At 35.2% G+C, this 72089-nt stretch overlaps 3 protein-coding genes and 1 long non-coding RNA gene across 13 annotated transcripts; 2 read left to right on the top strand and 2 right to left on the bottom strand.

Moving 5' to 3' along the window:
- Positions 1-18511: 18511 nt before the first annotated feature.
- On the bottom strand, positions 18512-19884 carry LOC128922176 (uncharacterized). The gene is made up of 3 exons (XM_054231862.1): positions 19539-19884; positions 19135-19466; positions 18512-19025 (listed from the first exon to the last, which is right to left on the bottom strand). The coding sequence occupies exons 2-3, from the start codon at positions 19456-19458 to the stop codon at positions 18729-18731; spliced, it is 621 nt and encodes a 206-aa protein (XP_054087837.1). The 5' UTR covers positions 19459-19466; positions 19539-19884; the 3' UTR covers positions 18512-18728.
- Positions 19885-23321: 3437 nt separating this feature from the next.
- On the bottom strand, positions 23322-25364 carry LOC128921887 (uncharacterized). Its single transcript, XR_008471206.1, has 3 exons — positions 24891-25364; positions 24667-24823; positions 23322-24607 (listed from the first exon to the last, which is right to left on the bottom strand). It is a non-coding gene; the product is annotated as an uncharacterized LOC128921887 (long non-coding RNA).
- Positions 25365-27035: 1671 nt separating this feature from the next.
- On the top strand, positions 27036-42236 carry LOC105215383 (serine/threonine-protein kinase pakD). 7 transcript variants are annotated; one of them, XR_851891.3, is made up of 8 exons: positions 27036-27196; positions 27260-27611; positions 27679-27897; positions 27953-28221; positions 28319-28806; positions 28863-29308; positions 29375-29556; positions 39424-39646. XR_851891.3 is itself a non-coding variant. In XM_011189269.3 (4 exons), the coding sequence occupies exons 2-4, from the start codon at positions 39471-39473 to the stop codon at positions 42022-42024; spliced, it is 2421 nt and encodes an 806-aa protein (XP_011187571.2). In that variant the 5' UTR covers positions 29416-29556; positions 39424-39470; the 3' UTR covers positions 42025-42236. The 7 variants fall into 7 exon arrangements, 6 of the variants coding, with proteins under 6 accessions (XP_011187571.2, XP_028898194.2, XP_011187570.2 ...); XM_011189269.3 differs by lacking the exons at positions 27036-27196; positions 27260-27611; positions 27679-27897; ... (1 more) ...; positions 28319-28806; positions 28863-29308 and adding exons at positions 40630-40711; positions 40777-42236 and having other exon boundaries at positions 29416-29556; positions 39424-40561; XM_029042361.2 differs by lacking the exons at positions 27036-27196; positions 27260-27611; positions 27679-27897; ... (2 more) ...; positions 28863-29308; positions 29375-29556 and adding exons at positions 32649-32777; positions 40630-40711; positions 40777-42236 and having other exon boundaries at positions 39424-40561.
- Positions 42237-49595: 7359 nt separating this feature from the next.
- LOC105215384 (proline dehydrogenase 1, mitochondrial) lies at positions 49596-70337 on the top strand. 4 transcript variants are annotated; one of them, XM_011189271.3, is made up of 13 exons: positions 49596-49742; positions 54229-54959; positions 62154-62275; positions 62922-63008; positions 63071-63252; positions 67170-67208; positions 67468-67532; positions 67601-67779; positions 67841-68015; positions 68078-68239; positions 68294-68485; positions 68561-68738; positions 69154-70337. In XM_011189271.3, the coding sequence occupies exons 2-13, from the start codon at positions 54393-54395 to the stop codon at positions 69357-69359; spliced, it is 2154 nt and encodes a 717-aa protein (XP_011187573.2). In that variant the 5' UTR covers positions 49596-49742; positions 54229-54392; the 3' UTR covers positions 69360-70337. The 4 variants fall into 4 exon arrangements, with proteins under 4 accessions (XP_011187573.2, XP_011187572.2, XP_011187575.2 ...); XM_011189270.3 differs by lacking the exon at positions 62154-62275 and adding an exon at positions 61846-61967; XM_011189273.3 differs by lacking the exon at positions 67170-67208.
- Positions 70338-72089: the final 1752 nt, after the last annotated feature.

Genomic DNA, 72089 nt, shown 5'->3' with positions numbered 1-72089 from the left:
TATATCTCGCAAACCAACAAAGCTATATTACACCATAAACACTAAATTTTACATACGAAATAGCAGAAGGAAGCCGCACTCAGATTAACAAAAAATGGAAAATAGGCGTGACGTCACCCAAAACCATATCTCAAAAAATACTCAACCGATTTCAATGGAATTCTGTATATAATATTTTCTTAACACCCTGATGACACGAATATGGGCAAAATCGGTTCACAACCATGTTTGAAATAGGTTCAGGAATTACCTCAGCCATATTATATATATGATGATTTTCGTTATGGGCCAAATTGTGTTATACTATTATAGAATTACATCATTAAATTGCAAAATGTAAAATGTCCGGTTGAATCCGAACTTAGCCTTTTCTTACTTGTTCTTATTTATTTGTTATAGGTATCCCCAATTTCATTAAATTTCAAACAGATAGCAACTCTCTCAGAAAATATTCAAGTGGCAACTGTTCTGAATTATATGTTTAACTGAAAGTTTCCTCCAAGCTCCTTTAGCAGCCAGATCCTTCTCTGGAGTGGTTTTGCCATTCGGATAACATGACCAAAGAAGCACCTTAGGCTAAAATTGTTGTTGGTGTTAATCCTGGTTCCAAGATAGACGAAATGCGTTAGACGCTGACCGTTTGTTTGATGACATATTTCGTATGAGAACCTCTTTTGGTATCGAATGGCTCGGAGAAGTCCTTTCCGATCCTGATGAAACTTTCGACATTGCTTAACGTCAGTTTACACAAAAATTTAAAAAACACAAATTCAGACATAACGGCATATACGCAGTTTCTTATCGAGCAGTCGATAGCAGCTTTAAAATCAACAAAGGTGTGTCGATCATCTTTTCGCGGGTCTTTTCCAAGATTTGGCGGATGGTCAGTTGTAGATATTTCAGGTCTAAGTAAACATATAAAGTCCAATCTCGATACAACCATATATGCGATATCGTGTAAGATTATCCAACAGTAACTGGCACAGATCTTCATATTCCAGCAATGGAACATCTGCTCCAATATGGTGTTATACTTTCACTGCCTTTGTTTGTTCCTTTCACTGTTTTTGGAGTTTTTGGGATTAGGTATGTATAGGAGGTATATTTCATAATAAAACAAGTAAGGAAGGGTTAAGTTCGGGTGCAACCGAACATTTTATACTCTCGCAATTTATTTATTTAACTTAATTAATATCATATAATACACAATTTGACCCACATATTCGTCATATATATTGTATAAAGTCCATTGAAAGTTGGAAACCATAATATTAGGTTAGAAGCACCGAGGTCCTCGTGTTCGATATATGGGGCCTTAAAAAGCTATGGTCCGATTTCGGCGATTTTTATAATGGGGCTGCCACACTATTAACATGGTATTTGTGCAAAGTTCTGCACCGATATCTTCATTAGTACTTACTTTATATATTGTAAAGTATTCGATTCAGATCGTCTTCAAAGTTCTGGTATATAGGAAGTAGGCTTGGCTGTGAAGCGATTTGGCCTATTTTCACAATATATCAGTGGGATGTAAGGAAACTATTACAAACCAAGTTTCATTGAAATCTGTCCAGTGGTTCCTGAGATATGGTTTTTGACCCATAAGTGGGCGACGCCACGCCCATTTTCCATTTTGTAAAAAAATCTGAGTGCAGCTTCTATCTGCCGTTCCTTATGTGAAATTTAGTGTTTCTGACATTTTTCATTAGTGAGTTAACCCACTTTTCGTAATTTTCAACCTAACTTTTGTATGGGAGGTGGGCGTGGTTATGATCCGATTTCTTTCATTTTTGTACTGTATTAGGAAGTGGCTAAAAAAACGACTGCTGAAAGTTTGGTTTATATAGCTCTATTGGTTTGCGAGATATGTACAAAAAACTTAGTAGGGGGCGGGGCCAGGCCCACTTCCCCACAAAAATTACATCCAAATATGCCCCTTCATAGTGCGATCCTTCATACCAAATTTTATTTCCATAGCTTTATTTATGTCTTAGTTATGGCACTTTATGTGTTTTCGGTTTTCGCCATTTTGTGGGCGTGGCAGTGGTCCGATTTTGCTCATTTTCGAAAGCAATCTTCCTATGCTGCCAAGAAATAAGTGTGCCAAGTTTCATTAAGATATCTTAATTTTTACTCAAGTTACAGCTTGCACAGACGGACGGACGGACAGACAGACATTCGGATGTGAACTCCACTCTTCACCCTGATCACTTTGGTATATACAACCCTATATCTAACTCTTTTAGTTTTAGGTGTTACAAACAACCGTTATGTGAACAAAACTATAATACTGTTGCTAGAGATTTGTTGCGAGAGTATAAAAATCACTGGAAGTCCCTTTTAATTCAAAGCCTGGCAACACGTCAAACTGTGAAGTTTAATTTTTTCTCGGTTCTTGAATTTGTGCTTAAATTTATTAATATAATTAAAGAAAGTTTACTTTTAATAAGTGTAATCTAAAGCTAAGTATTTGTGCTAATTTGCTTTTGTGTTATATTTAAATTTTAATTGTATTTTAACTATTTTCTTAAATTCTGGTGCCGAGTCTTTTAAATCATTTGTTGTTGTTATCAATTATCAATTTTATTTCCTACTTTGCAATTGTTTGTGCGATTGCATATTGTTTTTGTTTTAATTTGCTCTTTTTCTTTTGATTCGTCTTTTTTTCTTTCATTTTTGCTCACAGCTGTTTGCGTGTTATTTTTAAGTGGCTCAGTGCTTCTCAAACTGCTCACTATTATATTGGTTGTGATCTCGGCTAATTCAGTATAACTATTATTGTTTTTTCTATTTACTATTATATCATATTTTAATTTTTATTATTATTTACTATTCTGTTTTTTCCTTCAATTTAAATTTTTTTTTTTTCATAATGACTTGCAATTTTCCGAATTGTACTATTAAAGGCGATTCTGATCGTTTTGTTTCTTGTTGGCTTTGTGACGGGCTTGCCCATCTTAAATGTGCTGGATTGACAGGTAGAATCTTAGATTCTATTCTCGATGGAAAGGGTCTGCGCTGGTCGTGCTTAAAGTGTAGACCGACAGATATTGAATTATTTAAAGTTTTTAAACAGGCGCGCAATAATTTTAAAGAAATCGGTCGAGAACTTCAAAACCTTACAGAAAAATTTAAGCATTATGAAGTGTTGTTTCAATCATTTAAATGCCTAAATGATCAAGATGATAATGCTAAGCCTTCATCAAAACGTAAACGTCCGTCTAATGAGGAACCTGCCACTTTGTCCGTGAAAAGTATGTCACCGGTGAAATTAGACCTTATTAATCTCTCATCTCCTTGCCCTCAAGGAGAGAAGCCTTCCTCTTCAAAAGTGCTTAATCCTCCGAAAACAATTAACGATAACCTTAAGCGGAAAACTATTCAGGATCCGCCTCCTATTAACTCTGAGTTTGTGGCAAAAAATTTGGTAGTAATACCTCAACGAAAATCTATTTTCGTTTCGAGATTCGCTTCGGATACCACAATCGAAGATATAAAGTTTTACATCTCGTCGAAATTAAAAATTAACGATATTGATATTGATGTGAGAAAATTTAACTTTAAATACGAAAGAAACATATCTTCTTTCAAGATTGGCGTTTCAGCTGTTAATTTTCAATTGCTACTTGATGAATCATTTTGGCCACCTCGTGCTTTCGTGCGCGAATTCGAGCAAAAGCAACAAAAACAAACTGTAATTGCTCATATTCCAAAAAATGCCGCGGATTCAAAAAACTAATTATAAAAAATTCATTACAAATTCACTATCAAAATGTAAGGGGTTTAAATACAAAATTAAAAGAATTGTATTTGAACAGCACTAATTGTAATTTTAAAGTCATCGCTTTTACTGAAACTTGGCTTAAACCTCATATCTTTGATAACGAAATATTAAATAGTGAATTTCAAATCTTTAGATGCGATCGACTGAACAGAGTCGGGGGGGGGGTGTACTATTTGCTGTGCATTCTTTAATTCCATCTGAAGAAGTAGAAGTTCCTCATGCGGACTTTATTGAATTTAAGTGCATACGAATTTGTATTAATAAATGTTCTATTTATCTAACTTTATCTTATATTCCGCCTCAATCGGACTTATCTGTATATACGCAGCATGTTTCTTTAATAAATAATGTTTTTTCAATTGCTAAGAATACTGATTACATAATTGTTCTAGGCGATTTCAATTTACCGTGTGTATCTTGGAAATCTGTTGACGATTGCATTACCCCTTTTTGCACTCGTTTAAGCTTTAATGAGTTTTTGGAAGAAATGTCTGGGATGGGTCTTAACCAAATTAACTTAATTCCGAACAAGTTTGGTAAATTCTTAGATTTGGTCTATGTTGATAATACTTCAACAGTTTCTGTGGTCCGATCTGATCCTTTAGTTTTGCCAGAGGACTCTTATCACCCTGCCTTGGAAATTAATATCGAAATCATAGACGAATTACTTGTATGCAACAAACAGGACCTTTGTTCTCGGTTCAACTTTGCGAAAGCTAACTTCAAAAAGATTAATTGTGAACTTTCTAAATTGACTTGGCCTGATTATAGTGGTAATATTGAATTAAATGTATCACATTTTAATGAAACAATTTTTAATATTTTTGAAAGATTTGTTCCGAAATGTTTTATTATCAAAAGAAAAAGTTCAAATTTGTGGTTTTCGAATGAGCTATGTAAATTAAAAAATAAAAAAGCTCGTGCTTTTAAACTTTATAAAAGAACTGGAGCTCTTGTTGACTATTTAAAATATTCTAAATTGCGTCGTCAGTTTGAGGAACTTAACAAAAAATGTTATAAAAACTACATAATCAAAGTAAAAAATAATATTATTCGTAATCCGAAATTGTTTTATGGTTTCGTTAACTCCAAACGCAGGATTTCAAATTTTCCGTCCGCGATGAAATATAAATCAACAATGTCATGTGACAATTATATTATTTCTAATATGTTTGCAGAATTCTTCAAATCCAATTATTGTTCAAACTACCCTATGAATGTGCCATATCATCAAGTGTTATGTCCGAGTACTGTAATTAATACACCAATTATTTCTGAAACAGATGTCTTAAATTATTTAGTTACGTTAAAAGATTCGTTTAAATATGGCCCTGATATGATTCCCTCAAGCTTTCTTAAAAATTGCGCAAAATATATCTATCTGCCCTTAACTAAGCTTTTTAACCTATCTCTTAAACAAGGTATTTTTCCGTCAATGTGGAAAAACTCTTTTATATTACCTTTGCATAAAAGTGGAGTTAGATCATCTGTTGAGAACTATAGGGGGATAGCTAAAATGTCAGCTATACCCAAACTTTTTGAAGCTATTGTCACTGACCAAATAACTTTCTTAATCTCTCCTTTAATTTCATTCTCTCAGCATGGATTTTGTAAAGGGAAATCTACAGTAACTAACTTGCTTGAATTTGTAAACCATGTGTCAATGGGTTTTAGGGATAATAAGAATACTGATGTTATATATACAGACTTTAGTAAAGCATTCGATAGAGTAAACCACTCAATTCTTTTGCAAAAACTGAATCTTCTTGGTTTTCAACCAAGACTTCTTGAATGGGTATCCTCATATCTTACTAACAGAAAACAACAAGTTTTATTTAATAATACATTATCCGATTCAATTAGTGTCACTTCAGGGGTTCCACAGGGTAGTCATCTCGGCCCGATTCTGTTCTTGTTGTTCATCAATGATATACCTTCAGTAATTAAGTTTTCAGAAATTTTATTATATGCGGATCATGTAAAACTTTTTAAATCATATACTTCTCATAACGAAAGGACTGAGTTGCAATCGGATTTAAATAATTTAGTTACTTGGTGTCACAAAAATGATATGCCACTGAATCTTAAAAAATGTAAAACGATGTGCTTTTCCCGTAGAACTGTTGATCTTTCCCCCTATGTAATAAATAACTTCAGTTTAGAGCAAGTTTTTAGCTTTGTTGATTTAGGAGTTAATATGGACCCTAAACTAAATTTTAATTCTCATGTAAATTCAATTGTCTTAAAAGCTAAAGGTGCTCTTAGCTTTGTTAAACGTTGGTCTAAAGAATTTAGTGATCCGTATATTACTAAAATTCTTTTTACAACATTGGTAAGGCCTATATTGGAGTATGGTTCTGTGGTATGGAATCCTAGCTATCAATCCCATTCTGATAAGCTTGAGTCCGTTCAAAAACAATTTTTACTTTTTGCTTTAGGCCACTTACATTGGGATTCAAGATTGAATCTTCCCCCGTATACTAGTCGTTTAAAACTTATAAATCTTCCCACACTCACTAGTCGCAGAGAAATGCTAGGTATAATTTTTCTAGTAAAACTTCTGAATGGTTTAGTTTGTAGTTCATTCCTTTTGTCTGATATTAAGTTTAATGTCCCATTGCGTTCATCCAGGCAGTTTAGACCATTATTTCTAAAATCTTCTAGAACAAATTTTGAGTTAAATGAACCATTCTGCCGAATATGTCATGATTTTAATTCGCATTCCAGCACATTTGATCCATCTGACTCAATATTTAGCATCAAAAAAACTATTTTGTCTTCTCTTAATAAATAATATTCAGAAATTTTTAACTTTTTGTTTTTATAAATTTTTAAATCTCAGCTGTTGAAATGTTTCTTTCTGTAGCTGAGCAGTTTGAGAACCGGACGCTTAAAAATCTCTTGCCTTTCTAGACTCGGCAAATTCCGCTCGTATGCGGACTGCGCCCCACGCGTCGGTTGGGCGGGAGGAGGGTAATCGTTTGGGTTAATAATAAACAGCCTCCGTAAGCAGCGGCGATGCGGCAGGCACACTAATGCAAATGCAAACTATGTAAGCTCCTTTTGCGCAGCTTCACTAAACGCGAAATGTCTTGAAGTAATCACTTTCACTTAAATTAATACTTTCAGCACATATATTTATCTATAAAACTATAAATATTTATATTTATCTATAAATATAAAATTAAAGTATTTGCGCACGCAACACGTGTTTCTGTTAGAATGATCGATGGAAAAATGTAAGCGTTAACTTCCCTGTCATCGTATGGAGAAACAGTAAAATTAAATTCGAAATGGTTGTGACAAATACTTTTACATTTAAAAAACTGTAATCAAAAGAAAATTAAATACGAAACCTTTAAAACAACTATTTTTATATTAGATTTTAATAAGATGATTTTTAAAAGCACAGCCGCTTTTGATTCAAAAGTGCCGCATTTAAAAAAAGTATTTGAATCAAGAGCAAAGTATTTCCGTCAAGAGTTTTGCTGTTGAAACAAATACTTTTGTTTTACTGTACTTTAACTGCAAAAAGTATTTGATTTAACTGCAGGGTTTTTTTCAGTGTAAGCATTTTAGATTGGAATCTCTAAATTATATCGATGTTGGTTGCACAGGTCGTACCCCACAGTTGAATGCCGTACATCCAAATTGGCTTTATGACCGCGTTATATATCAGAACTTTATTGTCTAGGCTAAGTTTTGAATTTTTGTTTAAAAACCAATTTAAATTTGCTGCTCTTCAAGTCTTTCCCTGGTTTGTCTATCATGATGATCTGCGACTTTTTCCAAGAAATTATATAGTACCCGAAATTGAAAATAGCGTTAAAGAGCACGGAGAGCACTGTTAAAGCAATATTTGGTAACTCAATTAGCATTTTTGGAGTAATTTTATCGTGTCCTGCCGACTTTTTTGGTTTCAGCTCTTTTATGATTTTAATAATTTCAGAAAAAGACGTTTGAATATACCCGGCGACTCGTTAGCGGTATTGGAGATGATTTGCAACCTAAAGTTGTTCTTTGGGCAATTAGATTGAAATACCTTTTCTAGGTGATTTACAAAACAATTTGCCTTATCCTAAATCGATTATTGGTGTAATAACCATAATCAGCTGAACTTTCATTAGGAATTTTTGTTTCAATTTCAAAAGTGCCAAAAAAACTAAATAAAACAAGTAAGGGAAGGCTAAGTTCGGGGTAACCGAACATTTTATACTCTCGCAATTTATTTATTTAACTTTATTTATATTATATAATACACAATTTGACACACATATTCGTCATATATATTATATAAAGTCCATTGCAAGTTGGAAACCATAATATTAGGTTAGAAGCACTGAGGTCCTCGTGTTCGATATATGGGGCCTTAAAAACCTATGGTCCGATTTCGGCGATTTTTAGAATGGGGCTGCCACACTATTAACATAGTATTTGTGCAAAGTTCTGAACCGATATCTTCACTAGTGCTTACTTTATATATTGTAATGTAAACGATTCAGATCGTCTTCAAAGTTCTGGTATATAGGAAGTAGGCGTGGTTGCGAAGCGATTTGGCCTATTTTCACAACATATCATTGGGATGTAAGGAAACTATTACAAACCAAGTTTCATTGAAATCTGTCCAGTGGTTCCTGAGATATGGTTTTTGAACCATAAGTGGGCGACGCCACGCCCATTTTCCATTTTGTAAAAAAATCTGAGTGTAGCTTTCATCTGCCATTTCTTATGTGAAATTTAGTGTTTCTGACGTTTTTCGTTAGTGAGTTAACCCACTTTTAATAATTTTCAGCCCAACTTTTGTATGGGAGGTGGGCGTGGTTATGATCCGATTTCTTTCATTTTTGGACTGTATTAGGAAGTGGCTAAATAAAACGACTAGAGAAAGTTTGGTTTATATAGCTCTACATTTGCGAGATATGTACAAAAAACTTAGTAGGGGCGCCCACTTCCCCAAAAACATATACATCCAAATATGCCCCTTCATAGTGCGATCCTTCATACCAAATTTTATTTCCATAGCTTTATTTATGGCTTAGTTATGGCAGAAATAAGTGTGCCAAGTTTCATCAAGATATCTTAATTTTTACTCAAGTTACGGGTTGCACAGACGGACGGACCGACGGACAGACAGACATTCGGATTTGAACTCCACTCTTCACCCTGATCACTTTGGTATATATAACCCTATATCTAACTCGTTTAGTTTTGGGTGTTACAAACAACCGTTATGTGAACAAAACTATACTACTCTCTTAGCAACTTTGTTGCGAGAGTATAATAAACAATCCCGTCTATCGTTTTCTAATTACAGTTACTTCAAATTCTTTCTATATTTATCTGTTATACATAAGTATTAGGATTGTGTCACTGTGAGTCGTTTTACCCCGGCTGTGATAATGGAGTTCCTAAATATTATGTACCTGACACCTATGTATACGCACTCATATATGAGGACATGATTTGCGCATAATGTGGTCTCCAAAGGGCACAGGACACTATGCAATGCAGTTGAAGCGGTTTAGCCGCACATAAAATAAATTGTAATTTTTGGCTTGAAATATGGCAGTGCAAGAATATTCAAAAATTCATTGTTCTCCCTGCATTGCTTTTACTGCTCTTTATTACTGGAATTTTATATTTCAATGCATGCATAAGCCCAATGCATTGGTGGAGAGTCATATTAAAATGTTGAATTGTTAATTACCTATTGAAATCAACTCAGTATTTTATCTAGAGATTTTAGCATCTGAAATCAAATTAACACTTAATTTTATAAATGTAATTGTACTCTGAATACTGAAACAAATATTTCGACAAAGATTTATGGTAAATTTGTAGCGAAAGATAGCGATCCCCTGTTCTTTGTAACTCCAAATATATCCTTAGGAAGAAAAACAACTGATCAATTAGATGAAGATCTATATTTATTATTTTTACCGTAAATTTATTTGCACTTTTTACTTATATATATATGTACCATTTATACTTAAACAAGGGTAAATCTTACATCTGATAAACGTCGAACTACATTTTAATGCATATGCCAAAACGTATTTAAATTAATTTCGAATTTCCCGAATGTCCAGAGGCTTTCATTTGCACATTTCTACTCAAATAAGTTTGTATACTTTTGTGCGCGCATGCTGCAAACAAATATCAAAGCACATAAGAAACTTATTCCACATTAGTAAATCAGCTTCTAAAGTTAGCATTTCAAAAGTAATAAGAGCATTTACACCGAAGCCAGCAGCAGCAGCAAAGGAATTATTGAATTAGAAAGTTTGAAATTGTTGGTTGCGTTTGTGTAGAACAGCCTTAAATTTGTGCGGTGAATTTGTAAGCAGATTATGAGATTTGTCAAGTCAACAATTACAAACAATTAAAAGTTCTAACTTCCAAACCGATACAATTCAGGTGGGCGATCATTTTGTATTATTCGTTCCGAGAATGCACTCGTGCTTGCAAAGCGCTCCCTGACTTCGGAGCTAGGAAAACAATGTGTTCCAATTCGTTTGAATAATTAATAAATTAATTAATGAAATTAGTAAGTTTGTCATCGCGGTGTCCATCACCAATCGTTGCATTATTACCGAAGATATACATACATACCAATGTAGAGTCTAAGGTTGGTAGTTATTTTGAGTAACTAAGAAAAGATATACCGAAGGTTAGGTTAGGTTCAGATGCTAACCCTCGCAACAGGTTACGCGATGGATCCCATTTGGACAGCTGAAGGTGTGTTGCCAAAAGACTCTTAAGTATAGATCACCTTACGTATCGCCGAAGCGCTTTTAGCCTATCACAAGTTTTATGAGGCGAATAATGTTTATTCTAGGCAGTGCAGAATGGTAGTCCGGCAGAATTCCTAGCCTCATCGCATGTAATGCGACAAGGTGAACCGTTTTCAGTGCACGTAGTACCGCCGACATCTTGCGTTCTTCATTGGGTCAAAACGATCTCGGGATCTCGCAACCGAACAGTTTTACCGATAATTTTGCAAATAATTGTGAAATGACAAAGTAAACAAAAATGGTCGTCAGCGAGGGAAAATGGGTGTAACACAACAACAAATACAACACATTTGACAGTTGATAATCTCCTTTGGCTATGTAAATGGCTAGATTATTGGACGAGCTTAGAACCAGATTATTTTTATATGTAAACGTACTTTAATATAATATGTTTGAAAATATTTTTTAGCTGTAAGCCATCGCCATTGATAACTGTAAAACATGTTGAAAAATAATTCATTATTTTTATATTTTCTATGATATACGAGTATTCACACAGTATGAGTAAACTCTAAAACATAACTCACCCAGTATAGGGTCCGATAGATTTTCACCTCCGTCCGTTTTTTTTTCGATAAAATTTTTCCTTCTCCATAAGCTTGAAACTTAATATGAAATATTGGTGATTTTTTCACCTCATTCTTACATAGTTCCTGCTGAAGATAATGGAAATTTATTGCGATAAAGCACGTATGCACTTTTGAACCTGAGGCATAGTCACATTTAGGTAATGTTCCATTGATGTATCTTCAATTTTGGTGTTTTCCTTTTTTGTTTTCATAAGTATTTTTACATCTAAATATAATAACATATAAAATAACATATATGTAAAGTATGTATTTTCTGTCCATTTGATCATTTCTTCACTTTAATTTTTATATTATTAGTTTAAAAGTTTACTATTCATTGTGAGTGGCTATTCTCCTCTCTCAATATTTTTAAATAAAAATTCGTTTGTTCTTCTAATTTGTGTTCTCATAACAAAGACTAGTAACTGCTTTCTTCTGTTCCCTGAGCTCAAGAAATTTTTCCCAGACAGACGGTATATCAGATGTTTGTTGAACAATTGATTCCACGCCGCTATTCGCTTTAAGTTCCTAAGCAAATTATTTTATATTACTATAGATATATTATTATATATATGTATGTATATATATATTTGGCGTAGGAACCGCTTTAAGCGATTATAGCCGAATCCACCAGAGCGCTCCACTCATTCCTCATTTTTGCTTTTTGGTGCCAACTGGAAACACCAAGTGAAGCCAAGTCACTTTCCACTTGATTTTTCCATCGGAATGGAAGTCGTCCTCTTCCACGACTTCCTCCAGAGGGTACGGCATCGAACACTTTCAGAACTGGAGTGTTTTCTTCCATTCGTGCAACATGACCTAGCCATCGTAGAGGCTGTCATTTTATTGGCTGAACTATGTCAATGTCCTCGTATAAATCGTACAGCTCATCGCTCCATCGCCTGCGGTATTCGCCGTTGCCATTGTTAAGAGGACCATAAATCTTGCGCAAAACCTTTCTCTCAAAAACCCCAAGAGTCTCATCGGATGTTGTCATCGTCCACGCTTCAGCGCCATACATCAGGACGGGAATAATAAGCGACTTGTATGTTTTGATTTTGGTTCGTCGAGAGAGGACTTTACTTTTCAATTGCCTACTCAGTCGACAATAGCACCTGTTAGCAAGAGTGATTCTGCGTTGGATTTCGAGGCTGAAATTGTTGGTGTTGTTAACCCTGATTCCCAAGTAGACGAAACTATCTACAACTTCAATGTTATGACTGTCAACAGTGACGTGAGAGCCAAGACGCGAGTGCGCCGACTGTTTGCTTGATGATAGGAGATATTTCGTCTTCTCCTCATTCACCACCAGACCCATACGCTTCGCTTCCTTAACCAGTCTGGAAAAAGCAGAACAAACGGCGGGGTTGTTGCTTTCGATGATATCAATATCATCGGCGTACGCCAACAGCTGTACACTCTTATAGAAAATTGTACATTCTCTCTGCAGCTCGTATTACTTTTCCATGCAATATATTAAAGAATTCGTATGATAGTGAGTCACCCTGTCTCAAACCTCGTTTGGTATCGAACGGCTGGGATAGGTCCTTCCCGATCCTGACGGAGCTTTTGGTATTGCTCAACGCAGTTTACATAGCCGTATTAGTTTTGCAGGGATACCAAATTCAGACATCGCGGCATATAGGCAGTTCCTTTTCGTGCTGTCGAAGGCAGCTTTAAAAGGTGGTAAGTATCGATTCTGCTCTCCCGGGTCTTTTCTAAGGTTTGGCGCATGGCGAATATCTGGTCATGGTAGATTTTCCAGACTTTAGTCTTTCACACTATACGCTCGACAGTACCTTATATGCAATATTGAGGAGACTTATACCACGGTAATTGGCGCAAATTGTGGGGTCTCCCTTTGTATTATTATTACATCTACGTAAAATATGTAATTACTCCTTTTTCAATGGAACTAGGTTTATAAAGACGTGGTCGTAAATGGTCTCTGCAAATAAGAAAAGGATCTTGACGACGTCAAAGCCGTTAGCTACCTACTGTCTCCTTACCGGCATCGGAAAGTACTGACCACCATAGCTATTATATACTTATCCGACACAATTTCCTTCTTAAAATCAATCCTTGCTCTTCCGCGAATTCCACATGCTCTTTAGATCGGACACAGTAAGGACGATAGTCCTTCATACTAAAGCATGGCTGGAATCTGTAATAAAATACCTTCTGTATTTGCACTAATTTTTTTTAATAATCTATACATATATACTATATATATATATCTATACTACTATTAAAAAGAGGAAAGATTTGTATGTATGTTTGTAATGAATAAACTCAAAACCTACTGTACCGATTTCAAAAATTCTTTCACCATTGGAAAGCTACATTCACCCCAAGTAACATAGGCTATATCTCAACTTCTGCAAATAGTTTCCAGGTGAGGTTATCAAAGAAACTCCGTGATGGAGAATCTTTATCTGAAACTGAAAATCGTCTTGCAAGTTATTCTCTTCGCTTCGCAATCGCGTGCCGATTCGTAGCTGCTTGCTGAACAAAATTTAAAAACCTCCCAAGTACGCGCTTGAGATTCGAGTACGAAGTGTACAGCGGCTTGAAATACAAAATATTAGAAATATACAATCTCGCACCAGGGCATCGAACTTTGAGCGTTCTCAACACCTTCACAATCAGAGAGAAAGACATCGGACACCAAAGTCTAGAGGTCGTAATCAAGTTTTAGCTCATTGCAAATAAAATATAATTTCATGTTCGAATTTTCCACATTTTACTTTTTTTAAATGAACACACGCAAGAAACAGGAAAGAAACAGAAAGGAAAAATTTTGAAATGTTTGTTTAAACCCGTGCGAAGCCGGGTCGGTCTGCTAGTATATATATAAAAGTCAAGTGAAGTGAAAAAAGTAAGTGAATATAAGAAAGCAACTGACATTTCATATAAATTGCTAATTGAAAAATGTATTATTCAAAATATCAGAGCAGGTGTTCATTTCATAAAATGTTCTCATTAAAATTATTACTTAAAAAAAAATGGAAAAACATAACGCAACTGATAGCAAAACATAATGTTGTCTAAATGTGAATATTTGACGAACTGCAATTTTAAATTTAACCGGTTTATATGTTTTCGTACTGTGCCAATATTGTGAAATTTCATGCCGCGACCAAAATGATCAAATCTTTCAAGAACAAGTCGTAATGCAACAGCATTTGCATTGAAGTAGCGAATTCTAAAAAATGTTTTAAACATAGTAATACCAACTTAGATTGTGATTCACCATAGAATTGGAACAACTTAATCGACGTCAAGAGATAATGCAGCAATGAAAATATCAAAATTTTAAGATCTGCAACAACTACTGCATCATGCATTGATTAGTCTGTTCAATGAGTGAGGGAGCAATTTTGAGAGCTATGGATAAAGATGTAGGGACTTAAATTACATAATTCAGAATGATACCATTGGCCCACTGCATTCATTCAAAACTATTGACTAAGTAATAAACGAAAATGAAGCAACCAAATAAGCATCCAACTGAACTGAATCCACGCGTTTGGTGGCAAGTACGGTCAAGAAAATCCCAATTCGAGGATCCCAATGATACCAACCGATATGTCACGATGAAACGATTTCAATTTCTGATTCGTTCTGCATTCACCATGACCATTGAAAAGTCACAAGGCCAATCCTTGAAATAATATGGATTGAATCTATCCTAATGTGTTTTCTGTGTGAAAAAAATAATGAAAACAACAAATATGAAAAATCACTTATACGCTCTTAAATTAATTAACTTTGAATTACCATCTGAATTTAATAGCAAAAGGGAAAATAAAAGAAAGATATTTAGTTTCAAAAGAAGCTGTAAAAAAATTAAGTGTTTCAGCGAGAGCTATACCCTTTTTGAAATTACTACTTTTTTGCTTAGAACACCTTCGACACGCAAAGTTGGTCAGTTGGCAATGGTTTTTCGGCGAGAATCGTCGTTGGCTTCCACCATTTCCACAGCTAAATCGACAAAGCTACGGCGCTTCAAATCATCTGTCGGCTTCAGTTCTTGTGATAACATAATTTGATTGATGCGAAACGTTGTCATGTTATTATAGGAGAGCGAGACCCAACTGTGCAGACAGCGTTGAACCGACTGATTTGAATTGACCTCAACACTGGCCTAAACGACTGCGATTTATTCTTCTTTACGACGGGCTTTTCTTTGGCTGGAAGGTGGCACACTGTCATGGAGATTGTAATCATTTTCGAATTTTGACATCATGCATTTTACAGCGTCTTCGGAAGTAAAATTATGACAAATGTGTTTGGCGCGAAAGTCAAAGAACGAAGATTATTTCGAAAGAAAAGTTTTATTATTAACTCTTGTTTCTCAAAGAGTCGAAAATGGTCGATTAAAACTTGATCTTACCGCTCCTTCCATTATGTCATCAAATTAAGTGCGAACTGATTGAGCTATAGCGACGTTTGAACTATTTCGAAGGGCATCAGAATTTCGTTTAATGAACCGCTATTTGGTTGATGCTCTGACGGAGTTAAAGAGTGAGATTCTCGATGGCTAAATTTAAAAATGTTTCAAACGTTTGCTTTACTCCCTAAGCTTTGCAAGCTTTTGTTACAAGACACGAAAACTGTTTTTTTAGTTGAAATAATAATAATTTAATATTGATTTAAATCTACAGTTCTACTTCGAAAAACGGTATTTCTTCGTTGTTTTAAACATATGCAGTGCTCTCACATTTTTGCCCAGGATATTTAAATAAAATGTTGCTAGTATTCTCCATTTATAAGTGCTCTGACTTACTGTATCGAAAGCATTTAAAAATATAAATCAGCAGTGATAACTTGTCATTATTTGCAGCTGCACTCCTGGTGTTAGACGGCTTTCTGTTCTTAATTAAATTTATTGCCTAAATTACTCATTAGCGTTAAAAAGAAAGGACCAACTGAATTGTATTAATCGAATTAAGACATTCACCTACAAAACAATAGACAAAAAAAATATTTTTCGTGGTAATTCTCTTTGAAACGGTCTACTTCCGCTTGACTGCACCTTCGCATCCGTTTTTACGATTCTGTTGTGACTGCTTCAGCACGGCAGACAATGCAATGGCGAATGTGCGCGCTATCAGCAGCAATTAAATACTCCAGACTCTCGACGAGCTCATTTAAAAAATGTTGCAACATTTGTACGCAACTCACACTGGCTCTGCTGCATACCTGGCTCACTCTCTAAGCCAGAATATAAGAACGCGTGCACTTATTAATGCATCATACATATGTACATCTGTATTTATACAGTTGTATAGTAGACATGTCCTTGTAGAAACATTTTCAGTCTCTTTCAGAAAAGTTCTAAATTTATATTCTTGGATTATTTTCAGCATTGGTCCAGCCTATTGAAACGAGCTTAGCAGTACATTTGCTTGTTGTCGCAATTTCTATTCCCTTTCCCATATAAATAAATCTTGAGACATTCGGACCATAAATACTTTCCTTGGGAACAATTCGACTTAGTCACCGATCGCTGACAAATTTTGATTGGTACAGACAACGAAATATTTCTGTGGCTATGCATATAGGGACTTGAATTATAGTTGGTTGCAATAATAGAGTGTATAGATGTATCTTCTCATCGACTCAATTAGTCCAAGCACGCTGACAAATTCCAGAACAGTGCTTGGATTCACAGAGTGGATGTGCTTACTGCTTGGGAATGTGAATACCAATCTGTGCATTACAGAAACATGTGCACAGGAGGGCCTCGGATTGAGTATCCTCCGAAACCATTTATTCAAGGCATCTCTTTAATTTCACATTTGAGCATTATATTTATTAAATCAACAATTTGTATAATCAATATCAATTATACATATAAGTATTAAATATGGAGGGTGATTGGGTGGTCCCTAATAATTTACGATAATTTCGGTAGGCAACATCTAGGTCCGTACATATATGTATTTTGAATTTGATTACTAGTATACAAATGTCCATGCAATCCTGGAGACATACATACGTACATACATATACAATTAAAATGTGCGTTTCTGTCTTTTCCAAGAGCAGTCCGCGCTTGGCTGGGTATTAAACAGCAGATAAATCGCAATTATTCGCATGTGAAAAATAGATTAAATATAAGTGCCTTATATTTGGAAGCTTAATTTGGAAAGGATTGGGGAGGTATGCCAATATTTTACTAAATTATGAACATGCACATATTTCTCATAATTAACCTGAAATTATACACTTTAATTTTCCTAATTCACGTCGGAATTTCAGAGTTAACTTAAAAAAATTAAGAGTTTATAAAAATATACGAGTATATGATTCAATGTATGAGTGTAAAACATCCACAAAACTATTTTTACTTCATCGCGATTTTTACTTGTTTAAAGCAGGCCCGGTAACAATGTGTTAGCTAAATTAAAATGGAAGAGCAGTTATCGTATTTCTGGAAATGATGTGATATGTTTTGTCGTTGATTCCCGTAGAGGAAAACGCATCTATAAAATTGCGTTAAATAGGAAATCGTTATTACACCACTTGATGCTGTTGGATATGTTCGAATAATTCAGCTGAGATTTTTCTACCTGATTTATCATATATTATTATATAATATAGGGGTTTACTAAGGATTATTATGTGATTTTATATATTACAGATATTTAACATTCATGAATTTTTCAAAATGATTGCGTGCCTATTGTGCCCTCCCGATGTCTACATCAACTCCATCACTCCCAGCACTCTTATAAATTCCAGAATGGTAAAGAATTAGCCAATGGGTTTGGGTGAACTCGGAGTTTGGATAAATATTTGTGTCTGCTGTTCTCTACTTCTTTCTTTACCATGAGAATACCAAGATCTTTATGGATATTTTCATTACATATGTACCATGGTGAACCCGTTATTGTTCTACACTGAAAAAAAAAAACCAGTAAAACCAAAGTATTCTGCATTTGCCACAAATACTTTTTGCATTAGAAACGTGACCAAATACTTTGAGTATTTGTTTTAAAAGTGCGAGCACTGTTGAAATAAATGCGTCATGTATTTAAATTAACAGTGGAACACTTTTGATCGAAAAACGGGGCACTGTTTTAGCAAATACTTATACATTTATGTTAACAGTAGAAGAATTTGAGATTAACAGTAATTGCTCTTGATTCAAATGTAATCGTATTTGTTTTATTGTTGTGTTTAACACACCTTACCCCCATTTCAATACACCCGCCCTCCCACCTCTCTCCGCCCACTTCCCTATGTAGAGTCAAAATTTCAATATCAATTTACTTTTTTCATAAAAAATATATTTTATTTGAGAATATACAGAGTAAAGTTTACAAAAGTGACAACTACTATGCATGTATGTACACATATACATACATATATTTAGCAAGTTCTTTAATTCTATCTTCTGAAGTTTCTTTCCACGACACGCATATATCTTCAGGAATATTGTGCTGTAACCAATGTTTTATTTCATTAAGTTTAGCGTGGCTCTCATCATTTACAACGGCAACTTTGAAAATTTTTGATGGAGCTTCATTTTTCAACTGAGCTTTTCGATTATGCAAGCTGTTAAAGTATCTATCATATAATTTCCCAGTTGCGTTTTTTTTTTTGTTTGTCCTGGGTACGTAATAGAATTAATAAGTAATTATCCACAATAATGCGAACTATTGCAGATTGGTCACTTTCTTGGAGGCAACCACAGTTTTCGTACTTCTTTATTATGTCCTTACCTGCTACTGTTTGTTTTAAAACCTCTTCGACGTTGGGTTCGTTGTTTGGGGATGTTGAAGGTGTGCTTGCAGAGCTCAGCCAGCTTCGAATGGATGAAAGGTTTGTTATAGTTCTATCACGACTACAGCACGTGAGCATATCGAACTAGAAAGACATTAATATAAATAATTTATAAGCGTGTTATAAATGTGTGCGAAACCCTCAATGTGAAAATTTAAACGGAAGTTACGAATTTTTAAAATGATTTGCTTACATTATTTTCTAAACGCCATTTTTGCAAGTTGTACCGAAACTTAATTTTGTCCACAATTAGTTCTCTGGCATTAAAAATTTCGTCAATATCATGGGAATGGATCATCTGCAAAATTTCTACACTCTTTAAACCACATCTATTGAACTGTATCAACGCATTTGACGACAAATCCCACGAACACAATAAATTAATTAACTGTTCATCACTATCCAAAATTACTACGGACTCATTGTCGACATTTTTCGTTGTAGGGGACTCATCTCCCAACGGACATTGCTCGGCAAATAACGACAGCTCAGTTGATGGTATCAACTCCTCACTCATAGTGTAAACTAAAATGCACAAAAAATGTTTTTAAACACATATTTTTGTTGAAATAAATGTGTATATAAACCATAACATACCTGCAGAGTAGACTTTTCGCAAATGTCGTCTTTTATATAAAAACAAGTAAGGAAGGGCTAAGTTCGGGTGTAACCGAACATTTTATACTCTCGCAATTTATATATTTAACTTTATTTATATTATATAATTCACAATTTGACCCACATATTCGTCATACATATTGTATAAAGTCCATTGAAAGTTGGAAACCATAATATTAGATTATAAGCACCGAGGTCCTCGTGTTCGATATATGGGGTCTTAAAAACCTATGGTCCGATTTCGGCGATTTTTATAATGGGGCTGCCACACTATTAACATAGTATTTGTGCAAAGTTCTGCATCGATATCTTCACTAATACTTACTTTATATATTGTAAAGTAGACGATTCAGATCGACTTCAGAGTTCTGGTATATGGGAAGTAGGCGTGGTTGTGAAGCGATTTGGCCTATTTTCACAACATATCATTGGGATGTAAGGAAACTATTACAAACCAAGTTTCATTGAAATCTGTCCAGTGGTTCCTGAGATATGGTTTTTGACCCATAAGTGGACGACGCCACGCCCATTTTCCATTTTGTAAAAAAATTTGAGTGCAGCTTCCATTTGCCATTTCTTATGTGAAATTTAGTGTTTCTGACGTTTTCCGTTAGTGAGTTAACCCACTTTTCGTAATTTTCAACCTAACTTTTGTATGGGAGGTGGGCGTGGTTATGATCCGATTTCTTTCATTTTTGTACTGTATTAGGAAGTGGCTAAAAAAACGACTGCTGAAAGTTTGGTTTATATAGCTCTATTGGTTTGCGAGATATGTACAAAAAACTTAGTAGGGGGCGGGGCCACGCCCACTTCCCCACAAAAATTACATCCAAATATGCCCCTTCATAGTGCGATCCTTCATACCAAATTTTATTTCCATAGCTTTATTTATGTCTTAGTTATGGCACTTTATGTGTTTTCGGTTTTCGCCATTTTGTGGGCGTGGCAGTGGTCCGATTTTGCTCATTTTCGAAAGCAATCTTCCTATGCTGCCAAGAAATAAGTGTGCCAAGTTTCATTAAGATATCTTAATTTTTACTCAAGTTACAGCTTGCACAGACGGACGGACGGACAGACAGACATTCGGACTTGAACTCCACTCTTCACCCTGATCACTTTGGTATATACAACCCTATATCTAACTCTTTTAGTTTTAGGTATTACAAACAACCGTTATGTGAACAAAACTATAATACTGTTGCTAGAGATTTGTTGCGAGAGTATAAAAATCACTGGAAGTCCCTTTTAAAGAGCCTCCGTAAGCAGCGGCGATGCGGCAGGCACACTAATGCAAATGCAAACTATGTAAGCTCCTTTTGCGCAGCTTCACTAAACGCGAAATGTCTTGAAGTAATCACTTTCACTTAAATTAATACTTTCAGCACATATATTTATCTATAAATATAAAATTAAAGTATTTGCGCACGCAACACGTGTTTCTGTTAGAATGATCGATGGAAAAATGTAAGCGTTAACTTCCCTGTCATCGTATGGAGAAACAGTAAAATTAAATTCGAAGTGGTTGTGACAAATACTTTTACATTTAAAAAACTGTAATCAAAAGAAAATTAAATACGAAACCTTTAAAACAACTATTTTTATATTAGATTTTAATAAGATGATTTTTAAAAGCACAGCCGCTTTTGATTCAAAAGTGCCGCATTTAAAAAAAGTATTTGAATCAAGAGCAAAGTATTTCCGTCAAGAGTTTTGCTGTTGAAACAAATACTTTTGTTTTACTGTACTTTAACTGCAAAAAGTATTTGATTTAACTGCAGGGTTTTTTTCAGTGTAAGCATTTTAGATTGGAATCTCTAAATTATATCGATGTTGGTTGCACAGGTCGTACCCCACAGTTGAATGCCGTACATCCAAATTGGCTTTATGACCGCGTTATATATCAGAACTTTATTGTCTAGGCTAAGTTTTGAATTTTTGTTTAAAAACCAATTTAAATTTGCTGCTCTTCAAGTCTTTCCCTGGTTTGTCTATCATGATGATCTGCGACTTTTTCCAAGAAATTATATAGTACCCGAAATTGAAAATAGCGTTAAAGAGCACGGAGAGCACTGTTAAAGCAATATTTGGTAACTCAATTAGCATTTTTGGAGTAATTTTATCGTGTCCTGCCGACTTTTTTGGTTTCAGCTCTTTTATGATTTTAATAATTTCAGAAAAAGACGTTTGAATATACCCGGCGACTCGTTAGCGGTATTGGAGATGATTTGCAACCTAAAGTTGTTCTTTGGGCAATTAGATTGAAATACCTTTTCTAGGTGATTTACAAAACAATTTGCCTTATCCTAAATCGATTATTGGTGTAATAACCATAATCAGCTGAACTTTCATTAGGAATTTTTGTTTCAATTTCAAAAGTGCCAAAAAAACTAAATAAAACAAGTAAGGGAAGGCTAAGTTCGGGGTAACCGAACATTTTATACTCTCGCAATTTATTTATTTAACTTTATTTATATTATATAATACACAATTTGACACACATATTCGTCATATATATTATATAAAGTCCATTGCAAGTTGGAAACCATAATATTAGGTTAGAAGCACTGAGGTCCTCGTGTTCGATATATGTGGCCTTAAAAACCTATGGTCCGATTTCGGCGATTTTTAGAATGGGGCTGCCACACTATTAACATAGTATTTGTGCAAAGTTCTGAACCGATATCTTCACTAGTGCTTACTTTATATATTGTAATGTAAACGATTCAGATCGTCTTCAAAGTTCTGGTATATAGGAAGTAGGCGTGGTTGCGAAGCGATGTGGCCTATTTTCACAACATATCATTGGGATGTAAGGAAACTATTACAAACCAAGTTTCATTGAAATCGGTCGAGTAGTTCCTGAGATATGGTTTTTGACCCATAAGTGGGCGACGCCACGCCCATTTTCCATTTTGTAAAAAAATCTGAGTGTAGCTTTCATCTGCCATTTCTTATGTGAAATTTAGTGTTTCTGACGTTTTTCGTTAGTGAGTTAACCCACTTTTAATAATTTTCAACCTAACTTTTGTATGGGAGGTGGGCGTGGTTATGATCCGATTTCTTTCATTTTTGGACTGTATTAGGAAGTGGCTAAATAAAACGACTAGAGAAAGTTTGGTTTATATAGCTCTATATTTGCGAGATATGTACAAAAAACTTAGTAGGGGCGGGGCCACGCCCACTTCCCCAAAAACATATACATCCAAATATGCCCCTTCATAGTGCGATCCTTCATACCAAATTTTATTTCCATAGCTTTATTTATGGCTTAGTTATGGCAGAAATAAGTGTGCCAAGTTTCATCAAGATATCTTAATTTTTACTCAAGTTACAGTTTGCACAGACGGACGGACTAACGGACAGACATACATTCGGATTTGAACTCCTTCACTTTGGTATATATAACCCTATATCTAACTCGTTTAGTTTTGGGTGTTACAAACAACTGTTATGTGAACAAAACTATAATACTCTCTGGCAACTTTGTTGCGAGAGTATAATAAGCAGTGACGAAGAAATTGATACATTATTTCTTAATATTATAACATTATATGCTAAAAAAGCAATTCAAACGAACAAGGCGATCCTAATAATGTTAATAGGTTCCAAAACGGATACATTCAAAAAACGTTCCTGAAAATAAAAGATATGGATGAACAAGAATTGTTTGCCCATTCAAGAATGAATAGGAAGTTGTATGACCCTTTTTTGAAGTTAATAGAACCTTCACTGGGTAAATTCATGGAACAAATCCATGCCAAAGAGCGTTTGTCCCTCACACTTCTTTAAGTTTTTGTGAATATTACTCCATTTGTTATATTTATTAAGGTGGTTGTTAGGTTCTTAGCATATGGAATTCCTTTCAAAAAATTACCATGGAGCTACAAAATCGGAAAGACCACTGTGAGGAACATGGTGCTGGAGACATGTGAAGCTATTTGGGAAATGCTTTCACCAATTTATCTGAGTGAACCCACGCAACAACAGTATATAGACATCACGACCGACTTTGCGCAAATGTGGAACATGCCAAACTGTGTAGGTACGATCGACGGAAAACATATTGCGATAAAATGCCCTCCAAATTCAGGATCCATGTATTATAATTATAAAAAGTTTGTTGCATTGTTCTGTTGGCAGCATGTGATGCTAAATACACTTTTACAGCCATTAACGTAGGAGCTTACGAAAGCCAGACTGATTGAGGTATTTTTCATGCAACGAGATTTGGCGAAGATCTGTTGGAAAATCGTTTGCCACTACCACCTGATACCCCACTATCGTTATATTCCCAACCGTTTTACTTTGTTGGAGACTGTGCCTTTCCATTAAAAAATAATCTTATGGAGCCGTATCCAGATGTAAATACAATTAGAGCACTAACGAATTTTTAATTATAGACTATCACGGGCATTGAAAATGCGTTTGGGATTTTGACAGCGAGGTGGAGAGTGCTAAAAACAACAATGGAGTTTCATCATGAAAATGCTGAAAAAATCGTAATGCTTCACAATTTCATAATGCTCCACGATATGAATCGATGGTACTGCTCAGAGCATTACACTAACGGAGAAGGAAGAAATGCTGAATAGAGAAACGAATTAAGATCTTGTGGAGGGCCATTGCGGTCAGTACATACTTTTAGACGCTGGGGTCGAAACAGTGCGTATAACCACAGAAAATACCTCACAAATTATTTTTTGAACAATGGGCCAGTACCTTTTCAAAACCATATAGAGTAAAACACTTATAAACATACATATTAAATTCAATAAAAAATGTTGAAAATGTAAATTTACGTGTATTTCATACATATTTATTAACAATAACAACAACAAAAAATTAATTAAATAAACACAAATAATTATTATATAGAACGTTATATGGATTATATCCTTTGTACTTAAGGTTCAAAAATTCAACTGTTCTGATTAAAAGAACAAAAAGTAATATGTTATAAAATATCTTGTGATATAGAATCGGACGAAATGTTTATAAACTCATAGTTTCCATCGCTACGTTTCAATATTGGCGCACTTTGTCACATTCTGTTAATATTAATGCTCTCACTATATACATGGGTATGGTAATAATGTATTTTACTTACGGACGAGGAATAATGTGGCTTCTTAAAAATTGCAAACTTTCAAATAGCGTCCACTGCCTTCCTACGAATGAACCACTTCCTGAAGCATTTCGGGAGATTCTAATTTCTTTTGAGAAGCGTTCTTTCAAGTTGCCCCAACGCTTAATAACAACACTTTCTGCTTATAATGTCCAAAAATATATATTAAATATTATAATATTTATATTGAACTCACTATTACTCACCATCAACTTCCAAATTATCGGCGACTTCCTTCCAAGAGCGCCTTTTTTATGAGGCGAACAAAACAAAATGCAAACGAAATTTCAAATGAAAAGTCAAAAAATCAACAAACAGCTTTTTATGGTTACAGCCGAAAATCAAAATTCAATTGATAGCTATGGTTATGGTCATGAGCATGTTGTTATGGAAACATTAGGCGCGTTTTATTTGACCAGCAAATTAAGCTATTAGTTTATTTTGTATGGAAGACTTAACCAACATAATTATGTTGACTTGTCATAAGCTATCATAGCTTGTATATTGAACTAGAGGCTTTGCCAGTTCATAGCTTTTTTCATTCACAATAGTTTGGTTTTTACCAAAAAAAGTAGTTGGCAATAGCGAGAAATCCCATTTTGGCATATAAAAATGTAAACAAACCAAAATTTTAAATTCTATCGAACTTTATCCATATTTATTTTGACCATCCCGGATCTAATAATGATTGTAGATTCCTTAACCCTTTTGATCCGAAAAGCCGTTGCAGTAAATAAAACTTATTTCGCATAATCGAGATGACAGGTATAGGAAAAACGTATTTACTGTTAAAAACGAGTTCAATGAATTAGAGGCGGAGGGAGGGGTTGGGACAAACATGCCCCGTCAGTATTTTTTGATGGGACATATTTATCCCGATCAGTACTTAATGCTGAAATACACGACCATTCGTTCTAATTTGGCAAATGAACACGTGTTTATTATTTAAAATACCACGAATGTAAACAAATACCGTTAAGAATAATATAAGCTACAAAAAGATACTAATTTAAACTTTTTAACCACTTCTTTTCTAAGCTAGGCATCTTTGAAGGACACATAGGACCCGTTCGGATCGAAAGGGTTAAAAGATCAGAATATTATAGTAAAGCGGTAAACAAAAGGAAATTTGATTTATAAATTAAACTTTTTTTTAATATATTACATTTCAACTAAGAGTTCGGGCCAGCATTGCCAACACAACTAATTTTTAAGCGAAGATATGAAAAAGCTAAATATGTACGTTTTATTTGTCCATGATTTAGCTATTAGCTTGTGTGGTCAAATAAAACACGCCTATTGTTGCTTAAATTTGGTTCAATCAGCTGTTTTATATGGATATGGTTATGCACCTATAATTCTAACTTTAGTATAGCTGGCATCGATTGGTCACTTCTCTGCTCGCTATCTTTGGGCTCTGCTCGTATTTCAAAAAATTTACATGTGAAAGCAACAACAAAGTTATCTAGTGGAATTCGTACAGGAGAGTATGCGGATGCCTCATTAAAAATGCTATCGCCGCTTGCTGAGTGCTGCCAAATTCTGTTTTACATATTGTGACGAACATGTATGCTAGAATAAACTAGAATCAACAACGAAATCGATAACTTGCCAGATTTATCTACAGACATCGATAATCGTCGCTGCCAGAATGTTCGAGTGACGATAACTTGCTAACAATCGGGTATATAAGGGCTGCCGGACTGGCAGCAAGACACAGTTTTAATTAGAGAGTTGCCGAGTCAAGTGTAAGAAATTAGAAGTAAGAAGTTGTAAACTTGTACAACGACTAATAAAGTGTTAAGTTTGTTAATTTAGAAATAAAGATAAGCGTATAACCATTAAACAGTGACTTTTATTTGACAATCCAGTGATCGAACACAGGGTAGAGTTTTAGAATAAACGACAGATTTTGGAAATTCGTTACAATATGTACACTATTCACAATGGTAAAAACGACTCAAAGGACAAATTTTAGACAAAAATGACAACACAAATATACATTTTTGTTGTTTTTACTTTGAAATACATTTTAATTTATTGCATAAAACGTAAGGCATAGACGCAGCAAGGGGTAAAAAATATTTTTGCGAAGATTTAATTATTTCTCCACCTAAGAAAATGGTTCAGCACTATTGCGAATGATTAAGAGGACATTTTAGCGCAGGCTTGCACGATAATTGCTGCTTGTCTGTTTGAATTACAACGTAGTGCGTTCTATTGGCTTCTCTTAACGCTTAGCCAATCGATGGCAGCTTATGATGTGCATTATTTGCTTCGCCTGAACCAAACAGCCAGCTGCTTGATTTTTTCTTAGCCAGCGGCGAAGTAGTTGGCAATTCTGTAATCAGCTGTTTCACAATCGATTATTAAATAATTTGTTTGGTATAGCGCAATGCTTTGAAACGCCGTGTGTTAAAAATTGTAATAAATATGATATACTTGACATAAAAATGTTCAAACGGGTGTTAACTATATCTTATAAATTGGGTAATTTGTGTCCTAGGTTTGGGTAAGTAATAAATCAATAAGAAATCGCTTAGGCATAACTCGAATTTGGTTATCTCTTTCGCAGAGTTCTTCACTTGCAAAAGTCACATGTACGCTTTTGTAGCAATTTGGCGGATTCAAGCGAAGTCGGTGAAAAAATTGCAGATTTTCACAATATTCCCGCTGAACGTATTAGGAATTTCAGTATAATCGCACATGTCGATCATGGAAAAAGTACTTTGGCAGACCGTCTCTTAGAACTGACCGGTGCGATAGCGCAAAATTCAGGAGCACAAGTTTTAGACAGTTTACAAGTTGAACGGGAAAGGGGTATCACTGTTAAAGCACAGACCGCTTCAATTTTCCACAGCTATAAAAATGAAAAATATTTATTAAATTTAATCGATACACCTGGACATGTGGACTTCGCAAATGAGGTTAAACACAAAAATGTATAATACTTAGTAAGCTATTCTATAACATTGCTGTTGTAATATTTATCAGGTTTCAAGGTCTCTGGCTGCATGCGACGGTGTAATATTATTGGTTGATGCTTGCCATGGTGTACAAGCCCAGACTGTAGCCAACTATTATTTAGCAAAAATGCGTAACTTGGTTATAATTCCAGTACTCAACAAAATAGACATTAAACACGCTAATCCGGAACGAGTGTGCAAAGATCTGCACAACTTGTTTGGAATCGAGCCTAATAGCGTGCTAAAGGTAAGATACAAGGAGATTTGCATAATATTTCAAAGCTTAATTGTTAATATTCAAGATTTCCGCCAAATTAGGAACCGGAATAGGTGCTGTTCTCGACAGCATAATTGAACATATTACACCACCACAAGTGGATCGTAATCCACCCTTTCGTGCTTTAATTTTTGATAGTTGGTTCGACAAATATCGTGGCGCTTTAAATTTAATATATGTGCTAAACGGATCACTGAAGGTTGGGCAAGAAATCCAATCAATGATCACCAAAAAGTCGTATCCGGTTAAAGGCATAACAATATTGAGCCCGAAAGAGTCTCCAATTGAAACAATGTGAGTAGTAGTGTACTTAGTATGATAAGTATAATATATTATATATGTAAGTGATGTAATTTTATATTTAATTTAGTTGATTTTTTTATATCCACAGCTCTGCAGGACAAGTAGGCTTAATTGCTTGTAACATGCGAAATAGTAAAGAATCTGTTATTGGAGACACAATTCATTTGAAAAATGAAACTGTAGAAGCTGCCATTCGATTTAAGCCGCAGCAGCCTATGGTGTATGCAGGCGTTTATCCCGCTGACCAGTCTAAACACGTGGCTTTACGCAGTGCCATTGAAAAGCTAGTTTTAAATGATTCGGCAGTCACAGTAAAAGTCGATTCCAGTCCAGCCCTTGGTCAAGGATGGCGTTTAGGTTTTCTGGGACTACTTCACATGGAGGTATTTTGCCAACGCCTAGAACAAGAACATGCAACGGAACCTATTATTACTGCACCATCCGTTACGTATCGAGTCATTTTGAAGAATCCGAAAATGATAAAACAAATGGGAAAGGAGTGCTTGGAACTTTCGAATGCGGCACTGTTTCCGGAACCTTTCAATGTGAAGGAATACTATGAACCATTGGTGAAAGGTATAATATCTTACATTATGCATTATATATAAAATTATCAATTCTCCACTTTTCAGGCACTATAATAACACCCACCGAATATCTAGGTCAAATAATAAGTTTATGTGTTGATCGGCGGGGTATACAGGAATCATCGATCAACATAGATGATGACCGAATTTTAATGAAATATGTATTGCCGTTAAGTGAAATAATATTGGATTTTAATGATCATTTAAAATCCATAAGTTCTGGTTACGCTAGTTTCAATTACGAAGATCATGGTTATCATCTAACGAATATCGTTCGATTGGATATACACTTAAATGGACGCCCTGTTGAAGAATTCTGTCGCATTGTGCATGTTTCAAAGGCAACAACTATAGCACGAGAAATGGTGGCAAAATTGCAGGAGCTTATACCAAGACAGATGGTGCAAATTGCCATACAAGCCTGTGTGGGGGGGAAAGTGCTGGCACGGGAGACTATAAAAGCATACAGGAAAGACGTTACGGCGAAATTGGTACGTACTTATAATACAAATATATTTATTTATTTAATTTTGATAAATTTTTCATGCTCGTTGCAGTATGGTGGCGATGTTACACGACGCATGAAGCTTTTGAAACAACAAGCGGAGGGTAAAAAGAAAATGCGAATGTTTGCCAATATCCGTGTACCCCACGAGACTTTTATAAAAGTGTTGAAGCGGTAGTGAATAAAAAGTACCAATACTCTGCATAAAAATTATATAATGGATGCAATTTACTGGTGGGTAGTAATTTCAAGAGTTTTACTGTTTGTTTTTATTAAATTATTCAAGTAAGAATACCGTGTGTGGTGTAGTATATTAACCGCTTAAGAGAGGGTAATTTGATCTACAAATTTTGCTTGGTGCATGAAAAAATGTTCGCTCAAGGGAGATGTCCGTCTAATAAAGGTGTCCATTAGGGGAGGTTTCTCTGTAATTAGACCTTAACCTTGTCAAAGTATTAAGATACATTTAGGGATGTATATGGATATATGGATGTTACATGCTTTATTGTGTTAATAGTATGGTTTTCAAGAAATGTTTAGAAGTTAAAATGTGTTTAACGGTGGATGTTGAATATAAGCTGTTTCGGAGGAGGAAAAGTCAAAGAATCTATAAATAGTCAGGTTTTAAACATGAAGTGAAAATCATTTTTGTGTGGTGTAGTATCATAAACCATTCTTAAAATATATTTTACTAAATTTACTTTTGAGCATATAAAAATGGGTGTCCTTTTAATACAAAAGATTAACAAAATCAACGTTATAAGTTACGCTGACGTTAAAGCAATTTTTATTCTCATAAGTCTACTTTGTATTACGAAATCTGTAAATAAATATTTAAATCAAACCATTCATTGACTGCAATATTTAGTGATCTATATATCAAATATATATTGAATATAAGTTCTTAATGTTCGTAGCATTTACTTCTGTGTCATTTCGTGTAGATAAACACCAGTTGTTATCACTGGTATGAAAAGAAACCACAAGCAGTTTCTACAAACAAAAATCTACATAAATGTTTATATACATACGTATATACTTATGTATATAAATGTATTCATACGTTAACTGTGCGATAAGCGCTTTTTATCAATTTTCATGTATTGTCACAGCTGTTACAGGCATTCCCATTATAATTGTGTTTTTTCATTGTTAAAATTGGGTTTAAATTTAAACCAGAATATTACAGAAATAAATAAAATATATTGTAACAACAAAACAATACAAACTCACATACACACACACACAGACAGTTGCACAGCCAAAAACAAACATTTTCACTCACACCAGCATCCAATTGCTTTAGTATTGGCGCACGGAAGAGAATTTCGTGCGTGAGTGTTGTACGTGGCGCTCTTTATCCAATCGGAGACACCAAAAGGCAGTTTTGTTTACAATTTTCGTGAATGCACCAACACTCTGTTATTGTGCAAAACAGCTGGTGGAGCTTTTAATTTGTTGACGTCTCACGAGCACACCAACACCACGAAAGAAACGAATGGCAATTAATTAAAAATATAACAAAGCAAAAATATTTCTTTCGTTTTGATTGTGGCTTTAATCAACCACAAAATTCTCATAAGTTAACATAAGTCTAAAAGAAATTAACTATTTTGTTTTAATTTATGACTTCTGACGTCGATCTAAGCATCAAAAAAATATTGGAACTAAAGAAATCAGAGGCAGTAAATCTTTGCACACACCAACACAAACGCATACAGCGCTGACCTATACAGTTACAACAACCAATACATTGAAAGAAATGTATGCAAGTTTGCGAAGAATGAACAGCCAAACGAAAGATAATAAAGCGATGAAAGCAAGAAGCAAGCTTTTGAATTTTGCTCACCAACAGCACTCTACATACCGCGAATAATTCAATGGACATTAGTTTTTCATATGAGTCTAGTTTGGACTCAAAGATGTGGAAGTCTCAAGTCAAAACTGAAAATAGACTTCTTAATATCCAAGAATAGAGAGAGAGAGAGAGCGCTTAAGGGGTTAGGTGTTTTATTAAAAATAGTCTCCAACAAATTTCATATCGATCCGAGTCGAATTCTAAGAGATAGACCTTTTGTTTATCTCAAAACACAATTCTTTACGTCGGTGAACACGTTTTCTCGAAAAGTTATGAGGCGATTTTGTTCAAATTTTGCACAAATATTTGAAATATCATTATCTAGTTAATAAATGAAGCACTGCAAGATCATTTTTTAACACTTCATGGGAGATGAGGCTGAGTTTTCGGAATTTGTAAATACAATTTCACATGATACGGTTTAAATACGTAGCTTTGATATACTGAATTATTTATATGTAATATATATCGTATGTATTAAAAAAAATATAAAAATACCCAGCCTCTGAATACCACCTAACACCTTAAACACGAATAGAATATCACAAACAATGTGCTACTCTGTACTTCTGTTTGTTCATTAAGACATGTTCTCATAGATAATATTGACAACAAAGTCTTGGGATAATGAACAAATGTCAGACAAAGAGACGATCTGTCACTGAGAATCCCCCAAAATAGCTGACAAAATTACGATTTTTTTTTCGAAAATTTTACTATTGTTATTAACTTTTACTTTAATAGAGTGTAGTATACATTTTATTTAAAAAAGTAAGAATATTTGCAGATAAAGTATTCTGCTTTCCTTAATAGCCCCAATTAAGTAAATATATACAATTTTAGTTGGAATTAGATTTTTTTCTCTTCGACTTCTGAATAAACTATTGAAAAATTAATATGTTGGAAAATAAATAATTAATACCGGAAATGAATTCCGTTTTTGGTTGGCAATTATTTGTGATGAATATATAATATATATAAAAGTATATATGTTTTAAGAAAGTATATACCTTACTAAAGAAATTCAATAAAAATTTCGAAATTTATTTTTCAGTATTTGACAAATATTAAAAAATGCGCAATGGTATTCTATTTCTCAAAAAGTTCGTTATGTCTTTCCCAGATAAGTTATTATCGAGTACTAGTATGCGTCTTCAAATGTAAATACATTATTTAGCTATATTTATTTATTTTTGACATCCGGGAGATCTTATCAAGGTTGTAAACTATTTTGTCACTCTCTTCCAAAAATATATTAACTTTAAACTAATTGAGCTGTAAGGTGTAAAGTATATTTAGGTCAATAATATTAATTTATATTTTTAAAACTCTTCTGTTTTTGGAGCTAGTTTAGCTAAACCACATGTGTATCAACAACAACTTTGGCTTATATTCCGCTCAAAATCAATTGCCTGTAGCAGATAAGCACTTTTCTTTTGATTTCGTTCATGCCTCTGCGCACTTAAACGCCCGTGTAGCGCACTTGTGCAGTTGCTGCGCCCGATATGCGTTTTGTCTGTTCCTTCTTTAATTCAGTCGTTTTGTTTACTTGGTTCGTTCCTGTTCGCTTTGCTGTGCTGTGAAACGTACATGACGAGTAAGCATTTTTGCTCCGTTTATATCGCAACTAGTCGGCCCCAATCGTACGCATACAGTGCAACTTTGCTTAGGACAGTTGGGATCAAATCGAGTTTTGTGACTGTGGGTACCTACAAATAAACAGCTTAAATTTTTTTACTTATCAGCTCGGCTTGCGGTAAACAAATAATCTAAAAATAATAAACTTACTCGTAGAAGTCGAGCGGAAGGTGTCACTTTTGAGAACACAATAAAAAAGAATCGAATATTACAGTGCCTAAATGCACAGCTGATCTGTTTTGGGTAACAACAAAATTGCTTAAGGCCAAACTAAGTTAACTCAAGCAGTCAGTCCTCTAAAGTTTGTTAATTCCGGAAGAATTTAATCAGGTTTGTACACAACAAAGTGCAATTACGCTCGCGTCAAATATCGAAGTTAATTTGAAAATAAATTCTTCATTTAAAGCAAACCCACACTTATATAATATACACATACATCTACATATATAAGTATATATGTATGTATGATTGTATATGTATGATTTTTTGCTCGCAAAATTACAATTGTCACAAATCTTTTTAATTATTTTGCATTATTAAATTAACAAAATTGTAAACCGCAATCGCTTATGAAATGAGCTTCTGTTGGGCAGGTCAGTTCGGGCGCACTATTTACCAACGAAAAAAACATTTCCATTGATATGTTCGAAAATGCAAAGTTGAACAATTTTAAATTGGATTTGTATAGTTTTTAATACAAAACGTTGACGAATAACTTTGAATGGATTGCTGCAAGTGCACATATACACATGCGCACGCAAGTACCAACACAGTGTTAAATATATAGTACATATATATATATACATTGATACGTAAGTACTCGTACAATGACGTTAATAAGTGAATTGTCTGGTGTATATAGATTGCAGTCGTTGAATAACAAAACGCGAAATTTACGGACATTCAATTAGTTACCTGTCTGTGTATGTATGTGTTTGTATTTGTAAGTTTGAGGTTATTATGAAATTAAACATTATTAACTTACAGACGAAGTAATTTGCTCATAAGATATAAGGTCAGTGTTCCGTTACAAGTTCGCAAGGATTACTCATACATGAGTTCATATATAACAAGAAAACTTCCATGAAAAAAAGTCACAACCTCTATATACAATATAAAAAGTTAATCTTAAATTGTGATCCACTTAAATAAACTTGAATATCGTCCGAGGTCTATCAAGCTTTTCGTTCTATTTTAAGGTGTGTCTTTTGGGATCCTTATTAAAACTTAACTTAAGTAATCCAAAGTGTAAAAAAGTGCCCTAAAACGTCTTTTGTCGCATGCGCTTCGGAAATTATTGATGATAGAACAAAAGCATGTTCTACTATACTATATAAAATAAAATATCGCGACTGCTTATTTCTAACTATTATAGTTTTGACACAATAAGCGTTCTATCATTTAAAAATATATTTAAATACCACCGCTAGTAATGAATAAAGTTAAAATACATATACATGTACTTTATTTATCAAAGTTAAAGACCAAATCTAGTGGGCTCATTGATCTTTACTAATGATTAAAGCAGAGCTTTTCCTTATATGTATATTGATATTATCCGAAAAATTGGGTATTTCAACCGTTTTTATTCACTAATGGGTTAGGCACTGCCCTCATAGAGACGAGGGCCAACAATCGTGTTCCACGCCTTACAAGTGGTTTACAGTTAATAAATTTAGTTAAGATTCACATTTTGACATTTTATAACTCAAAATGCGTTAATAAAACATATTAATATTACACGACGAAACGTAATTGTCACGAAACTTTAAGTAACAAAGAATTTTATTTAAAAAAATGTATAAAAGAATAATACATTTTTTTAAATAAAATTCTTTGTCCATTATTTAATTTTCGCAGAGAAGTCTTTGACCAGCGGCCTGCTGAACTTCCGCCTTTTATCTTTATCTATTTTCAGTTTGCATTATAAACGATCATCCTTTTGTTCTGCTGTTTACAATTCATCAAAATACATTTTTTTTTCGGCTTACAAACAAATATGTATAATTCGAAAAAAAAATCTTACTTGAGTTAAGTTACTTTTTTGTTGCGTTTAGGTTTGAGTAAAGTCTTCCATGGCAAATAAATCGAATTTTCCTGACCATGAACAGATAGACAGACAACTGACAACAACAAACATAAAAGGTTGTTTGTGTTGCTTTAATGCCATCCCTCCGGCAGAGATCAGACGAGTACGAAATACATACATGCATACATACATATGTGTGGACGACCTCAAACAAGAAGCCAACAAACCATCCCTACAACAACTTACCGACCAACCGACCGACCGACACAATAACCTAGCAGCTAGTACAGCTGTATACTATGTACGGCACGACTACTACAAGTACCCATGACCTTGAAAATTTCAGCGATACAGTTAAAAGGAAAAACAATAAAAAAAACAAGAAAATGCACTGGCAACTGGCAAGAACCTTGCTCCCCAAAGCAGTAGCAATAGAAACAAACGAAACAAAGCCATTAGAAAGCTCCCAAACTAAGAGATACGAGCTTCGACGGCTGCAGGCATACGACTCTCTTTCGCACCTTTGCAAAGCGCAATGTACTCTTTTCTTCATAGCTGTGTATGTCTGTATGATTGTGTAAGGTTTTGCGGACTATCCTCAATTCTCATTTCAGCAGCAGCAGACACCTTTGAAGAAAACAAATGTCATATAATCAAAACAATGTTTACTGTCACCAAAATATAATATTTCACAGTATCATTTTGTCATAATTGTAAATCAAGAAATTGTTTGAAACGCGACAATAATCCATACAATCGCAAATAGATAAGTTAAATAAGTGAGTTTCTTTTTGTCAAAAAAATGTATCGAAAACATCTACAAAAAACGTACACAAACACCATCAGCTGATTTGAGCATAACATACTGTACATACGAAATATACATACATATATATGTATACAAAAGATAGCTTTCACATGAATTGTGGATTAAATTTTTTTAAATACATAACCTTTATTGCACTGAGGATTAGAATATATATTAGACGTCTCAAAGAATTTCTTAAGGGGATAACTGTACTACACTCTACATATATTTCACCTCAGACGAAAAAAATTCTCTTCAAAAGATTTAAGCGATTTATTAATTATTTTTTTTAATACAAAACAAAAACTTTTTTTAATGCTGTTTTTTTTAATCGTTTTCAAATACTCTTGATTTTCTAGAAATTGCAATTATTCAGACAGTATTATTCCATTCCATTTTATTAAGGGTATATGTAATTCATACTTCACACAAGAGTTATGTACATTGAAAATGTATTAGGTTCTTCCCCGTGCAATACGGGATGGGATAGGGGCAAAGGGAGTATATGAAAAACTGACTCACGAAGAGCGTAGTTATAAATAAACAGCGATTAATTTTTTAAGACTATATTACATTTTATACAAACTATTTTTTGAATGATGTACATGGTCTGGGTTGATTTCGTGGAACAATACCTGCTGGAAGAGCAGAGAGAGAGAAAACTTCTATATTTATAATCCTACGAATTTGTACGCATATTATGGTATTTTTTTATTTGTAAAAATAACAGTTTTCAAGCTGCTACAACAGATCTCCAGGAACACTCCCAAAAAAGGCGTTTTGCGGTGACCACTGAAGTGGATCATCTGATGTAATAAAATCAAAAGATTTCGTTAAAATAATGTATAATCTTGTAATTATTCGAAGGAATGCGCAAAACATTTTTTTACAAAATGGCGCCATCTAAAATAAATCGAATTTAGCCATAACTTTGGCCTTAATTTGTGTATAAAAAAAAAAAGATTTTTGAAAATATAGTTCAGAAGCCTGTGTAAAACTTTGAGACTAATCGGTTCAGCCATTTGGTCACCGACTTTCCAAACACAGATTTGAGAAAAACAAGGTTAAAGATTTAAAATCATTTTAAAATCGACTGACGCGTTGTTTCAATTGTGTGCGTTACTTTTTGATTTTCTAACTAGATGTCACCCCCTTAAAAAAGGTCTAAAAGTTTTTTTTTTAACTATTGTAATTGAACAAAAACCTTCATCCGAGTCCTTGTCAATTGTATCTCGAGCGATAAAATTTCACCAGTTGAATAGCTCTCTTGATAACCGTCTTTGAAAATATGTATATAATACATGTAATCTCTTAAGAATGATTGCAATGTTTCCATATCTTATTTTTGATGTTTTCCTCGTTTTTTTCTTGCCTTTTCCAACGTAGTTTCAGGTTAAACGAAATCAAAAAAGTGAAGGTAAAACATTTGTCGTATTGTTTTTTTTCGCATAAATGCCCACTCTCCTTCGCTTCAATGCTAACAAAAGTGAAAGACTTATGAATGAACGCTGACTTCAAGTGATCTCATCAGATTTAAATTTCCCAAAAAACACACATACTTCCGATATGCCGTCCCAATTTGTCCAAGCGCGAGCAATTTGGAGGTGCAAAGGAGTCTCCCATTGAAGCAGAAACAACAAACGATCACAGTTTTCGAGTCAGAGAAGTGTTTTGTGGATCATCAGCCATTTGATCTAATTGTGGGCGACATTTTGTTAGCTCAGCTCAGCTTCGTTCCAACGTTTTATTGATAAAAGCAATGAATTTTTTACGCCAGCGTTTATTCTTTCCCTATTTGTAGCATTCACAAACATTTACTTATATTTCTGTTGTACACAATACATAGCCCATATGCACGTGTGTGTGTTTGTATGAGCACAAGTGTGATAAGTCAGAGAGTACATTTATTGAAAGCTTTTCCATTTGCCACTGTATTGGAACAACAACAAATATACATATACACGTAATAGGTAATAATCCCAACAACAGCAATGTTGTAGCAATCAAGTTCAAGCATAAAGTACAGCAACAACACCTTCGAGTAGCCACAATATTTATATTTATTGATGTGCATATGTGTGTGTGGTGGGAGACACGACTGACGTACGATATACAGACAGAGGAGGTGTTAATACATGTGGTGAGTGTGTGTGTGCTGAGAGCCATCGAAATTGCTTCGCGCTGGCTGATTGGCGCTAGCTGCGTACATCGCCGAGTCGGACCGTACACGTAGCGCATTGGAGAGGCGACAGCAGCAGCAGAAACAACGGCCCAGCCCGCCACCGACACCATCAGCATTCAAGACAATTCAAAGTAAGCAGTCAACTTAATTACTCAGCCAAACCGAAAGTGAAAATTATCGAAATCGCAGCAGCGAAAATGTGCAATGTTTCGAATTAAATTAAATGAATTAAAACCGAAAGACAATCGACACTTAAGAAAATCGAAAGTGGTAACATTGTGTCAATCAAAAGTTGGCGATAATTTTTCATACAGCTTTCGGTGCCGAATGACGTCCATCCTAGCAACTTGTTTCCTTGTTGTTGTGGCTTGTGTGAAAAAATTTTTAATTATATTTTGACTGTCAAAATACAACGTTCGACCTCGACAGTGCTAGTGAAACCAAAAAGCAACTCCCGTTATTGTTGCGTAGATTTTTCGTTTAATTCTATGCTTTTGTATATTTTTTCATTAAAAAATTGCACATACAAACATAATTTACAAGCGTATCCGTATACATGTATATGTGTATGTCTATGTGTGTGTGTTGCTTTAACACACAATTTCACAATTATTTTTTTTTATCAAAAGTTTTTGTGAAGTAATTTTATTTAATTTCCATTTTGCACATATTCGGTTTGATTTTCGTTCAACTGATACGAAATTATAAAAAATTTCATAAAAATTCGCAACAAAAAGCCACAAATTATGCACCTGTGTCACCATCATCTCATACTCGCTCGCGTATATGTACGAGTATATTATTATATTTGAAGCTAGCGAATTGTGTGTGAGGCGAAGGCAAGAGTGTGTTAGTGTACGTGCCTATACAGATTTGTGTGTATGTATATGGTGCATATACATATATAAAATCATCTGTTAATATGTAGACGTAAATAAAAAGCTGGCAATGTTTGTAAACAAGATCTTTGCAATTATTCTCTTATTCTCTCACTGGCATATCCCACTATGCGCTCAATTTCATTTCGTCTGTTGACGTGACACTACCGTTTTGAAAATGCAACACAGCCCAGCAGACTTACATATATATAATGTCTATTGAGAGTGCTTATGACCATATAATTAAAGCAGAACTTAAAATTAAGATTTTTATTATTTAATTAAAATTATAATTATTTGGACTCGAATAAAAAAATATACTAGCATATATATAAAGAAAGCAGCTTCAAACTAAACGACTACAATTCGGTGGTTCAGTCCAAGATTGTCGGTTTAAGAAAAGGCCCACTTAGCACTCTAACAAAAGTCCAGCCACTTACCGTCAGGGTCACTCTGCCTCCCTTTCTAACCAACCAAATTACAAAATAGGTTATCTTGATTTGCTAAAAGAGTTCTTGCGCCTCTTCTATGAATGAGCGCTATTCAAAATACTTAAACCTTCTAATCCTTACATAACGCTAAGGGAACAAGCAATTTATATTTATTTTAATATTAAGTTATAATAATAAATGTTACCTTTTTGCTTTCAATCTATTCGCATAGATTCTTATTTATTAGTATACATATATATTTTTATTGTAATTACAGGTCGTTATGAGTTTAAGTTTTCTTACAAATAATTACAATACAACAACATGATCAACAGCGCAAACACAGTTGACTTTAATGTGATCAACCATGGTAAGGTCATACTTCCACACGGTTTAGTGCCATTGGACAAATGCAAACTAGTACATACCACGAAAATACCTCAAAGTGGCGGCGAAAGGTTCACTTCATGTGCAATACAAACCTCTATTAAACCTTATACGTACACCATCGATAATAAACGCAGAGCTGATATGCAAAGTGCCGAGACCAAAGAGATTCACATGCAGCCGCAACGTGTACATGTCCAGCATCTGCAAACACATCCGAACTTGCAGAACAATCAATGGTTTTATGATAAGTTTTACAATTTGAACACCGAAAGAGAGAGGACTACGCCAAATGGGTTTATAAGTAAAATAAATCACAACAATAACGTAATTAGAAAAGAAAGTGCCTTTAGTTTAAGTACCAGCAGCAGCATGTGCAGTGTCAGCAATAATAGTAATAACAACAACAACAACAGCAACAATAATAATAATAATAGTAGTAGTAGTAGCTTCCCAAATACTTTCAAAAATGTAGAATGTGATAAGGACTTAGTCAATATTGGAGTGAAAAAGACAGCTCATGAGGTCAGTGCTCATATGGGTTTAACCGATAGGCGCACCACGTCCGTTTATAATACTGATTACCAAGAAAATCCCTTTCACCGCATCGAGGATGTGCACAATTATGCCAAGATGGATCGCTATAGCTATTCGAATGAGAGTAGCAATAGCAGCATGCATGAGGAGGACAATGAGGATGAAGACGGGGAGTTGGATGAGGATTTGGATGACAACAATGATGATGCCGCGACAAACTACGAACGGTACCTGCGGAAAAGCAAGCACTTGGCGGCAATGAAAGTAAAATGCCATGAAGATTTTAATATGCAAATCACCCGATTGGAAACGGAGGAGACTGAATTGAATGTGGATGTAGAGACTGTGCACAAAGTGCAGAATGAAACAACTGAAGTGGCAGTACCTAGTACACCGGACCATCATGCACGCAGACCAATGAATGCTTTCTTGATATTTTGTAAACGTCACAGAGCCATAGTTAAGGAACGTTACAGATCGTTGGAAAATAGGTGAGCATGACAAGCTCTATGAGCATGCCTATGTTGTAACCAACTAATTAAACCTTTTTTTTGAATAGAGCAATCACCAAGATACTTGGTGACTGGTGGGCTTCCTTAGATGCCACTGACAAGAAATGCTTTACAAATTTGGCGCAACAGGTACACTTACTTAACTCAAAATAATCAAAAATAATAATAACATAAAAATATTTTTTTTTTGTCAGAATAAAGACGCATTTTTTAACGCAAATCCAAATTTCAAATGGTACAAGTTGCCCGCTCCGCCCCTACGTACCTTGAACACTCGCCCCGGCAACACTAGCACGGAACCGGAAGATGACATGAAGTCCATATTAAGCGTGCAAAGTGGCGGCGCTATGCTCTCAAAGTATACAAAGAATGGCAACAATCACATTTTTAAACTAGCCGACGAAGCACAAATGGGTGAACTCAGTAATCTATTCAGTGGCGAAAGCGACAACAATAACTGCAATTCGAACCAGAATGCATTGCAGCAGGCTTTGGGCGAGACATCACAGTTTTTGAACGCCTATATGTCACCCACCAGCGGCACAGAGGGTGTGCAATTGAACAAGAATCGTCTCTTAAGTGAGAATAGCTTCTCAAGTAATGGCAGTGAAGATGACATTTTGCATAAGAAATCATCACGCGCGTGCAAAGGAAAAATCTATCAAGAACTTATCAATTCGGGGCAAATTTCAGCGGTTTCAAAGAAATTAAAAACACCCAAATCACAAAGCCACCCCAACGGTTACGCTCATCACACTGTGACTCCTTCCAGCTGTACTAACCTAACTTCGCTAGATAGTTGCAACCAGTTCTCAACCATGTGCACGTCTAGTAATAATATTAAGCAAAATGAAAATTCCTCTTGTGAGGGCTTTCAATCAAATAATGATATGTCAAGTTTCGATTTGGAAGACAAAATTAAGGAGTTGCCAGCACTCAGTCTTGATCTATATTTGCAGCGCAAGCGAAATACGAAGAAGAAAAAGAAATTCACATCGAAGAAACGCCATTCAACCAATGCAGGGCATAACAAAAACTCAGGTTCATTAAATGTACCGCAAATGCCAACCGTCTCGTGTCCGAACAGGAGTCGGGAAGCACCGCCACAGCAGGCTGTTGGCAGTCAGAAACGTAAAGCGAGAAAAGAGAGTATCACCAGACGCGACGTTACTGTCATCGAGAAAGAGATTGCATCTGTTATTCCATTGGCTAAGAATTTCAATACCATAAACGGCTGTTATTACTTCAACGCATCGCCCGATGCGACAATATCAAAGTGTCTGCCATTTGGCGAGATCACAAACTCCACGGCTACAACGGGAGCAGACAATCAACGGGCCGACGTCAACGTTTTTGGCAATTTATGCAATGATAATTCGTCTACCTCAGACTTACTCATTCTGGCCGAGGTCGCTGCAAATCGCACCGAGCTAACAAATTAAACAGTAATCGATTATCATTGTACTATTCACTAACACAACCATATAAGCACCAAAAAGAAATTGTATCTTAAAAATGCAACTTGTTGCATTTAATCACATATGCTTAGTTTGTAGAAATAATAAAAAAAATTGTTATTGTTTTCAAAAGTTATATTTAATACCATTAGCATAAAGTCGGAAATAAAATCTTAATTATATTGTATTTTCACAAACTGTTGCGTACGAAACTTTTCTTCAAATCAAATGCTTTTATGTACCTGTAACCAACAATCTTCATGGAAATTCTAGTTGACAGTTCTGAGGCGGATAAAGATCCAGATTCGTTAAAGTAGACTCAACTGCCAGTTTTTTCGAAACATCAAGACACTTGAGATCAGTTAACTACGTAGATGATAGTATCTTGTTATATATATATATATTTGGCGTAGGAACCGCTTTAAGCGATTATAGCCGAATCCACCAGAGCGCGCCACTCATTCCTCCTTTTTGCTTTTTGGCGCCAACTGGAAACACCAAGTGAAGCCAGGTCACTTTGCACTTGGTCTTTCCACCGGAGTGGAGGTCGTCCTCTTCCGCGGCTTCCTCCAGCGGGTACTGCATCGAATACTTTCAGAGCTGGAGTGTTTTCTTCCATCCGTACAACATGACCTAGCCAGCGTAGCCGCTGTCTTTTTATTCGCTGAACTATGTCAATGTCGTCGTATAAATCGTACAGCTCATCGTTCCATCGCCTGCGGTATTCGCCGTTGCCAATGTTTAGAGGACCAAAAATCTTGCGCAAAACCTTTCTCTCGAAAACCCCAAGAGTCGTCTCATCGGATGTTGTCATCGTCCACGCTTCAGCGCCATACATCAGGACGGGAATAATGAGCGACTTATAGAGTTTGATTTTGGTTCGTCGAGAGAGGACTTTACTTTTCAATTGCCTACTCAGTCCAAAGTAGCACCTGTTGGCAAGAGTGATTCTGCGTTGGATTTCAAGGCTGACATTGTTGGTGTTGTTAATGCTGGTTCCCAGATAAACGAAATTATCTACAACTTCAAAGTTATGACTGTCAACAGTGACGTGGGAGCCAAGACGCGAGTGCGCCGACTGTTTGTTTGATGACAGGAGATATTTCGTCTTGTCCTCATTCACCACCAGACCCATACGCTTCGCTTCTTTATCTAGTCTGGAAAACGCAGAACAAACGGCGCGGTTGTTGCTTCCGATGATATCAATATCATCGGCATACGCCAGGAGCTGTACACTCTTGTAGAAGATTGTACCCTCTCTATTTAGTTCTGCAGCTCGTATTATTTTTTCCAGCAATAGATTGAAGAAGTCGCACGATAGTGAGTCACCCTGTCTGAAGCCTCGTTTGGTATCGAACGGCTCGGAGAGGTCCTTCCCGATCCTGACGGAGCTTTTGGTGTTGCTCAACGTCAGCTTACATAGCCGTATTAGTTTTGCAGGGATACCAAATTCAGACATCGCGGCATAAAGGCAGCTCCTTTTCGTGCTATCGAAGGCAGCTTTAAAATCGATAAAAAGATGGTGAGTATCGATTCTTCTCTCTCGGGTCTTTTCCAAGATTTGGCGCATGGTGAATATCTGGTCCATTGTGGATTTTCCAGGTCTAAAGCCACACTGATAAGGTCCAATCAGTTCGTTGACGGTGGGCTTTAGTCTTTCACACAATACGCTCGACAAAACCTTATATGCGATATTGAGGAGACTTATACCACGGTAGTTGGCGCAGATTGTGGGGTCTCCCTTCTTATGGATTGGGCAGAGCACACTAAGATTCCAATCGTCAGGCATGCTTTCTTCCGACCATATTCTACAAAGAAGCTGATGCATGCACCTTATCAGTTCTTCGCCGCCGTATTTGAATAGCTCGGCCGGTAATCCATCGGCCCCCGCCGCTTTGTTGTTCTTCAAGCGGGTAATTGCTATTCGAATTTCTTCATGGTCGGGTAATGGAACATCTATTCCATCGTCATCGATTGGGGAATCGGGTTCGCCATCTCCTGGTGTTGTACTTTCACTGCCATTGAGCAGGTCGGAGAAGTGTTCCCTCCATAATCCCAGTGTGCTCTGGACATCCGCTACCAGATTACCTTCTCGGTCCCTACATGATAATGCTCCGGTCTTGAAACCTTCTGTTAATCGCCTTATCTTTTCATAAAATTTTCGAGCATTACCCATGTCGGCCAGCTTTTCAAGCTTTTCATACTCACGCATTTCGGCCTCTTTCTTTTTACGTCTGCAAATGCGTCTCGCTTCCCTCTTCAGTTCTCGATATCTATCCCACCCCGAACGTGTTGTGGTCGATCGCAACGTTGCGAGGTAGGCAGTCTGTTTTCTCTCCACTGCGGAACGACAATTCTCATCGTACCAACTGGTTTTTTGGCGTTGCCGTAGACCAATTGTTTCGGCTGCAGCGGTATGCAATGAGTTTGAGATGCCGTTCCACAGCTCCCTTATATCGAGATGCTGATGAGTGCTCTCAGAGAGCAGGAGTGCAAGTCGAGTAGAAAATCGTTCGGCTGTCGGTTGTGATTGCAGCTTTTCGACGTCGAACCTTCCTTGTGTTTGTTGACGGGCGTTCTTTGCTGCACAGAGGCGAGTGCGTATCTTTGCTGCTACTAGATAATGGTCCGAGTCAATGTTTGGTCCTCGGAGCGTACGCACGTCTAAAACACTGGAGACATGTCTTCCGTCTATCACAACGTGATCGATTTGGTTGCGCGTGTTTCGATCAGGGGACAGCCACGTTGCTTGATGAATTTTTTTATGCTGGAATCTGGTACTACAGACAACCATATTTCGGGCCCCAGCGAAGTCGATCAGCCTCAGGCCGTTTGGCGATGTTTCGTCATGGAGGCTGAATTTTCCGACTGTTGTGCCAAAGACACCTTCTTTACCCACCCTGGCGTTAAAATCGCCAAGTACGATTTTGACATCGTGGCGGGGGCAGCGCTCATAGGTGCGTTCTAGGCGCTCATAGAAAGCGTCTTTGGTCACATCGTCCTTCTCTTCCGTTGGGGCGTGGGCGCAAATCAGCGATATGTTGAAGAACCTCGCTTTTATGCGGATTGTGGCTAGACGTTCATCCACCGGGGTGAATGCCAGGACTCGGCGACGGAGTCTCTCTCCCACCACAAATCCAACACCAAATTTGCGCTCCTTTATATGGCCGCTGTAGTAGATGTCACAAGGACCCACCTTCTTCCGTCCTTGTCCCGTCCATCGCACTTCTTGGACGGCGGTGATGTCAGCCTTTAGTTGTATGAGGACATCAACCAGCTGGGCAGAGGCACCTTCCCAATTAAGAGTCCGGACATTCCAGGTGCATGCCCTCAAATCATGATCCTTAGTACGTTTGCAGGGGTCGTCATCAAAAGGGGGGTTTCTCATCCGAGGCTCGGTGTTTGTTTTCATTGGGGAGATTTTTTTATGTGGTGGGTCCCAAGCCCTACACACAACCGCACAAGCGGGCTTCGCCTTCTCACTTTAGCTCGCCTCCAAACGGATGTCTGTTAGCTACCCAGGGGATACTTGGTCTAAAACCGGAAGTCGTGAGCTGCTTGAGTCATATGCAAAAGAATCGTTCCTGGCCACTCCCAAGTGAATGGCAATCAGAAACTTTCCTCACTTGCGTGAACTTCTACATATGACCCCATCCCTTGTTACTGTTGTTATTTATTTCCGATGTGCAAATTCATATCATCGTTCAAATGGAGCGTATCCAAACCTCTTATGAGTAGTGGACATATATATTTTCTGTAAAATTCAATGCTACTTCTATCTTTGAATTGACATTTTACCGTGCTATGAAATTTGTTAACCCTCTCATGCCCGAATTAAAATGGGCGGAGTTAACAATTTTTTTGCACAGATATATATTAGTCTTAACTCAGATATGAAGTGATACAAATTTCAAAGTCCTTTGTATCCTGGTTCATTAGTTACAGGCTGTTGCCTATAGGTAACAATTAATTTTTTAAAAATAAACTAAACACTTTTCTTATGACTATTTTTTTTAATAACTCTCTTATCTATATTTATTGATATAGTTCACTTTGTTTTAAAATAAAACAATTATTTTTATATTTTCTTTATTACAATTGTACCTAGTATACAATGATTAAATACTAACAACAATTCAATTCTAATAACTTAAAAATAATAATTAAAAGCTAAATGTTAGAGAAATTCATTTGATTCTACAGTTGCCTTGTTAAGTCTGAAGGTCTCTTACGTTTCAGTCGGTTTTCTCGTTCAGCAGTACCGATGAGTCTGGATGCCTCTTCATTTACATGGTGTATAAGCCTCATTTCGTGACTCTTTGCAAGTTTGTTTATTTCGTTTACTACTGAATTCACACCAAGATCACGGTGAAGGTCAGCAGATCTAACATACCAAGGAGCATATACTTCTTAGTACCTTATTTGGATTTTTATGTTTTTGAACAGTTATTGTATAACCATTTTGTATAACTTTTTTCGCGAAACCGATTTTGACAATCCCACTCTGCGGAGAACGCATTATGAATGAATACGTGCACAGCTCATAACAGAAAATGTAACTGTAAGCTTGCACAACACATAAGTGTACATAATTGAAAAAACCGCTGGTCTAAAAAATTTAAATAACAATTACAAGCCGGTAAGTACAATGTTGCCTCAATCAAATCACTTGGATGCTGTATACGGTCATAGTTCTCTTACGATAGTCACCGTAGTTCCACATCGGTTATTGGTTGTACGCATCTCCGAGAACAAAAAAGGGCTAACCCGGAGGATGACATGAGGAATGCCCACGATCTCTCATTGGGTCATATCCTGCATAAAATATTGGGCATGAGAAATATGTAACCGTTTAGTAAAGAAAAATGTTTCCATTACATGCATATTTCGACAGGGATACACTGATCGAATTACTTGTCATTTAAATGTCTTAAATATATTCGTCATTATACTCGTATTCTAACATCATTCAGACCTCGAATACGTTATACAAAGCATAAAACTTATACTTTTATTTGTAACAGGTAACTAAACCGACAAACTTTGTGAGTTAAATTTATTCCTACATTTATTCACACATTATTAATAAGTTATCATCCGATTTAATACCTAATTTCATGTGAATATTTTCTTAATATTTAATTGGATTGTAATAGAAAGAGACAAAAATACTTATTGAATGTGAATTTTGGTAAAGCCATTTAGAACTTTTATACGAAATCACATTCACCAATTAATTACAATTTTATGGTTTCTAATGCTAAAAAAATTAATTAATGTATATTAATGATGTCGCCAATATGTATGAATTGCAAGTCGCCAATATGTATGAATTGCAAGTCTAGAAGTAAAGAAGAGCTAAGTTCTAATGGAGATGGGAAATTAAATACTCTCGCCATTCGGAAGAATGTTACGATTTAAAGGTCCTACAAGATATTTATTATAAAATATTCGGACATTACTCTTCTTTCTTGACGAGATTATGGACCGATGACTCAGATTTCCATAAGTGATCTCATATCATCAGTGAAAGATGGGGAATATACTAAATATATTCGAATATATACATGTATATATATCTAATTCGACCTCTGATCTTTTATACAGTTGAACTTCCACAACTCGAACTTCAATAACTCGAAGTTCTTCATAACTCGAACCCTTGGCAACAGAAGTCTCATTTCATACAAATTATATTCCTAATTCGAAAACTCTCTAACTCGAAGTTTTTTTGTGGATTATGGCGATTTGAATTAGTAAAGTTCAAATGTATTTCTCAACCTTACCTTCATCGGGGTTTACGTACGAACCTTGGCCATTACATATGTAGGTACAACGGACTATTAAAAATTAATTTCTATGTATTTTGAAACTTGTTGTTTTTAATATTATTAAGGTATTATGTTCGTTTTGCGCCAAAACATCCGAGTGAATATTGCCTCAAGTAGTTGTGTTCACTATTTTAATAATTTCGAACACACTCAGAGAAAAACCCCTCACCACGAATCAACCATTTTCAGTTTCAAGCATTTGAATATAAAAAACGTATAGGTTAACACAACGTGTATTCAACAAAGTGAACTATGTATTTGACATACCCAGTTTTGACAATAAAATAGTAAACAATTCATGTATTTGTTTACATTAACCCGTCTTTTTTATATTGAACAATATAATATATATTGATAAAATTGTTTGCAATTTGTCAGTTGGAGCACAAAACCTTAGTAAATTGCTTCCATGAGTTGTTTTGCATAAGCAGAAAGTATTCGACATTTTCTTTTATTCATTTAAAAAAAAAATTTTTTTTGGTTTGAAATTTGTTAACTTTTGAATTTCAAAATCAGAATTTTTGAATAAATGTAAAGGTTAAATCAATGGCAACAAACTTTTCAAATTCGGGGAAAAAAAATTAAATGTCATATACTTAGTTCACTCTGTTGAATACACTTTGGGTTAACATTTGTTTGTTATTCTGTATTTACTAAAAAATTATATGTATTATAAAGAAACATAAAAATATTTATTACTAAATATTCTCAGTATTATGTATAACACCACCTATTCCTAATAACCTCGGCTATTCTTTAGGCATACATAGACTTTCATTTCATTTCAATCTCTTCATTCCACACCGCTTCTTATCTCTTATATAATGTCAGCAGTTCTCAATTCGATTAGATTTGGATTGTTTTCTGGACACGAGAGAAACCCAATTTCATAAAAATCTGTATAAGCATAAAACAATTCCGGCAATATGCTCCGGACATCTGTTCAATAGTTGGTAAAATTCCAATGTAATTTTCGGTATGATAGATTATTTTAGAACTCGGAGACGAACTGTGGGATTTCTGCAAGCTTACATAGCTTGTCTCTACTTCTCCACCTTCAATGCTTGTGGTCGTGGTCAAACTTTTCGTTAGCAATTTTATATAATTGAATTAAATGTGGTGAAATCAATTGAACTTAATTTCCAACGGGGACACCGTTAGTGTTTCCACCGAAATCCATTGTTTAAACTTTAAAGATTTACAAAACTAACAACAACACGGCGAATATAATTGAAGAGGTGAAAATTTTCCACACTCTTTCACTTTCATTTTCCGTCTCTCTAAGTTTTTTGGCGTTTGTTGTTGTTGTTATGAGAGATGACTTTGTTAGCATGCGCGTTGCTCATTTCGCTGCTGATAGATGTTTTCATTTTTATCTACTTGTCCCAGCCCCTCAAACGAAAGTACTATTTTTTGCCTAGCACATGTGGTTACAGTACATATGTAAGTAAGTACATAATCATAAACGAAAATTGTTGTGTAGCTACACTCGTGTATCTTATATTTATGAAAGCGAAGTGTATGTTGCTCTCTGGCACCAGCGCCACGCTGTCGTGCCTGATTTCTCACAAATCGACCGGGCCACCGCCTCCTGCCGAGCATCGCGTGCGAACAGCTTACAGCGCGAAAACAAGAACCGGTATTAAGCACTAAGCTAAATGGCATAGTTGTATGCCATATTCGTGCGCTCACTGAGTGTAATTCGCGGTCAGATCAACATTTTCGTCGTTGCTACCGTCGTCATTATAGCCACCACCGTTTGCCAATTTGGTTCGATTCACCTCGTCAGATTTTGGTCTCAGTCAGTCAGTCGTGCACCGTTCAGCTCGGGACTTGTGAATCGCTGGTCGGTTGACCAAAATCTAAAAAAAGGTATTCGATACGCTGAGCACACTGCGTATACAGATTTTTCCACTGCAAATTTGCTAAGCAAACGCATATATTTCAAGAAAATTTTGTGAAGAAAGTGCCACAATCAAGTTAATTAGTACAAATTTCATACAGAATCACTAACGACCCCGCAACAACACAGTGTTTAATTAGTGAAGTGTGCGAAACGTATTGATTTCTTTAAATTGGCGAAAATCGCAAATCGCAGTGGAACGGCAAAAGTGCTCAAATAGCGGCGATTGTGTTAACAAATTAATAAAAATTTGAATATTTTAAGCATTTCACACATGCTGGCTCCTAAAATATGCGATATTTAATTGATGAATGAATGAAAGCAAACAAAATTTCTAATTTGAACAACTTTGCAACTTTGTTTTTGGTGAATTCTATATGGCAGATTGGTGTGGGAGAGTGTTACTGAAAGGACCTGCAAAAAGTTATATAACTCAGAGCAAGTATCGTAGGAAGCACAGCAGCTGCCGTACGAGCAAACGACAAAAATAAATATGCACATGTGTAGCTTGACATTAGACATCACGTTGCTTGCGTTTCGCTGACTCGCTGAGCCGAATCGAGTCGGAGATATGCTGAAATTATCCATTGGTTGCTTTTGTATACATTAATTCTATTCTGCTCGATGCCAACACTAGTGGCAATGCAGGGTTGAGTAAATGATTTGTTGAAGCACTACAAGCTTGAACACAATGTATGTAGCTGTTCTCATTTTTATACTTCGGTACAAATAAACACCCAGCAGAGAAATCGAACTCGCTTGAAAAAATGTTAGAAAAAATTTAAAAAATTATCGGTTATCTCACATCCACTTGACAGCTGTCAATTTCGCACTTGTTTTTGTTTTTGTTATGCATTACTTAACTTGGGGCATCACCTGAGAACCTGTTGAAGTGTTCTGCATTTGCATCTGAGGAACGAACGCTGTAACGGTAGATATTGCAATTGAGTATTCATTCATGTAGACTTCTACGCTCATTAAGTGTTGTATGTATGTATGCATTCAAATATTTGAATTAACAATTCCATTAGTATGATTATCAAAGGATAAATGCGAGACATGTGACGGTTGACAGCGTAACGAATTGACAGTGCGAAAATTAGAAAATTAGAGCAACACTTCACATCCACTTGACAGCTAGGCGAACAGCTAGACAGATTCGCAACTAGATAAAACTAAAAGGTGATAATCAAAGTGAAATTAGTAAATGGAGCTCTAATTAATTTAGCGTACAGCGTTGCATCTTCCATTACGATCTAGCTCCAATTCGTTAATAACGACGCATTAATTTAAAGACAGTTCTGAAATGAATTCTATATTAAATTGACACTTTTTTTCAATTACTACTATTTTAAGAGGAAAGATTTGTATGTATGTTTGTAATGAATAAACTCAAAAACTATGCCGAATTCAAAAATTCTTTCACCATTTGAAAGCTAGATTCACCCCGAGTAACATAGGCTATTTTTTTACTACAATCTCAACTTTCTAGAAATAGTGCCCACATGAGGCTATCAAAATGACTTCGTGGTGGAGAGTCTTAATCTGAAACTGAAAATCGTCTTGCGAGTCATTCTCTTCGCATCGCACTCGCGTGCCAAAGACTAGAGGTCGTAATCAAGTTTTAGCTCATTACAAAAAAAATATAATTTCATGTTCGAATATTCCTCATTTTACTTTTTTTAAATGAACCCACGCAAGAAACGGGAAATTACATACATACATATGTATGGGAGAGTGTGTTTAAGTATGTAAAAACTTATAACTTTTGAAATGTTTGTTTAAACCCGTGCGAAGCAGGAGCGGTCTGCTAATATTAAATAAAAGTAATTCTATTATTTAAATATATGAACTGACGAAGCGACAAAGTTCAATTGCAAAATTTGAGAAAACATCTCAGTTAAATATTACTTACATATATATTTGTGCATATGTATTTAAATATGTAAAACAACAAAGTGAGCTTTATTTTAAAAATTAAAAACAGCTAAAGCGTGTCTAACTGAAAGCTACGGCTATTTTGCCGGTACGTCTTAAATATAGCACCTGTGTACACACCTAAATATTTACTCACGAGCGAGTACGTTTTTTAGAAGTCTAGACAATATACACTTATGTGGATATACATACAGAAGTAAATCTACATATCCTCAATGCAAAAGCATTCGAAATTCTATAAACAAAGCATTCAATTCTAAACTGAGTGATTAAATGAGACAGAATACATATATTATATAAATCATTAATGTGAACTTAAATCCAAAACCACTAACGCTGTAACATATTTGAAAATATTTCACAATTATATTTGTCACCGATACTCGGTGATTTTATTCGCAACCACTTTTATATGAAGTCAATTGAGACCAATCGTTTTGACATTTTTCCTAGTTATTTTTAATACTTTTCGATGCGAACAATTCCCCTTACTGTAATTTTAGTAGTTATTCTGGTATACTGAGCGGACAATCAACAAATCAGACAACATAAAAATCGGTCCACACGTCTTGAGTTATAAGAGTTGTAACTAACCCGACTCCTTTGTACTCTACATACCTATGTAGATATGTATATCTTATCGATTAATTCAGTTACGTAAGTAAAAATTCTAAGCTATCATTAAAATGGCAACACTCCAATTTCCTAATGGGACACTGGCCAAAATTAACATTTATATTTCATATAATCTCGGCCAATGTGAGCAAAAGATGAGGAAATCACCGCTGCACCTATCTCATCCGCAACTGTTCATCTTAAAGAAATGGGAAACGTATTTCAACCTTAACCCCAACCCTATACGGTATTTTATGGACTTGTTTCCGTACAATTTTGATTTAGCAGAACATACAATTGAGCGGATCGGAAATGTATTAAGTGGCGTTTCACGTTCACTTTTTAAGCGCATATTTTAAATATCTGTTACAATTAAACATCCAGACAGAGCACTAATCACTTTGTAAACATGAACGATGCTTACTTACAGCTGCATAAATAAGTAAAGATGCTCGCGTACATACTAAGCAGACGGTGAAAAGTTATGACAGATCACATGAGTCAATTTGATCAAAACTCGTTTTATAGGTGTCTATTACAATTAGCGCTTTGTGAATATCTTCCCATTTGCACATGAGCACTTATTTATGTAAATGTAGTCACTGAAGTCATCACCTTTCGCTCATTATTGTTAATAATACGCAATTTCATTTTGGCTTCACAGGATACCGTTTCTCATATATTATATTTACAAACATACAATTACGATGATGTTTTTGTAGGCCATATACTCATCGGGCCGCCCTCGTGGATACAGAAAAAGATCAGTGATATTAATGCTTAGGTAGGGTTAGGTTCGATGGCTGTTCATCACCGGAGGAAACACCCTTACACTTATTGAGGACAGTCCTTTGACACCTTAATTAAATTGAAGAATCGACAAAGCGCCTAGAATCTACCACAAACCTGGAGAAGTTTTAAAAAAAAGTTTTTACTCGCAAAGGTGAGGCATTCCAGAAAGAAATGTTGGGAAGATTCTACCTCATTCTCCTCCAAAGATTGGCCTCACTGAGAGCGTACGTTCCCTTGATCTTATTGCTTAAAGCTATTAAAAAAACATGACTATTTAATTGAGATGAAGAATCGAAATAGAATATATTATTCGAATATACATACATATGTACGTAAGTATATTCTTGAAAAGCGTATTCGCCCATATAAAAGTATCTAATAGGGGGTGGTGCAAAATTGGATCAAACTTCAATTAATACATAGTTAGCGATATTTAAATTGATTCGATCGCATAATTCTAACATACATGCATGTGTACATACATTTATACAAATATGTATACTCATCTCTTCAAAAGGCATTGTACGTGCATAAGCAACTTGTCATGTCTTTCGATAAATAAATTTCAATTTCCCCAAATTCGAGGTGTAAGTTCATTTTATCATTCGATTGATTGAGAAATGACAGAGAGCACAAGTAACAAAATATTAACGTGTTTGGTTACGAACATAAAAAAATTTATTATTATTATTTTTGAAGTATTACATGTCTAAATTAGAACCAAAAAAATCTTTTTTAAATTAAATATCGAAATATAAAAAAAAAAACAAATAGTCAAACGTGCATTTACGAGTTTTATATTATACTTACTAATACAATTCATATATATGTACGTGTGGTTGTTTGTATGGTCGGAAATCCAAGGAGCGCCAAGTGTCGGTCGTAACTGAAGAGCGGATGTGTAAACGCATGCGCCAAACGAATTTAGTTAGGTCAAATTTTAAGCTGTAGATACATATATATGTACACACACACACTTATATCTGTGTATTGAAAATAGTTAATTATTGTGGAGAGTTTTCTAAATAGTCGTGGTAACTGTTTGTTGCGGGGTTACTGAAATAAACCACAAGCATTTGTACCAACCAATTGTTCTCATCTCAAATTTAGCCACAAAAGTGCGGAACAATCACGGTATACATACATACAGATCAACCTTTAAATAGTGCAGCTGAATATTGAATTTGAGTGCTGAATTTAGTACAGCAATCAGTTGATTTGATTCCCGTTCCCGTCGTACAACTTTAAACTTAATATCAGTGTGTGTGTATGTGATGGCGTTTTTGCGTTCCATTTGTGCTCAACGTGCCACATCGAATTTGGTTTACAGTCGCAATAAAAGTAATCGGAGCACCGCATCTGTGTGGAGATCAAGTGGTGAGGCAACCGCCACAGCATCGATATCGACATCGGCAACGTTAGGATCAACGAACCAGCAAGAGGCACGTCATGTAACTGATCGTAAAGCAAACGATCTCAAATACACAGCGGCATCACAGTGTCAGTTAAGTCGACGAGAGCAGCAGCAACGTCAACTTCTCAGCAGCATTCTTTTCTCACCTGCCTACAACTCAAGGCATACACTATTCACAAAGGAACCACTCGCACGATCTGTCGTTGCTGCTCGACAAGAGGCTGAGCCTGAAATAAAACGAACCCGATCTCATAAGCCCCCACAACAACAACCCAATGTTCCTGCTAATCCCCAACGTGATCCATTGGATGTCAGTTTCAATGATCCTATCGCGGCATTCAAGAGCAAAACAACATGGGAGCTGATACGCGCCTATTTGGTGTACACCGTTTGTTCCATTGAGCCCGTAGTGGAGAACAATCTCAAGGTAAATTAGACATACATATTCTAAGATCCCACATACTAATATTTCTATACATCAATTTACTTATTGCGATTTTAATTTAATTCTAAATAAATTATATATATTATATTACTATAGAGTATACATTTGAGTACAGATTGGAATGCCACTTATGTCAGAGGTTTTATATTTAGCCAGAAGTATTCCAGGATTGTAAATACAGTTTTCCCAATATAATAATATTTACAACTAAGATCTGATTATCAGATTAGGTGAGATTATTATGATTCGATGCTCGTCTCGGTCCTTATATAAACAATATCTATGTATTATACAAATTGAAAATTAGGGGGATACTATAAAAATCTGCTGTTTGGACCTTCCTTTTCAGCTTTTCAGAATTTAATTAGTTCTAGAGTGTGAAAAACAGCAGAATAAAATTTTATTAGATTATAAATAGATTGTTCTTTATATATATACAATTCTTCGGTGTGTGTCTGTCACAAAAGTCCTCCGGCTGGACCGATTTGATTGAATTTTTTTGGGTGTCTTCAGGTGGATTCGGGAATGGTTTGTAGTCTCCATTCGGTCCAATTTAAATAGTGCATTTAATAAATTTTAATTTTTTTATTTTTTATGTTTGTCAAAAATATATTGCGCCATTGTTATTGTATAGAACCCACTGTTTTTGATTGGGAAATGCGTTATAATTGTCGCTATATATGTCGCTACAGTCGGTGTTCCAAATCTTCAATCGCACTATACATATATTAATTCAAATTATTTTGTTATGTGTATTTCATTTCATTCTTTTATTTATTTTTGATTAGAGGAAACCTTAAAGAATTTTCTAAATTTGGTTTGGTAAATATTTTATACTTAAGTGGGTGGTACTATAAGGATTATATCAATAAATGTTTAAAAACATATATTCCACGAAATTATGAATGAACACTATGACCAAATGTTACATTGGTACAGATTAACAAATAAGTTCCAGTTTTAATTCGGATAAACAGAGAACTAGGTCTCACGTATGTAGATATGTATGTATTAAAGTTAAATTTAGTTGCTTGCAATTTCTTGCAATTTAAAGGTACCAACTCACATACATACATACACATATACTGAGTATAAAAATATATCTCTAGACAGGTGCATACGCCATCTGTTATCAGTGGCAAGTGCAGACGTTTTGGCTTTCCTCTAGTTGAAGAAAACGTTGCACTTAAATTAGTTGTGGAGATTTGCTTTGACGATGGCGGTGGGTCGTGTGATGCACCTATTTGCCTCTTATATACAGTATAAGTGCATATAATGTGCATGCTTTCATAGAAACCTTTGCAATTACATATGTGAAACGAGTTCCTGCCTCGTGCTTTTGTAAATTGTAGATACATACATACATACTCGTTTGGTGGAATTTATTGCCACCGGCAACGCAGAGCTGATAGTGGTGACGACATCAAACGACAAGCCCCCTAAACCGGCCAACAGAGAGGCATTCATATACACTTTTACCGAAAGAACACGAAAGCTGCATGAGTGCTCGTATCTAGCGTGTGTCAGACGGCGGACGAGCGTGGCAAACCTGAAACTAGAGAGTGGCTCCGACCAACTGACAGTGGCGAGTACCAGCAAAAGTACGCCCACGAGCGCAAACGTCATGGTGTCGCGTGAATCGCTTACGCTAATGCTGCGGTCGCAGAGAACTTTGTGCCGGTTAATACAGATAAATTTTCAAAATGAAAAGGTTTTATGGCGCCCGGAAGTACACACTTACATATTTACATATGTATACATATTTAGATGTATGGATTCGCAATATTGAATTGATTAGCACTTTTTGCATAGTTTCGTTGTTCATAGCAACTTACTAAGAAGTCACGTGATGGCACTACTCACAATTTCACAATATGTACTTTGCTAATGAAATTAATTATGTTTTTGCTGCTAGCTAAATACAAGAACTAACGAGATTTTGGCACCACTATGTACATATGTTTATATACTTTCATTTATTTTAAGTAAAATTAAAGTGGGAAATTCTTGAATGAAAAATACAGAAAGGGTGTGGTATTACTTGATAAATTAAATGAGGAGCATTGAGAGCGATATCCATTCATATAATTATAATTAGCATTTTTTTCCTAGAGGGTACTGTCTACGTCATACCAAATTCCTTCGTTGCCAAAATGTGATTGAGTTGGCGTATTCTTTGAAAGATGATTCACTATCTGAACTTCAACCAAACGTGCTTATGTAACGTGTTTTTCGTTTTCAGTGGGTTTATTATTTAAATACACTTATGTATATATGTATATATGTATTTAGGCAGAGAGCCAGCAAATAAATTTTGTGTAACACATTCCAATATTTCTAACTATATATTTACTTTAATACATATGTATGTTTTTACATAAAATGTTAACAAATACTACACTTAGTACTAGTAAATTTATAACAACATTTACATATATAATTTGCCTTTATACTAGCATCCATGTCATGTAGAGGGTGCATACGAAATAGTTTAATTTATAGTTAGAGGTGTGCCCCTGCAAGTAAATGAAATATTCTTCCTTGTAATAATTTGTTTGCTCCACGCGCTCAGAGCAACATAAGCAATTAGCTACTGAAATGGCTTCCCCGCATGTGAAATGGATTGACTACGGCTTCTTTTGCATGGGCTACATCAACAAATTGCAATTAGTGCAATTTTTAAGATTCAATGACTTAAATATTGCTTCCAACATATAATTATTTAGTCATATGTAACTGCGGTTAGATTATTTATAACTGACAAATAATACAAAATATAAACGTCTTACTGTAACTTAATGTTATTTTTTATTACTGTAAAATGCTTTCTCGTTTAATTCGAGAGCAATTCGCAAAAACGGTTGCAACGCCAATCACATACAATTCGCAAAAACGAGTAATTTTACTGACAACAATAAATATTATTTTATAGTGAACAATAAAATTACATGACCCACTCAAAAATATTACTGTACATAAATATATATTTTTTTCATCGGTCGATATAATTAATTTATATATAATACGAGCGAACCCGAAAGACGTTGTCCTGCATGATATTTCAAGCTATTAGGATAATAAGCAAAGTATGAAATGAAGAACACATAATAAAACAAGTAAGGAAAGGCTAAGTTCGGGAGCAACCGAACATTTTATACTCTCGCAATTTATTGCTATATTTTTATTAAGATAACACACAAAGCTTCCCCAAAACCAAACTATTTTTTTTCGGGAGATTAAGTAATAAGTAAAAGTGAATTCTTCGAATTTGGCCTCCAAAATCGAAATATTTGGTTTCAAAGTTCGAAAAAAAGCTTAAATAATTATTATTAATTACAGGATATAGTTCTAAACAATATAAAATATGACAATAATAATTCAATGGCGTTTACATTTTTTCCTCAAGCTTATATGACAGGTCATATAAGGGGTCCAGTATTTTTCGATACAAATTTTTTTTTTTTAATAAATTAAAGCATCGTTCGTCGATTGCCGATTTTGTCGTATAGTGTCGTAATCGTAATGCTTACCTTTCAATTACATGTAACTACGTAAAATAATCGAGATAGTCTTTATGTTATATAGTAAATAATTGGCTTACGTGTCTAAATTATTAGAGTATAAGGGGAATAATTTCGCGAAGTCTATAGGCATGTTACCTATAACAGAGTTTCTTAAGGGATTTGTACGCAAGGAGAGCTCTATGTCTAATGTATGTATGTATGTGATTGGCGTTGCAACCGTTTAGCCGGTTATAGCCGAATCGACGATAGTGCGCCACCTCTCTCTCTCCTTCGCAGTTCGGCGCCAGTTGGAGATCCCAAGTGTAACCAGGTCGCTCTCCACCTGGTCCCTCCAACGGAGTGGAGGCCTTCCCCTTCCTCGGCTTCCTCCGGCGGGTACTGCATCGAACACTTTCAGGGCTGGAGTGTTTTCGTCCATTCGGACAACATGACCTAGCCAGCGTAGGCGCTGTCTTTTTATTCGCTGAACTATGTCAATGTCGTTCCATCGTCTGCGGTATTCGCCGTTGCTAATGTTCTGAGGACCATAAATCTTGCGCAAAATTTTCCTCTCGAAAAGTCCTAGTGTCGTCTCATCTGATGTTGACATCGTCCAAGCTTCTGCACCGTAAAGCAGGACGGGAATGATAAGCGACTTGTAGAGCTTGATTTTGGTTCGTCGAGAGAGGACTTTACTGTTCAATTGCCTACTCAGTCCAAAGTAGCACCTGTTGGCAAGAGTTATTCTGCGCTGTATTTCGAGGCTGACATTGTTCGTGTTGTTGATGCTGGTTCCCAGGTATACGAAATTATCTACGACCTCGAAGTTATGACTGTCAACAGTGACGTGGGAGCCAAGACGCGAATGTGCCGACTGTTTGCTTGATGACAAGAGATATTTCGTCTTGTCCTCATTCACCTCCAGACCCATTCGCTTCGCCTCCTTATCCATGCGGGAAAAAGCAGAACAAACGGCGCGGTTGTTGCTTCCGATGATATCAATATTATCGGCGTACGCCAGGAGCTGTACACTCTTGTAGAAGATTGTACCTTCTCGGCTTAGCTCTGCAGCTCTTACAATTTTTTCCAGGATCAGGTTAAAGAAGTCGCACGATAGTGAGTCACCTTGTCTGAAACCTCGTTTGGTATCGAACGGCTGTCTAATACGCAGTTGAAATTGAAAGAGTGAGAAATAATACTCTATACTAACATACATATTTTTGGGCTGCGGCATAAGATATGCTATCAGTGAACTACTGCATTACTATATTATAAGATCTAATCTAATTCCTAAGGTCAATTATACGAGCAAAGAAATATGCGTATATATACATATGTGAATATTTATATTTGATTAGTCTATCAATTTCGTGTATATTATTCTATATGAAACACGTGAACGGTGGGTTTTAAAAATGCCACTTAAATGCATACGCAAGCAAACGTAAAATCAACACAATTTATCTATTTATCATCTGCAAACCATACAAAAGTACACACATAGCAATAAGTATTTGCTACAACAACAAAAACATCTGAAAATCTGACAATTTAAATTTGGCGACAGCGTGTTTAAGATAATTTGTGGCAAACTGCCGTGGGTTGAATTTGGGTGAATGACTGCAACCTTGACGCTGCGACAGTTGGGCGTTGTGGCGGTTCGACAGTTAACTAATTCATCCCGCCACAGGCATTATTTAGGTATTACGAGTACAAAGTATGCACCAACACATGCTCGATGGCACATGCATGTTGAAACATATGTGCATATGTACGCGTATAAGAATGTACTTATGCGAACATTGGACGTCAATTGTGGACCATGAAAAAGTTTCCATTATGACAGAAATAGATTTACGGAGCAAAAATGCAAAATTTTTATTTATTTCAAACTCGCATCCATCGGTGTTCGTTATGCGAGATAAAAGATTTTGCTGTTAAAGGCATAATTATGTACTTATACATACATATAACATATGTATGAAAAAATACTATTGCTAACATTCACCGAATACAAATAAGAATTATAATTATGATTATTATATATACTATATATATTTTACACGCGACTTCGTCCGGAACATGATAAAGCAAAACTCCCAGCAAAACCCATAAAAAAATCACTAACTCAATTCAGTTTTCTGCCTACTTCCAACCCCCTAAGTACGATGACGTGATCATTTTGATCTTATATCGGTTTTTAGGTAACCATCTATTACCTTACTAAATTTCATCAATATCCGTTCAGCCGTTTAGACGTGAAAGAGCAAAAGTCCCAACAAAAATGACTAAAAATCACTAACTCAATTTAGTTATCTGCCTACTGTCATTTATAATATTAATATGGATTATTTACTTTGGTGATGTAAGAATAACCATTTATGCTCTCGCGACCCAATTGACAGTAGGTTACTAACTGTAGAATTTAAACTTATTAAGAACTCTTTTTTATTCAGTTTTTAGTGAACTACTATTTAATGGGTCAAAATTATAAAATCCAAAAGTGTTTCCTTTCAATTTCGAGTCACTGATATCCAGAAAAACTATTTCGGTAATAATTATTAATCGTAAAAAGAAAATTATTCCTCATGGACTCCCGACAGTTGTATTATTTTTTATCGTGTCGTTCCTTCTTTTAAGTGTAACGGTTTTCTTATTTTCACACATTTGCTATTTCCTGTCTTTACAACAACAAATAAAAATAAAAATAATGCGTTAAAATTTTGAGAGCGCATATTTGGTGCTCACAACCTTAGACCTGCATAAACGAAATAATTAATGATCAAAAATGAAAAGTAAGAAGAAAACACAGAATTCTTCAAATTTCTCACTGGTTACAACTGTGGTTGAAATGGATTTGTTGTTTGTCATGATGTTCGGTGAAAACATTTTTCTAAATAAATGATAGACTTGCGAGAAGATGCTATATTTCATTATGCAAATGGAACATTTTAATTTTCCAATCAGTCCCAAATTTAGTCCCATTACAAATTTTTAATTTGTCCTCATAGAAATTTCTAAACTGTGACCTCTGTACGACACATCTCAATTACATACAATTTTGTCAAAAATTATTATTTGAGTCTTTAGATATTATCCTCGGTAGTAAGTATATATAGTATCTAACATTTTCTATATATATGTATATTATTATTTATTATATATAAAAAGTAGGACTCCCGCTTTTAAGTACCACCCTAAACATTAACATTCATCTTCGTAAACAATTTTTAATGAGATTATTTAGGCAATTCGCTGTGTGACACATATTTATTATAAATTTAAATAATTAATGTACATATATATTATTTTCATTCTAATTTAATTGTTATTCATGCATTTTGTATATACCACACACCGCACAGCTAATGAAGATCGCCAACACATTGCTCGGCGACAAATTGTTTACAATGCTGATGAAGGCTACGTTCTACGGTCATTTTGTAGCTGGCGAAGATCAAGTCAAAATCATCCCAACACTAGAAAGGTAATTGTACAAAGTAAACGAAACTAACGCTTTTTCTTTTTTTTTTTTTGTTATATTTTCACATGTGCCAACCCCATATATTCATGCCAACCGCTTTCGACAAACACAATAAATCCCCACAAATGCTTCAATACAAAAAACGACTCTTTGCTAACGGCTTTCGTGCTATGCTGCCGCTTACGCTAGATAATGAAAATTACACGCACCCTAATAGGTGACCGGCTGTTTGCGTTGCTGATGAAGCTATCTTTTTATGGACACTTTGTTGCGGGCGAAAATAGACGTACTATCGTGCCGACTCTGGAAAGGTTCCTATGCTTTATCAATTTCACATGTGCGAGTATATATTGACGCACATACATTTGTATATGTTTGTATGTACAAGAGTAACAATGCATGTGGCATGACTTTAACAATTTGAGAAAAAATCCAATTTACTAAAACCTAACGATCGTACCATTAAATAATTATACAAGTATTTCTCTGTACATCCCACTGCTAGCATTCAGTAACTAAATATAGGTCTATCACATGATACTGTCACCCAGATGCTTTCCAATAAACCGCATAGCATCAATAATCCATAATCATACAAATGCATTTGTGGACACCCCACTCCCATTATTTCGCTTTCAGTGACGCAGCTCGATTGAAAATGCACTCATAAATTATAAATATATATGTATGTAAACTGCCCTGCTGGTGCACACCTAGAAAGTGAATTGTATTTATGTGTCAGATTTCACTTCACTTCTCGCCTCTAGAAGTTCATAACTTTCCAAATGAATTCCGCATGTAATAATGGCGCCCATAACTCCTGAACGACTAGCTCACTCATAAGTCATGACAAATGTGGAACGCAATAAAAATGCGCATGCAACTAAATAACCGTGCACAGTCGTGCAATTCACCTATTATTTACGGATTTTACTAAATATTGTGGCAATTTTCCAGGCTGCGTTCGTTTGGCGTGAAACCGATTCTCGACTACTCTGTGGAGGAGGATCTCTCTCAGGAAGAGGCTGAGAAGCGTGAAGTTGAGTGAGTTGCCGTAATTTGTTCCTACGTTCATGCGTGATTGCTCACTTATACATCTATTACAGGTCTTCAGTTTCCAGCGCTGGCGATGTCAAAGATGATGGTACGATAGCTCAATACCATGTGGAGAAGTCCTTCGCCGATCGGCGTTACAAGGTGAGCAGCGCCCGAACTTATTTCTACTTGAATGAAGCTACTTGCGAACGTAATATGGAAATATTCATAAAATGCTTGGAAGCCGTTTCAGGTAAGAGAGCCAGCGAGTTGGAGAATTTAAGTAGGTTTAGGCGCAGCAAATTATGCATGTTTTTAATATAGTAAAATGGGCTGATATACCTCACATACTATGTACTTATACAAATGTGTAGACCAATAACTTTTTGCGTTGGTTCTGCTACAAACTAATACATAGATGGCAAATACTACATTTTACACTTTTCGGATTTGCATAGGGCCACCGTGATATAGAGATATTACTGGAATATAGTAGATATCTCCATTTGTCTGACACGCAACACATGCTAAGACCATATACATACATATATTTGCCTTAATTTATTTAAATTAATTTAACTTGCATGCCGAATTATGACTTCCAACTAACAGTAACAAAACCACCAAGTGGAGTTCCAGCTCAATTAGGTGGATTAACTTAACATTTTCAAAATAAATATTTTGCAGTCGAAAATATTTATTTAGGCAGTTTCATTCTCCAGCTTGAGAAATTTTGTAGACGTACATACGTATAATTTATACATATGTTTTTCCACCGTTGTGAATTCTATCCGAATCTCACAGATACATATCTAATCTAAAATTAAAATATCTGGAGATATAATCAATAAATCAGTTAATAATTAAATGCAAAGTACAGTAAATAATGAAACTGGTAGTAGCGAACGGGAAATATAATTTTTATTAATTTTGTGAACAAATTTTATAGTTTCACACAAACAACATTACATACATATATGTATGTACAATTATGGGAAATTTTGAATAATATAGTACTTCGATACAATTTGGCATACCAGAACTTTATTTGCATTATATTAGGAGCTTTTTGCTACTGTTCAATGTACATATTTTATTTCGAATTAATAAGTAGGTAATTATTCTCAAGATCAAGATCATAGGAACATTTCCACGGTTCCATAAATAGCTTTCGAAAATACATATTGATATTTTTCGAAATATGACCATATAAAATTTTTGAATTATATTTTCATATTTAATACAGCAAAATTTATAAATAATTATCAGTGATACCATATTCTAGTATAATCATTTGACGCTTACTAAATTGTTGCGATCCACTTTAGTGAGGATTAAGTGATTGATTTTAGTAAGCAATCGAAATTCATTGGTCACTAGCGTATACAAATTTCAATGTATTTTGGTTATCTTTGTTCAGTCTAACATCTGCTTACGCGTTTACACGTACACTACAATGTAGACAAATGTGTTAGCATACAGAATCTCATTTTGAAAATTTTTCGATTTCTGAAAAACGATATTTTTTCTCGCATACGTTTTTTCAATGATTAACTACATAAGTATATATACATATGTATGTACATGTGTGTATGTTTCCCACATGAATGAATCGCAAACGCTTTAAAAATAAATCGCTCGTGCTGTTTTCACACATATTATCTACATACATACATACATATGTTTACTCAAAGTGCTTACACGAATAACAAAACCCTAAATTTGTTTTCGCACGAAGAAAATTGCGTTTAAATAACTTTTTTGTTTGTTTACTCTCCCTGTGACAATTTATGATTCCTACATCTGAATGAATAAATATTATTGAAAAACTAATCAGCAATTTGTAATTACAATCAATTAAAATTTGTAATTAATTGACATTGACTTCCGCAAGAATCGATAATGAGTGAATAAATAATGGGCCTATCATTGAATCCGTTTCGATCGAAAAATGGTTCGATTCGATTGAAAAAATTTCCGTCGGAATCATGGAAATCGTATTGAAAATAAAATGTACGATCACATTGAACTCACTTACCGACTCGAAAAAATACGTTCCCCGGCTAATAGATGTCGCTAATTACGAAATCATTGAATCCGCAAAATCGAAAATTTTGGTCGGAATCTATCCGTTGGTGAATGAGTTGCGGAAATGTAAAAGAAATTAACCATTTGGAAGTTTTTATGTAAATAATTACTGATGACGGACTAAATTATGTTTTAAGGGGTTATATACAGTTAGACGGCCGAAAAAAGTGAATTTTCCAGAATTTTTTCTGAGAAAACTTTTTAATTTATTGAACCCAAAATTTATACACATATTATGGTATCTTTTAACTGTATTTTAAGACTTAGTACTAGTAAAAATATTTATTTGAAAAAGAGCTACAGCTGATGTCCAGGAGCTCCTCTCAAAAAACGTTTTGCGGTGACCACTATATCTCGGAACTGGATCATCCGAAATTAAAAAACCAAAAAGAGTTCGTTAAAATAATGTTAAATCTAGTAATTAATCGAAGGAATAAGCAAAATAAAATTTTTTGACAAAATGGCGGTTTCTCAAATAAAAAAAATCGATTCTTCACCGATATTTCGGCCTTAAATTGTTTATAAAAAAAAATATTTATCGGAGAGAAAAAATCTTCGATTAATTAATAAAAAATATATTTAAGAAGGTCGTGTTAAAATTTGAGACTAATCGGTCTAGCCGTTTTCGAGTAATGTTGGTCACCGACTTTGAAAACACCATTTTGAGAAAAACGCGTTTAAAGTTTGGACCTTGTACTTCCAAGCACTCTGAAACGCCTTTTCAAATTTTTCATTTGCTTGTAACTTTGAAAATATTCACCGGAACGATATGTAATCTGTGTGTATTCTTAAATATATGTACATTAAGAAAATGAAATAAAAAAAAATCGATTTTTTGAAAATTTTAACTGTATATAACCCCTTAAATGGGTATTTTAGAGCCAAGAGACAGAAACAGACTAACAAAAATAAATTAAAGATGTTTAAAAGCGATATAAATTTGCCCCTCGCAATAGCGATAGAATTTTCTCAAAGAGCCTAAGGCGAATTAAATATTTTTTGGAATAAATTTCACAATAGTTAAAGGTCAGATATAATTATTATTGAACAAAGCAGAAATATTTATTTTAAGCAATGACACTTTATCAAATTTTTCGCATTTGTCGATTGAGGTCGATAAAACAGTTTTACGATCACACTTTGTGGTAAAGCAGTTTATCGACTGAATCAATGATTGCATGAACATTTTCGATCGACAAATCTGTATCGTATCGAAATCGAATTCGCTGCGGATTCAATGATTAGATCCAATGTGTTGCTGTTTTAACGTTTAATTGTGTCTTGCTTCTTTGACCATAGGATCCATAGGAACCTTTTTGAATTTTTTAATACGCTTTTATTAGCTTCACTTGTATGTTTACTTGCTTGTTTGTTTGTAACGTTATAATACTCGTATACTCGTATAATACTCCTTTTATGTTATGAAATGAACAAATCTTGGTTTTAGGACTTACAACCAACCATTATGTGAAAAAAACGACTATACTCTCTTAGGAACTTGTTGCGAAATGAATGCGAAGTCATATTGGATTCTGGCGGAAAATTGTATGAGAACCCTAAAAAGAACACCATTTGTTGAACTAATTATTCATTGACATAAAAGAGGTTAAATGAAATGTATTGTTCAAAGTTCAGTTCTCGCACACATGGTTTTTTATAAGTTTAAAGAGAGATTATATGCAAATAATTTCGAGAAATTACAACTAACGAAGAGAGTACGTTCGATATTCTCCATTAAGACCTTTCAGCTTTTGGGTTTGGGTTGAATAATATTCAGAGTTGTAAATGGCTTCAGGGTTCTTATACCACTCAAAGAAAACAATGAAATCCAATAATATTTAAATATTTTTTCCTTCTCAAAATGTGTTATTTTAAAACGTTTACTATTCCGTTTTTAAACTATTCCGTTTTTATTGCTGATTTAATTTAATACACTGCTTATTTACTTTGGATCTAAATTTGTTTTTAACGCATTAATTTCTTCCCTCACCTATGAATTTACTCAAATTTGATTTACTGCTTATGAAATAATATAATCGCACCAATCAAATCTAATCAAAATCCACTAACCCACTAACAAAGATGATGATCATAAAACTGTACCCCGACCCGTTGCTGAGGGTAAGCTAAACTCGGATTTACATAGATATAATATGTTAGCTTTGCCGAAATTTGAAATTCTTGTACATAGGAATTGATGTTTGTTCCTTTGTGTATATGTATGTATGTACACCGTAAGTCCACTAAGTATTCGTATGCCACTACGTAAAAATCGTTGTATATACATACACATGTTTATAGTATACAGCTATATAGACTTGTAGATTAAAACAGCCATCTCTCTAATTACCATGATGCTAATTGATTTTATCACACCTAGGCGCCACTTTTGGTACAGGCATTACGGCTATTAAGCTTACAGCGCTCGGACGGCCCCAGCTTTTGGTGAGTACAAAATGTCGTTAGGGAAACTTAACTTCTATAATATCCTATTTGGTATGCTCTATTTTCAGCTGCAAGTTTCAGAGGTGATAATGCGAACTCGCAAATACATGGAGGACCTAGTCGGTGGTCAGGGTAATGTGCTGACTCATCACAAGACCATCAAAGATCTGGAGAAGTATTATTCCAGTTTGGGTGACAATAAAAACGTACAGGATTTCTTGAAGAATGTTACTTCGGACAAGGAAGGGTAAGTCCAACAACAATTCTCACACGAAGGGGAGCTCTAATATTCACCTTTTGTATTGCAGTATTCTCCACTTATTCCCCTGGTCTGGCATTGTGGATGAGGATTCGCAGTTGAGTGACACTTTCCGTGTGCCAGACCCACAAACCGGACAAATGCGTCGATTGATCTCACAGATTCCGCCCAAAGAAGAGGAAATGTTCAGGAATATGATTCGCCGTGTCAATACAATTGTTAAGGTATATATCTCATCGTTAAATCTACTGTTTTCTTGGAGTTTTGATACATTGTTGCTTTGTAGGCCGCTGCCGATCTGGATGTCCGCATAATGATCGACGCTGAACAGACCTATTTCCAACCTGCCATTTCGCGCATCACTCTAGAAATGATGCGCAAGTACAACAAGGAAAAGGCCATCGTATTCAACACTTATCAATGTTACCTGCGAGAAACCTTCGGAGAGGTACAGAAAATTGATTTATTTCTATGAACTCATTGATTGCCTCAATCGCTTTAGGTGTGCACTGACTTGGAGCAAGCAAAACGCCAGAACTTCTACTTCGGCGCCAAATTAGTGCGTGGTGCCTACATGGAGCAAGAACGAGAGCGCGCTGCTAGCATGAACTATCCGGATCCAATCTGCGCCAATTATGAGGCCACCACAGATATGTACCACAAAACATTGACTGAATGTTTGCGAAGAATAAAGGTGAGTAAAATATGAATATTTGTGCGTATAAAACGCAAATGTCGCATAATGTCCTCTTTTTCATTAATTTTATAGTTAATGAAGGACTGTGGGGAGGATGCTAAGAAGATTGGTATTATGGTGGCATCTCACAACGAGGATACCGTGCGCTTTGCCATCGAAAGAATGAAAGAAATCGGAATCTCGCCTGAAGATAAAGTCATCTGCTTTGGTCAATTATTGGGAATGTGCGATTATATCACCTTCCCGTTAGGTAAGTGCACGTACACCTGAGATAAGTTTAGAAACCCATAGCACTGTCATTCTAATCGTTGATTCGCTGTAATTCAGTTTTTCATCTGTAAAAGTTTAAATGAAATGAAAACTCCCGTATATACTTTGAGAGCTCTTCCGAGGAACAACTCCCGAAAACGCCAATCTCAACTAAAAAAAATCGCTTCCTTGTTCCAAAAACACTAATTTTTCTGTAAACAAATTAAGGGATTTCCCCCTCAAATACTTACACTTCACTTTACGTCAGAATCGTGCTCTTTAAACCATGAAGGTTTCTTCTTTTAGATTAATAAAAAAAATTGACACAATTTAAGAACCATACGATCTTTATTGTAACCAATTTGGATAGACTGTTTATAAATTTTGGATAGCTATATAATTGAGATGTATTTCAGGTCAAGCTGGCTACTCTGCGTACAAGTACATCCCCTACGGACCAGTCAATGAAGTTTTGCCATATTTGTCACGACGAGCACAGGAGAATAAGGGTGTCTTGAAGAAAATTCAAAAGGAGAAACGTTTGCTACTTTCCGAAATCCGACGTAGATTCTTGACTGGCAAAATATTCTACAAGCCTAAGGGCAACTATGTGCCCATATAAACTTGCCCCACTTAAAAGTCCAACACACAAATCGAAAGCAAACTTACATACACACACACTCATACGACAAGCATACAGATAGAACAGAAAGGTGAAACCTACTAGATACAAGATATGGGAATCACCAGTCGCCGAATCCGAATGCAATAAATCGTTGCTGAAAATCAAAATGTGTAAAATTTTATTTATACAAATAAATCCTTAACTGAAACACACAATAAATTGATATTACGAAATATTTGTATTTAAAGTAAATGTGAAACCACTGATATGAAATGATAAAAACTAGACTTACATAACTAAAAATTGTAACTAATTTTCGAGAACAAAAACAACATGACATTTGAGGATCGCTACTGGCTGGTTAACAGTACATTTGGCACATGTACACGCACAAGTGGGAGTTTAACTGTGTCTAAGACAGTCTTACATACGGCAATTGGTGGACCCCTGGAAAGAGCAGACACAGCTGCACTTCTGCACGTGTGTACGCACTGCAAATGCGTAATCCTCCAACGCTGCTCGACAATTCAAAAAAATCTCGTCATTGCTTTATTTTAAGTTGATTTATCTAGTTCGTGTATTACATATAAGACATACTTTGTGGTTGGCCTTTGGCTCGTTTTATTTTTAATAAACTAAGCTAGCGTATGCGACATACCTCTTAGCGCTGCAAGTGCTGCTCGTATTAGTTCTATTATTTAATGTTCAAGCACGGTAAATCTAAGCACCTCTCCTACTCACTTGTAACGCATTATTTTATTATATTTACGATATTGGAAATGTTTCTGCTTCAAATTTTAGTTTTACGAATATCTAGTTGAATTGAATGTAATTTAGCTAAATGTAAACAATTCAATTTTATTTTATTTCGAGAGAGTCTTTTAGATCACTGAAACAGATAGTTAGTATAATTTCTTGTTAAAAATTATATGGTAGCTTATTCGTTAATTATGTTTTTGGCTCCTAAATGTATGCTATATGAATATGTGCAAGTATTATATTAAAGAATATACAAGTAATTGTAATGCCCAAAGGGTTTATGCGTTCCGCAAGCTACAGTTTTATTCATTTCCGTTCATTTATTTCTTTTCTATCAGCTGATAAAAAGCAAAAACGAACCGCCACACTTTGCATTCAATATAAATGGTAGTAAATGTTGACTTTTTCGATATTGAAATGACAATAATAAACTGTTAAAGTGGACTAAGAATCGTTAGGATCACATTTGTAAGAATATATGGATATACTTTAATAAACAAAATGTGTAATTTTAAATATTCGCAGTAGCCGTGCCGGAATTAAATTTCAATTATTGTCTATATCCCAATATTTACCCAAAGAAATTAAATGTTGATAACAAGATTATTAAATCTACTATGCTATATTGTAATTGTAAATGTAATTGTAACAGACTTCTTTTTAGTTTTAGTCAGCTTCAATTAGTGTTTCTAAAATATGTGCATATTAAAGATATAACTAAAAAGCAGAAAGGATGCTAAAAGTTGCACGAGTACTCGAGACTCGGCACTAATATTGAAGAGCTGTAATCAGATACTACCGCATTATTCATTTCAGATAAGGGAATTCGAAACTGTTAGCATGTTAAGCGTTAATGGAGAACTGTTCGTATACATATGTATTTATTAAATTCCATTATACAAGAAAAATTCCTTTATTTCAGTGTTGAATAAAATAAAATAAAATTAAATAAAACAAAAACTCTAATTATTAATAATTATAAAGGGGGAATCACATTTAACTGAATAGAAAAGTAATAAGGCATCGGTTCTATCAAGAAAGAAATCGTTATTTTCTCTAAAATTTTGATGGGGTCATGTGTAGAAATTCACGTTAGTTAGTTTCGGACTGCCGTTCATTTTGGAGTGGCCACGACAACAGTCTTAGATCAAGTATTTTCTGGTTAGCCAACAGTTATCGATCGAACAACTCCCAATCAGATCGATCTTGTTGTGATAGATGGACGACATGTCTCCATTACTTTTGAATTGTGTACGCTCCGATGTTCTAACATCGACTCGGACCACTATCTTGTCTCAAAGATGCGGACAAATCGCGTCCGTCAACAAACACAAGACCAGAGCATCTGTAGGACACTCAGATGTGATTTAGCGGTTGATGCCTAGAGTGTACAGAATTTGTGGAGAGAACACTTCTCCAGTCTACTGACTGGCATTGAAAGTACAACTCAAGGAGATGGCGAACCCGATACCCAAATGGCGATGAAACAGTTGTTCCCTTGACCGACTTGCAATTACCCGCTTGAAGAACAACAAAGCGGCGGGGGCCGATGGATTGCAACATTATGCAAAAGATTGCATTATTACAATAAAGTAAGCACAATCTCAAATTTCGTTCCTTATCAATGAATTTGAGTTCGGCATATACATATAACCCTCGGCCTCTTCTAGACCTCCTCTAATCCGGTATTTTTCGAGTGCAGTGTGTGGTTAGAATAGCCATTTGTATAACAATATCAATATTGAAATGTGTTTTTGCTATTGGCCAGTGAACTGCTATGAAATGAAGTGATGTCGAATACTGAAAGAAACTAAAACCGTAAAAGAAAAATCATTTTTAACTTTCAATTTCACTCAGAGTTCAGAGCAGTTTAACGTACTCCATATGTATTCGGAGCAATATGCGTATTGGCGAATACGCATGAAGATTTCAATACACATTAATATGGTTGTAGAAAATGTTTATTAA

This window comes from Zeugodacus cucurbitae, chromosome 5, assembly GCF_028554725.1.
Source record: "Zeugodacus cucurbitae isolate PBARC_wt_2022May chromosome 5, idZeuCucr1.2, whole genome shotgun sequence".
NCBI classification, from domain to species: Eukaryota; Metazoa; Arthropoda; class Insecta; order Diptera; family Tephritidae; genus Zeugodacus; species Zeugodacus cucurbitae.
This window is presented reverse-complemented; position numbering and strand designations above follow the sequence as displayed.

What these genes read in the sequence shown, in the direction of transcription:
- LOC128922176 (XM_054231862.1), bottom strand. Translation starts at nt 19,458, where the DNA reads ATGAGTGAGGAGTTGATACCATCAACTGAGCTGTCGTTATTTGCCGAG. An exon ending in AATGGCGTTTAGAAAATAAT is followed by an intron (nt 19,026 to 19,134) that starts GTAAGCAAATCA and finishes ATGTCTTTCTAG; the next exon opens with TTCGATATGCTCACGTGCTG.
- LOC105215383 (XM_011189269.3), top strand. Translation starts at nt 39,471, where the DNA reads ATGATCAACAGCGCAAACACAGTTGACTTTAATGTGATCAACCATGGT. An exon ending in TACAGATCGTTGGAAAATAG is followed by an intron (nt 40,562 to 40,629) that starts GTGAGCATGACA and finishes TTTTTTGAATAG; the next exon opens with AGCAATCACCAAGATACTTG. An exon ending in TTACAAATTTGGCGCAACAG is followed by an intron (nt 40,712 to 40,776) that starts GTACACTTACTT and finishes TTTTTTTGTCAG; the next exon opens with AATAAAGACGCATTTTTTAA.
- LOC105215384 (XM_011189271.3), top strand. Translation starts at nt 54,393, where the DNA reads ATGGCGTTTTTGCGTTCCATTTGTGCTCAACGTGCCACATCGAATTTG. An exon ending in ATCGTGCCGACTCTGGAAAG is followed by an intron (nt 62,276 to 62,921) that starts GTTCCTATGCTT and finishes GCAATTTTCCAG; the next exon opens with GCTGCGTTCGTTTGGCGTGA. An exon ending in GTGTCAATACAATTGTTAAG is followed by an intron (nt 68,016 to 68,077) that starts GTATATATCTCA and finishes GTTGCTTTGTAG; the next exon opens with GCCGCTGCCGATCTGGATGT.